Here is a 72,089-nt window from a genome sequence, read left to right as displayed (position 1 = left end):
ACAGGAACAGCACATGCACACGTGGTAATGTTACCTCTCTCGTTTCTGATATTGTTAATTTTTTGCTTCTCTCTTCTTTCCTAAGGTTTGTCAATATTACTGATTTTTCCAACAAATCAAATCTTAGTTTTAAAGATTTTCTATATTGTTTTCCACTTTGTATTTCTTGCTTTGATTTCTGCACTGATTTTAACTATTCTCTTTTTTGGGACTTGAGCGTGCATGCCAAGTCATGTCTGACTCTTTGAGACCCCATGGACTGTAGCCCACCAGGCTCCTCTGTCCATGCAACTGTGGGTTGCCATTTCCTCCTCCAAGGGATCTTCTGGACCCAGTGATTGAACCCAGGTCTCCTGTGTCTCCCCTTAATGGCAGGCAGATTCTTTACCACTGTGCCACCTGGTTACTTTATATTTAATTTTCCTTTTTTTTTTTTTTAATTTCTTAAGGTTGAGTCTGAGATCATTGATTGAGACTCTTCTTTTCTTAGAATATAGGTGACTTATGATATAAATTCTCCTTAAATACAGCTTTAGCAGCATCCCACAAATTCTGATACTGCATTTTATTTTCATTCAATTAAAAATACTTTCTTCTTTCTGTTTTGGTTTGTTTTACAAAAATTCCTGTTAGTAGGTGTTTTTTCAATTATATGTCCTTCAGAGTTAATAATTTTAAACATGGTCATTTCTCCAACTGGTATGGGGGTGCCTGCTTTCATCTAAGTTTTCCTTCATGTGAAGTCATAAACTCCTTTTGCATCCTCCTAAAATTACCTCTTGGACTTAGACATGGCCATTTGTACCTTCCTTCCTCTGAGTCAGAGTTGTCTATTACAGAATGAAAGAGGACTCTTTCATTCTCCCCCAGTGTGAGTGATCTGACACCCAAGAGTTTTACCATGTGATGAGAAATGCTACTTGCCAAGCCACTGATTTCATTCAATTTAACACATCTATTACCCTCCAATTTTGAGATCACTGGACCCAGGGGTAACTTGGAAATGACAAAAGATGCAAAGATTTATTTTTTCTGAAAACTTAAATGCCTCCTAAGCCACAAGAAACATGAATTACCAAATTTTGTACTTATTATTTTTGAAACTGACAGAATAATGATACAGAATAGATGCATATTATGCATTTCTTTTTTATTCCTCATCAAAATTCTGTCTTCTAGAATCTCTTTGATACTCAACATGCCTGAGGACCCTTTCTATTGGGTGGAGAGATAGTCATTTAATCTTAATACAAGAGACCCTTACATTCCCAAAGATCAAAGATTCCTTATTTTGCTGTGCAGGGTCCCCAGGTCAGCATTCCCACTGTGATTAAGGTCTGAATTTGGACACATGGACTTTGAAGCAAAAAAAAAAAAAAAAAAACTGTCCTCCCACCTCTTGTGCTTTAGCCTTGAAGTTAGCATTGGAAGGATTCTTCCAATTTTTGCTTTGTGAGGAAGGGACAAGACTTGTAGAGTATAATAGCAAGGGGACTTTGAGAAGACAGCCTGATGGAGAACTCCAGGGAAAGGGAGCCCTCTCGTGCGGGGTACTGATTTTCCCAGTGTGAATCAGCACCCAGGCCACTTCAGTCCCAGTGTTAGGTCATACTTACAGAATCTTTTTCTTGTCAACATTAAGCCACTAATAAAAGCTCATCAACTCCCTGGAGAACTCTCCTGCGGCCCATCTGTTATGCTGGCCTCTTTGCTACTTCTTCCCATTCCTACCTTCGTGGGGGTCCAGGTTCAGGCCATCCTGCTGAACTGCCTCCATGGTTTCCATTTCCAGAATCAGCTAGGCAGCATCTGGATTCTAGATAACAGACTCACCAAACAATAGCTTAACAGCCATCCCCTGGGTCTTTTCCCTCAGTTGTCACAAAATCCATCTGCAACCTAAAGATTATTCTGTCTTTGTTGGCATACTCTCAAGAACTGTTTCGTATTCATAGACCTTTATTGTTTATTTTGTTCATTTTCAGTGTTGGTAAATATTTTACAAGCGAGACAGCAAACAAGTTTAAGTCAAGGGCTAGAATTTGTGCAGAGAGAACATACTTTGTCATTAATTTTTGAAATATGTTTGTTAATATCACAGTAGGATTGTGATTTGCCAATAGGAAGTGGTTTTTAATCACAGTATCTTTATTTGCCACCCTTGCATCTTTCCTCCCAAACTTTATCACCATCTGTGGGGTGATTACTCAAACTTAGATACCAAGCGTATTTTCTTTAATAGTTAAAATACATAAATGTAAACATTTAATGTTTGTGTGAATGTTTCATGTTCATGTAAATGCCTCATGTTTATGTAAAAAAGGCTGAAGTGCATGGGAAAACCATCTGTGTCAAAGAGACGCTTTGGAGATCACAGAATAACTGGGCAGAGATGGGACGCAACAACAGGTCATCTGATGGTAATGCTCTTAGCATACTTTCCAGTTCATTGTGCTGTTCTTATCTTCAGAAGCAGATAGGAATACTTTGCCATTTTCACATTTTTTTCTACAGAAATATTTTACTTGCCATATGATTAAGATGAAAAGAAAGATTTGGTGACCTCTTCTGCAGAAGCATGCTTCATGTAACATTTTATAGACATGTGTTGTCACATATATACAATAGGAAGCATGTTACAATGTTGGCATCAACAGTGATACCAGGAAGATTTGAGAGGCAGTGACACCAAGTGAGGCCAGAGACATTTTAGCTGATTATCCCTGACTATTTTGGAGTCTTTGGAGGCATTGTCTTGGGAACATGCCAAGAGACATGAGAGACAGATTAGAGCATGGTGGGACTGGGAGGAAGATGTCAACTGGGTGAGTCCCAAGAGGAGTCTTGAATTCAGAGAGGGCATTAGAATTTAGGATTCTTCTATGGCAAAATGACAGCACCTGATCTTATAGCCCTGTTCCTCTGTCTTCACATGCTACCCATTTATGTGGAACTGCTCTGCTGGCTCTCTGTCAGGCCCTCTCAACCTCCTGGGAGAGTTGTTGCTCCAAGATTATATAGGGAAAAGAGGAAAAGCTATATGTTGGGGAAGAGGCAATCTTCTATTTTCAGAGATGATGGTCTTGGTCATGTGATTCCACATAGCCATCAAGCCTTGCTTGCAGCTGGAATGTTATCTAAGTCATAAATCTCTGGGTAGCTAGTCCTGAAAAGCAAGAAAAAAGGAACAAAGAACAAATTACTGAGAATTCCTAGTTATAATCTCACTGCCTCTGTAACACTCCTCATTGCCAGATTTCCCTTCCAATTTTACAGAAATGGGATAAAGATTTGTTCTCTGTAAGTTTTTCAAGCTAAACATGGGTGACAAAGGATTTTTAGAATGAAAGAATCTGACGTGGTATAAGAAATTTTCTTTGGTTCTACAATGTGCTGCTTTGGATTCCAGAAGAGGCTTCTCATTACTAACCTTTTTAGTTATTTTTGCAAAGGATTGTCATGCTAATCATGACCCCCTTTGGCTCAGTGGGAAAGAATCCACCTGCCAATGCCAGGATGCAAGAGACTTGGGTTTGATCCCTGGGTTGGGAAAAATGCCCTGGAGAAGGAAATGGTGACCCACTCCAGTATTCCTGCCTGGAAAAATTCCACGGACAGAAGAGCCTGGTGAGCTACAGTGCATGAGGTCACAAAGACTCAGACACCACTGAGCACACACACATGGCTAGAAGACAAACCCCACAATAATTAGTAAAAGAGTTCATTCCAACTGAAGGATTCCTTTAAGCCTTATCTTAATCTCAGAGGGGATCTAAGAAAATAGGTCAGCAAACTAATCCCATTCACAGGGGAGTGGGAGTGATGGTGAAATAGGGGAGTATGGTGATCTAAAGTCGGTTGATGTCAGGTGGTCTGCTGTCTAAGAGCAGCAGGTAGGGCCTGTGTGCAGAACAGCACAATTAGCTCTGATGATCATCTTGAAACTGATCATGTAGGGCCTGATCGGTATCATCTTGATTATTTTAAGTGCAGTTAATCTTCAACTGAGTGTTAGTTTTTTCCTTTCCCTTGAGGCCAGTTATTGAATTTATGCAAGTTGTAGATTCAGTACTGCTTGAGATGAAGCAGCTTATGTCAAAGTTATGTGGCCATAATGCAGTTAACATTTTCCCTCTGGTAGTGGTTATAACAACTCAAGAATATGTATCAGACACTGTTATTGATGTCCTTCAGGGAAGAACTAAACATTCTGTGACTCTATTGTCCTAATCAGTAACTGCTTGAGCCTGCTCTTTTGTGAGTGGGGGAGGCCTGGGATGCTAAAGCTTTGCAACAAACAGGAGACAAGGGGCTTTTGTTCCTGGGACTGTCCCACGGGGGTCTTTCTTGATTTCATCTTCTCTGGGAAGCCTGTCTTATTATATACCACCTGTCTCTCTTTCCCCAACTTTGTTAATCAAACTTTTAAATTTTGTCTTTCCAAAACCAAGCGGGGAAAGGTGAGGTCAGATGAAATGGGAGATTGGGTTTGACATATATACCCTTCTACGTAAAAAATAGATAACTAATGGGAAGCTACTGTATAGCACAGGGAACTCTACTCGGTGCTCTGTGGTGATCTAAATGGGAAGGAAATCCAAAAAAGAGGGGATATATGTGTACATAGAGCTGACTCACTTTGCTGTACATCAGAAACTAACATAATATTGTAAAACAACCATACTCCCCTCAAAATTTAAAAAATAGATTACTTCAACCACCTTGAGATTACAAACATCTCTAATTAATAGTTGTTTGTGAAAGACACTTCCATTATAAGGGAGGAAAGTACTGTTGATGAGGGGCAAAATAAGATGACACTCTAAACAATAAAGCCATCAAATATAACTTTTGAAAACTGAACCATGAAAAATATTTGAGAATAAAATCATGCTCATTATTTTGTTGTTATTCAGTTGCTCAGTCAAATCTGACTCTTTGCGACCCCATGGACTGCAGCACACCCAGCTTCCCTGTCCTCCACCATCTCCCAGAACTTGCTCAAACTCATGTCCATTGGGTCAGTGATGCCATCCAACCATCTCATCCTCTGTCATTCCCTTCTCCTCCTGCCTTCAATCTTTCCCAGGATCAGAGTCTTTTACTATGAGTCAGTTCTTCGCATCAGGTGGCCAAAGTATTGGAGTTTCAGCTTCAGTATCAGTCGTTCCATGAATATTCAAGACTGATTTCCTTTAGGATGGACTGGCTGTATCTCCTTGCAGTCCAAGGGACTCTCAAGAGTCTTTGCCAACACCCCAGGTCAAAAGCATCAATTCTTTGGCGCTCAGCTTTCTTTACAGTCCAACTCTCACTTCATACATGACTACTGGAAAAACCATACATAGCTTTGACTAGACGGACCTTTGTTGGCAAAGTAATGTCTCTGCTTTTTAATATGCTGTCTAGGTTGGTCATAGCCTTTTTCCAAGGAGCGCACATCTTTTAATTCCATGGTTGCAGTCACCATTTGCAGTGATTTTGGAGCCCAGGAAAATAAAGTCTGTCACTGTTTCCATTGTTTCCCCATCTACTTGCCATGAATTGATGGGACCTGATGCTGTGATCTTAGTTTTCTGAATGTTGAGTTTTAAGTCAGCCTTTTCACTCTTCTCTTTCACGTTCATCAACAGGCTCTTTAGTTCTTTGCTTTCTGCCATAAGGATGGTGTCATCTGCGTATCTGAGGTCATTGATATTTCTCCCAGCAATCTTAATTCCAGTTTGTGCTTCATACAGCCCAGCATTTCGTATGATGTACTCTGCATATAAGTTAAATAAGCAGGTGACAATATACAGCCTTGATATACTCCTTTCCCAATTTGGAACCAGTCTGCTGTTCCATGTCCGGTTCTAACTGTTGCTTCTTGACCTGCACACAGATTTCTCAGGAGGCAGGTCAGGTGGTCTGGTATTCCCATCTCTTTTAGAATTTTCCACAGTTTGTGGTGATTCACACAGTCAAAGGTTTTGGCATAATCAATAAAGCAAAAATAGATGTTTTTCTGGAACTTGCTTGCTTTTTCGATGGATGATCCAACAGATGTTGGCAATTTGGTCTCTAGTTCTTCTTCCTTTCCTAAATCCAGCTTGAAGATCTTGAATTTCGCATTTCACATACTGTTGAATCCTGGCTTGGAGAATTTTGAGCATTAATTTGCAATTACAAGCATTAATGAGTGCTACTGTGCAGTAGTTCAAACATTCTTTGGCATTGCCTTTCTTTGGGATTGGAATGAAAATTGACCTTTTCCAGTCCTGTGGCCATTGCTGAATTTTCCAAATTTGCTGGCATATTGAGTGCACTTTCACAGCATCATCTTTTAAGATTTGAAATAGTTCAGTTGGAATTCCATCACTTCCTCTAGCTTTGTTTGTCATGATGCTTCCTAAGGCCCATTTGACTTCACACTCCAGGATATCTGGCTCTAGGTGAGTGATCGCACCATCGTGGTTATCTGGGTCTTGAAGATCTTTTTTGTATAGTTCTGTGTATTCTTCCTACCTCTTCTTAATATCTTTTGCTTCTGTTAGGTCCATACAGTTTCTGTCCTTTATTGTGCCCATCTTTGCATGAAATGTTCCATTGGTATCTCTAATTTTCTTGAAGAGATCTCTAGTCTTTCCCTTTTTATTGTTTTCCTCTATTTATTTGCATTGATCACTTAGGCAGGCTTTCTTATCTCTCCTTGCTATTCTTTGGAACTCTGCATTTAGGTGGGTATATCTTTCCTTTTCTCTTTTGCCTTTAGCTCCTCTTCTTTACTCAGCTATTTGTAAGGCCTCCTCAGGCAACCATTTTGCCTTTTTGCATTTCTTTTTCTTGGGGATGGTCTTGATCCCTGTCTCCTGTACGGTGTTACAAACCTCTGTCCGTAGTTCTTCAGGCACTCTGTCTATCAGATCTAATCCCTTAAGTCTGTTCACCACTTCCACTGTATTATTGTAACAGATTTGCTTTAGGTCGTACTTGAATGGTCTATTGTTTTCCCTACTTTCTTTAATTTAAGGGTGAATTTGGCAATAAGGAGTTCATGATCTGTGCCACAGTCAGCTCTCAGAATTGTTTTTGTTGATGGTATAGAGCTCCTCCGTCTTCGGCTGCAAAGAATATTATCAATGTGATTTTGGCATTGACCATCTGGTGATATCCATGTGTAGAGTCTTCTCTTGTGTTGTTGAAAGAGGTATTCATTACTTAATAACCATAAAAAAAAATCACTGAGGTTTTCTGAAAAAATACCTAACACTTTATAAAAATTACAATTTGTTCAAATAAAAATTCTAATAAATTCCCCACATTGCAAAAAGTTGCTTATTTATTTTCTTATGTAGCTCTTGACTATCTTACACTGCAACTGATCTGTTTATGAATCTCTGTCTTCCGTCAGTCTGTCAGGTAGGAATTCCTTAAATGCAGCAGCTGAGCCTCTACGGTGACTACTGTTTGCAGCTAAGGGTCAGTGGGCAGATCCTGGGTCCACAGACAATGAGAATAGCCATCCTCTGTGATGTTGGACTGAAGACTCTGGGTCATGCCATGCAGATGACAGAGAAAGCTATGCCAAGGCTCCCTATGGGCACTGACAAGGCCAGTTGCCCAAAGGTAGGAATGGGAAACACAGAGTAGAGGTCACAGAACTGAAGCAACAGTACTGGGACAAGAGGCCCAGGCAGGCAGCAGTGGTCCAGGGGGTGACAGTGTGTTATCCCACAGAAAAGACTGTCAGTTTTGGAATATTTTGTTTCTAAACCCAACTGCACATCGTGTGTATTTTTATCCCTGAGACCTAAATTAAAAAACACTTAATGAGCAATGAAGGCAGGAAAGAGCCACTGATTGTGCTGCTCTCTAAAAAAGCAAATGAGTCATTAAGATTGAAAGCAATAGCTAATATAAAAAATATGGATTCCCAGGAAGTGCAATGGTGAAGAATCTGCCTGCCAATGCAGGAGACACAGGCGACAAGAGTTTGATTTCTGGCTCAGAAAGATTCCCTGGAGGAAGAAATGACAACCCACTCCAGTATGCTTGCCTGGTAAATTCCATGGACAGAGGAGCCTGGAGGGCTACAATCCATGGGGTCCCTAAGGGTTGGTTGGACACAATTGAGTATACATGCATGGTACTAAAACAAGTTCCAGCATGGGCTGCTCATAAGACTCCGATTTGCTTTCTTTCTTTTGCAGGCTTTGATCACAGCACCTGGAATGGGGGATGAACAGACTGGGTCCTTCTGGGACCTCACGCCCCACCTTCATGGCCAATGCTTAGCCTAAATTAGAGAAGGTCCCTTGCAGCTGATCTCATTCTAATTAATTCCTAAACAAAAGAAAGTAGCTCAGAATAAATATCCTGTAGGATATATTTTTTTTTTTTGCTTTTATGTCAATCTGTTGTTTGGGCAGTATTTGCATTTTATGCAGATTTTCTTGGAGAAATTTCTTGGCATAAATCTGGGGAAGGGATGAGCTAGAATGAGCTGGAGCTGGGCCGTGGACCAGCAAGCAGAGGAAGAGAGACTGAAACACACAGAAGGGACTTAAAATGCTGAGAAGAAAACAGGTGGGGCATTGGGAAGAGGCCAGGTCCTAAGGTTTGGTGAAGAGCAAGGACTGATCGAATTTTACAAAAATTTCAGCCAAGTAAAAATAATTCTCCCTTGACACTGTTTTTTTTTTTTTTTAAACTGTAATTGCTTTTTAATGAAGCAATTTTAATCCTGTATTAAGTTTGTTCAAATGGGATTTTATCAGCTAGCTAATAGATTCTGGCTCTCATGGTCATCTCAGGGGATCACCATGGACTTTGGATTTGCAAATTTGGGAGAGTAGGGGAGCAGAATATGCTACCCCCAGTTACGCCCCTTTGGCATGGGGATTTTGGGGGGCTGATTATTTTTAAGAAACACCAGACAGAGGAAAAGCTCTGAAAAACAGTAGTAGTGACCCTTTGTAAGAGACATTTGCAAGGGTGTCTCCTCTGTACTAGAAAGAGGAGGATGACTAAAACTCTAGAAACTCTCATCAATGGAGTAGACAAGGATTTAACTCTGTTTAACAACCTTTACCTTGTTTACTGTGCTTTTACTGATTATCTCCCATAATTAGTCCCCTTCACACACATCATCTTCTTTGGTCTGTATTTGGTGGCTCAGTGGTAAAATATATGCCTGCCAATGTAAGAGATGAGGGAGGGTTCAATCCCTGGGTTGAGATCCCCTGGAGAAGGAGATGGCAACTCACTCTAGTATTCTTGCCTGGGAAATCCCATGGACAGAGCATTCTGGTGGGCTACAGTCTATGGGGTCACAAACAGTCTGACACAACTTAGCAACTAAACAACAAAAACAAAAGTTATTTAAGGTGGTGGCTTGGGCCGTTAAGGAGTTATTCACTTTTCCTGAGTATTTCCCATGAATATGGGAGGCTTACATGTTACTAAACTTCTGTTTGTTTTCTCCTGTTAATCAGTCTTTTGTTACAAGAGGCTCTCAACCAAGGACTCTTAAGGGTGGAAAGAGAATGATCTCCTCCTTAAGGAGGTAACAAAGTGAAATAAGCATAAAGTGAGGAAACAAACAAACAAAAGAAAAGCATGTGCAAGCAGTTGTGTGGCTTAAAGCCAATGAATCTGTCTTAGGGTCAGATGACATGGGTTGGGAGCCAGCTCAGCCTCTCAGGGAGGCAGAGAAGCATGGAAACTAATCAGAGCTGCTAATCCCCCAACAGGCTGCATGCATCAGCTCAGGGCAGCCCTCAAACAGTAAGCCCTGTAAAAAGTAAAACAAGTCACTTATTTGAGGATGGAGAGAACTGCAATTAATTACTCATTCCCCATCTCCAGGACAGGACACTCTCACAGTCCAACCTAATACTGTTGAAAGGGCTGTGATGATGATCCCAGCTTAGGCAGGGACTTGAGTTTGGGTTCCTGTCAAAGCTGCAAGAGGAGAAGGGGAAGCCCACAAGACTTCAGCCCAGTAGGAGGGCCATGCAATCTGGCGCAGCTCCCGCATCCCCAGTCATCTCCATCCTCAGAGAGCCTCCACCTCTCGCCCTCGACCCCTCCTCAGACATAAGGTCCTAAACACCACTCACACGGTGCTCCTCCTAAGACCCAGCCAGAGAAGGCAAGACGGCAGGCAATGTGCCATCATTGGTCCAACTCTTCTCCCTATCTAATGAGACTAAATGTGGGCAAGTCTCTGGAACCCATCTTTGCCAACACACCTGCCTACTTAGGGCCACAGAGTGTGCTATCACTTACAAGTGTCACAGCCCAGAAATGATAGAGGGAGCTCAGGCCTCCTGGATCTCGGTTTTCTGTTGCTGCTGCAGACATAAACGTCCCTGGTTCCCTGACGGAGTTGCATAGCAGACCCTGGGCTGCAGGCTCCCCTGGTCTTCATGGTGGCAGCTCTGCCAGTGTTGAGAGATCAGGGCTTCATTCCATGAGAAAGCAAAGTGTGTGATTCAGGGCTGTTTCCCTAAAATGCTATGAGAAGCATATGAATAGGAACAGAAAGAAACAAAAGACAGATGGGATGTTCCAGGTAATGGGCACAGTTGCTTTGAGGGTTTAAAGCCACCATAGTTATTTACACAGTTCCCAGCCCCAGCCCTTCCACAAGCTTCCCTGATGGCTCAGCAGGTAAAGAATCTGCCTGCAATGCAGGAGACACAGGAAACATTGGTAGGATCCCTGGGTTGGGAGGACTCCCTGGAGGAGGAAAATGGCAACCCACTCCAGTACTCTTGCCTGAAAAATCCTATGGACAGAGGAGCCTGGTAGGCTACAGTCTATGGGGTCACAAGGAGTCAGACATGACTGAGCCTTCAGCCTGTACACAGTAAACTCCTGTGAGTCTGCCTGCTAGGAATTCACTTCAGGGTTAACTATTATTAATATAAAACATACTTGATGATGTCACATTTTTCAAAGTTAAGAGCTGGAACTAAGTTGGAAGAAGGATGAAGACCTGTGTTATTTGCACAGAGTGCCACTGGATCACTGAACATCCCTAGGGCTGTAGAATTTCCCTACCTGGCTAAAAGGCTACTTCAATCAAAGCCTATGATGAAAAAAAAATCCCCTGGGACCAGTTGCAGTCCTGTTGGTCTTGGATCCTTTTTCATGTTTTGTTTACTGTCTCAGAAGGGACGATGGGCATCTGAAGGTTGATTCTCTCCTTCTGAAGATTGTTTTATGACCCCTGGTTTGGGAGAAAGATTGATTTTGGCTCAGAGGAAAATGATCTGTCCTGTATGAAATACAGCCCTGTGAAATGGACAACCCAGCAGCATGAGTGACTTCTGCTGGACAAAGACATACTGCAGCTCACCCTCTCTGCCCATCTCCACCTGCCCCCCCCCCCCCCGCATGGAGGAGTCACAGCAAACCATGGATCTTCTAGCTCGATTTTATCTTAATAGTAGGTATCACTGAATCTGACTTAATTTTCTTTTCTTTGAAGAGCTTGGGTTCCTTTGAGCATTCATCGGGTATCAGGTGACGAATGGGCATTTCACATCAACCAACTCTCTGACCCTCCCGACTTGCCTATGCAATAAACATCATTATTGCCCTTTTGGACCTTTTCCTGGTCCCATGGCAGGAGCAGGTGAAGAGGTCCCATTTGAAGCAAGCCAACCACAGTCTCAGACTCTTGGCTGCCTAACTTTAAAAAAGTGTGTAAATGGAACTGCAGAGCAGGATCCAGAGCCCAACTGCAGACTCAGAGCTCACTGAGGTGCCAGGCAGGTCTGCTGGTCCTGAGCTCCAGATGAGGAATGAGGATCTAAAAAGCAGGGGAAGAGCAAGGAGCCTCCACCTGTACTTTCTATGAGTCTAGAAATTTCCAGAGATTCCAACCAAAGTGATGGGCTTAGCAGTGAGCCGGGTCTGAGGTCCCAGGTCACTGCTCTGGCCATGGAAGGACAGTCATTCTTTTCCTAAGTCTAGAGCAGGTAGCCTGAGAGAGGACTTCTTTGGGAAAAAATTATGTAACTAAAGTGCTTTCAAGTGCTCCACCAGTTGTGGCAGTGCTCAGTGCCCCAGGACACTGTGAGCAGCCTCAGGACAGCTGTTCCAAGGGGGTCCACTCATGTTCACCCAGTTGAGCTGATGGATGAGAACTGCTCCTCCCAGGAGGCACCCTGGGATTGCATGTTGGGGGAAGGAAAGTCAGGCATTTTTTGAACTAAGAAGCAGAATAAAACAAAGAGGAAATAAGAAGCTATTAATAGAAGTGTCCACTAAACAAATATTTTTTATTTCAGTACTTGTGTCAGATTTTGGAAAGTTGACAGAAAAATAATGTGTCTATATTTCAAATATTCAAAAAATAAAAGAAACATAAAATCTTATTTTTAAAGTTCACAACTAAAAGCAAAACAGACATTTATAATATAGAGAGTAAGAATTCTTAATGGATGAGGTCTTTCTACAAACTTTTTAATACAATGCAATAAGTTCTTCTTAATCTTTTTTAAACAGCTTGGGAGGAAAAAAAAACACATGCTCAGACTGTGATAACCTGTGTGAAGATATACAGTTAAGTGTGTGTGTTAACATAATCTTCCAGTAAAGACAGAACACCTCCTTGGGGTCAGATCATGGGCCAGGCACTATGCTTATAACTCTGGACAAGACTGGTGTGGTCCACCCTTCCTGGAAATCACCATCTAGAGACCCAGAGACACATAACTCAGGGACAGAAATGTATGAAATAAAACAGCTCCAATTGTGTTAAGTAACAGGAAGGAGATACACTGGGTAATAATACCAGGAATGGAAGTTTTTCTGCTGTTGTTTTTTATTTTTGTTTGCTTGTTTTGTTTGGGTTTTTGGCCATACCCAGTGGCAAGTACGATCTTAATTCCCCAGGCTTGTACAAAGTGAGAGCCACATGCAGACTGGCAAAGACTTAACCAGCCTGAGAGGTGGGGAGCCCTAGAGGTGAGAGGAGCCAGGCATTGCCAGGAAATTATGGAGAAAAGGCCACTGTGAGGGCTTCCCTGGTGGCTCAGTGGTAAAGAATCCACCTGCCAATGCAGGAGATGAAGATTCTATCCTTGGGTTGGGAAGATACCTGGAAAAGGAAATGGCAACCCACTCCAGTACTCTTGTCTGGGAAGTCCCATGGACAGAGGATCCTGGTGGGCTACAGTCCATGAAGTACCAAAAGAGTTGGATATGACTTAGCAACTAAAACAACAAATTCTAGTGCGATGGTAAAGGGGAGCATGATGAGAGTGAGGTGAAAGAGATGGGCAACAGGGAGGTGGGTCAGGTTAAGCTGGGGCCCACTGGGAATGCCAGATCTGATGTTATTATAATTGTAGTAGAATCAAAGAAGAGTTCTCACAGGGCAGCAAGACAATCTGCTTAACTTTTTAAGGAGATTCTCAGGAGTATGCAGATAACGGACCAGAGAGAAGAGGCATGAGCCCCGTGATTCAGTTATGAATCTGTTGGAAATCTGGACAAAGGAGAACCGAAGCACTATCTAGGGTAGTGATGCAGTGAGAAGAAGCATATTAACACCAAGGTCAAGCTGCAGGGAGGGAAATTTCAAATTGGACATCTTTGAAGGGAAACTCTGGCTTCACTGGATTGATGAGTGAGAACTCCACATGGAAGCATCCAGGGACAGTGTGATTACAGATCAAGGCTGAATTTTAGGAGAGACTTCTACAGCTGGGCTTCCCTGGTGGCTCAGATGGTAAAGAATCTGCCTGTAATGAGGGAGACCTGGGTTTGATCCCTGGGTTGGGAAGATCTCCTCGGAGAAGGGTATGGACACCCACTCCAATATTCTTGCCTGGAAAATTCCATGGACAGAGGAGCCTGGCAGGCTACAGTCCATGGGGTCCCAAAAAGTCAGATACAACTGAATGACTAACACTTTCTATGGCTCACCAAAGCAGAACATATTAGACATTATTCCATTCTTGACAAAGGTAGAAAACTACAATGGTCTGGATTTTCTCTCCTGCCTTGCAGCTCTGTGGTCGGGGCTCTGGTTTAGCTCAGACACCTGGAGCCCTGGCTGGAGCTGTCTGTATTCATCGGACTCCCCAGGTTGGGTGGGAAGTTGACTTGACAACACTCTGGCCCCAGTGGCATTTCCCTATAACTGTGGGTGATCTCCTTGATTTCCATCCCCCTCATGACCCCAGAAGTTTCCTTCTGCGGAAGTCACTTTTTGTTGCTGGATTTCATGATTTCTGCCCAAATATCATAAACTTGTGTCACACTCTTGATGATCAGCAGAAAAACTAGAAACCGAATGTCACTAAAGAAAGACGGCTCTTCCTTGGCAAGTTCAATATAGACCCCATCCAGAACTTTGCACACCTGTGACTGTCCTTCCAAGGACACGTGGTAAGGTTTTGTTGGGACTGTGATGTCCATCACTTTATTTACATTAAGGATCTCCTGGAAGAATTCTGCTTCTCTTTCTGCTCCGGCTTTCATCTTCTTTCTGAGGTACAAGGAATAAGACAAAACAAAGCAAACAAACAAACAATTATGCTCTAAGAATTTACAAGAAAGTTGGCTAAATTTAACCTTTCAATGAATAAAAAAGGAATTTGGGGATTGGTAAAAATCTAGTCTCGATAAGAGAGATGAGGAGAAGGAATATTTTAATGACAAAGACACGCAATTTTGCAAGACCTTTAAATTCTTGAGAATCTTGTATTTGTATACAAGTGGTTGATAGAGAAGAGCAAAGTCTTTCCCGTTGGGTAATGAAGGTTGGTCTCCTAAGGACCTTTTCCTCCAGTAATTGGTCACCTGCTCCTTCATTACTGCATTTTCTCACAAATAATAAGGCTGAACTTCTTTAAAAATAGTCTGTGGCTTTTTAATGCCTCCCAATTATTCTGAGTCTGTGATTTTATAGAGCAGAGAGCTGCACAAACGAGGATATTACTCTTTGGATCTCAGCAGGCAGAGGCCTGAAGCACTTTAAGATACAGCAGGTTCAATATCACAGCATTTGCCATGCCCCATACCTGCTTCTCTCTGCCTCCTAATTTGGCTCTGCAGGCCCCAGCACCGCACACATACACACACTTTAGATTTTCTGCTCATCCTCGAAGGACTGTGACCTCTTATTGTAAAACTTCTTCCAACTTCAGTACCTCCTGGATACCTCATGTTTGCAACCAAGAGAGACCCAGGCCTACATCCACTCACCTTGCTCTGTCCTCTGGGGTGATGGTGGCTGTTCTAAATCTGATATACAGAAGCTTGAGGGTAATGTGACCCTGTCAGAATCCCTGGCAATAATGCATAGACTCCTGGAAGATTTCATGTCCACCCACTATCCTTCCTTAGAGACTCTGCTCTGCTTACAAGAGCCAAAGTTAATTGCACTCTAAACAGCATTTTATCTTGTAGGCAAGAGCTAGGCTAAAAAAATGTAATATATTCCAAGCATCTTTAGTGGAAAAATGCAATGCTTTCCAACTAGGCAATGCATAGAGAAAATGTAAAACATGATTAATTAATAGACATAGGTATCTCTTCCTACAAATATAATGCTTCTAAACCAAACCTAATATAATTCAAAATTATGTCAAAACCTTTAATAAATGATTCTCCAATAGTATAAGTATTTGTAGTTTCCTGAGATTTTTTTAACTGCTTACATCATTTTTGTTAAGATAATCAAATTTTTAAAATGTGTATGCTGGCCTGATTCACATAGCAAGCTGGCACCAGGGAGAGACAATTCCCCTCAGATGAAAACTACTCTAAAATTACTCACAGACGTCAAGAGACATTATTCCTAAGTAAAAGCAGTAAATAACTACATTAAGTGAAATAAGCTGCATGATGTACTGTAGTTAGCAGTCTACACATGACCTCAGGTGATGGGGATACAATGGGGAAGTTTTTCTGGATACAGTTACTCTGGTTGTTTAGGTTGTCCCCATTGCTCAAATTCAGCAATCAATTGTTAGACATTTTGCTCTGATTTTGTATGGAGATTTAGCCAATGCATGATTTCTTGGAGACATTAAGCAATCTAAATTTATTTCTTTTCCCTTACTGGGAACAAACTTCTGATATCTTTTAAGTCTAAACCTCGACAGTCATTTGTGCATGAATACCCAGTCGCTCAGTTGTGTGTGACTCTTTGTGATCCCATGGACTGTAAGCCCACCAGGCTCCTCTGTCCATGGGATTTTGCAGGCAAGCATACTGGAATGGGTTGCCATTTCCTCCTCCAGGGGATCTTCCCAATCCAGGGATCAAACCCACATATCTTGTGTCTCCTGTGTTGCAGGCAGATTCTTTACCATTACACCACCTGGGAAGCCCCAGACATTCATTTATATGGTCCTTATTACACAAAGCCATGAGCCAGAGCCATGAGACCTTTGCAGTCTAGTTGTTTTTGAGCTGTATATGACATAGTTAAGTGATATTTTCCAAGGAAAAGAAGCAGTAGGCGGATGTGAGGCCGAGCAGAGGGCTAAATGAGTATCAGATAGAATGGAGCACTTTCCATGGTATTTTGATGTTAGATGGCCAGGGAGGACCCACTACTCCTCTAACTAAATAGTCCTCCCAGGAAGTCAGTGTGAGGGACCCAGTGTTCACACCTTGCCACTCAACTTTATAGCTCTAATACTTAGCTGGTAATTGGTCCTCTCATGTCACAAGGATGTTGGGAGATTAATGAGACAATAAACAGAAAGTGATTTCAGATCTTTTGAGACAGACACTTTAAAATTTCCATCCTTGGGAGGAAGTCTCTGTTCTCTCCTGGACAGTTAACCCATTGGTTCCATGATGCCTTTTATGGGCTTCGATAGCTTTAATAGGCCATGCCTGGGGACTTGTATCTTGTTTGTGTCCCGAACAGTGATAGTTGAATGTCTGGTGTACGAGTGTAGGACCAATTAAGTCAGGGACACTGGAAATAACTCCCATATGGCTAACTTCTTTAGTCTCTTAGCTTTTCCCTTGGTGTTGATCCATGTGGAAATAAAATATTGCTCATCCACTCTGGGAATGTTACACATCACTAAAATCTAATCAGGTTTTCAGAAAGTAGCACAACCTTCTGAATTTCAGAAAAGTCTGAATTATTTTAACTCTCATCCTAAATAGAATTGTAAGGAAACTAGTGGGAGACCCCAGGTATTCTCTTAGTGTCCCATAGCCATTTGTTTTCCCTGACCATGGGTTGCACTATTGAACAGTCATCGGGTCTTCCTACCACATTAAGCATAAGAGTTTTGCCAAACTGTTTAGACATCTTCACATAAAATTGCATCCTTTTGGAAAATTGCATAAATACTAACATGCAGTATCTATATTTTTATTGGATTGTAAATGATTTTATGGGGCTACTAAGAGACAAAATATGTTAAAGCAGGTATTAAATAATAGTGTTTTATTTTAAAGTGACTTTTTGGGAGCAAGGTTCAGTTTTATTTTAATTGTGAAAGGGAAAACGTATGTGTGTGTGTATAAATAGTGTGTTGATGATCTGTTCACAGCTATAAGGTGCCCCTACATTCTTAGTTTCTGATACCAAAATTGCAGTATAAAATAAATAAGCTACAAAGATATACTGTACCATACAGGGAATATAGGCAATATTTTATAATAACTTTATTTCTTTAAGTTTTTTTGATGTAAATCATTTTAAAAGTCTTTACTGAATTTATTACAATATTGCTTCTGGTTCATTTTTTTCTTTTTTTGGACATGAAACATATGGAATCTTAGCTCCCTGACCAGGGATCGAATCTACAACCCTTGCATTGGAAGATAAAGTCTTAACAACTGGATCGCCATGGCAGTCCCCAATATAATACCTTTAAATGAAGTATAATCTGTAAAAAATTTGAATCACTATGTTGTACACCTGAAACTAATATAATGCTGTAAATCAACCATGCCTCAATCTTTAAAAAATTAAATTTTAAAAGCCTCACTAAATTTGCACTATTGCCATTTCTTTACTTAATGCTAATATAGCATTCTATGTTGTTGTTCAGTCACAAAGTCATGTCTGACCCTTCTGGGGCCCCCGTGGATTGTAGCCTGCCAGACTCCTCTATCCATAGAATTTTCCAGACAAGAATATGGGAGGTTAGCCATTCCTTTCTCCAGGAGATCTTCTTGACCCACAGATCGAACCCATGTCTCCTTCACTGGCAAGTGGATTCTTTAACATTAAGCTACCAGGGAAGTGCTTAGCATTCTATATGGGAAAACTAAAAAAAAAAAAAAAAGGTAAATGTTATTGTAGGATGATTAAGAAAAACCACAAACTCTTCTAAATATCTAAGTTTGTGAGAATTAGCTAAAAGTATAGGAGAAGGTGATGACACCCCACTCCAGTACTCTTGCCTGGAAAATCCCATGGACGGAGGAGCCTGGTAGGCTGCAGTCCATGGGGTCTCGAAAATGTCGAACACGACGGAGCAACTTCACTTTTCACTTTTCACTTTCCTGCATTGGAGAAGGAAATGGCAACCCACTCTAGTGTTCTTTCCTAGAGAATCCCAGGGAGGGGGGAGCCTGGTGGGCTGCCATCTATGGGGTCGCACAGAGTCCGACACAACTGAAGCAACTTAGCAGCAGCAGCAGCAGCTAGAAGTATTCTTTTTAATTTAACAACATCAATAGTACTATTTTGGAAGATTATACTCATTTAATGTGGTATCAGAGACTTCAAAAGTTAGAAAGAACTTACATCTCATTCAGTAAGGTTAAACTTTTTTGCAGGGCACATAAATCTGAATAAAATTCTTCCAGGGTGTAGAAAAATAAAGCAGATAGTGAAGGGTTACCCTGGTTGAAGAACAGGTGAAGCCCTGGCCTCATCTTACTTCCCCATCTCAAAATGGTGATGGGTGGAGATCAAGGATCAATGTCAGAGGACTTTAGTGAGTATTACTTTATCACAGGAGCTTCCTCTCAACATTCCTCAAGAGTGTGGTTCATTGCACTGTCTTTCTCCGGCTGTGAGCTCAGTTTGGTTGGATAATTATTCTTATAAAAAAGAGAAAAAAACATATAGAGTGACAATTTATCTTCCTGTAGTTACATAGTTAAATAACCAACCTTTAAATCATCTTGCATCCAACAGAAGTATTATGTGTTGTGGATGATTAAAAAGCCTGAAGATCAAAGCACCTGTGGTTTGGGCCATGTTTTACCCAAACCATGGACTCCTTCATGAATAGATAAAATTATAGACAAACATCATGCTTTTCATGCATCAGATCTAAACTGCGGTATTGACAGAAAGTCACATCTCTACCCCTGCCTATGATCTAGGTCTTTATCAGATCACTGTTTATTCCAGATTCAGTAATAAGATGAGGCCAATGCTTGGTTTAACAGGGAAAAAGTAAAACACGTTGATGGAGTGTTGGAAGTCTTATTGAGTTTTACTACAGTTTATCCAAGTTTTTAATATGGTTATTTTGTTGTTGTTAAGTTCTTCAGTCACCCTAGGATCATCCTGCAAGTTAGACCTTCTTCCAGGTCTTTTTTTCTTTTTTCTAGAATAGAACCTGAATATGCATCGTACCTGAGGTTCCAACAGAGATCACAGGCAGCACTGGAGAGAGCAGGGAGATATTCCTGCCATGAGAAAAGATTCTTGAAAGATCCTTTTCTCCTCCCAGGATAGCATGGGATGCGGCAGCTTTTCTACAATGACTTTCATGATGGGATCCTCTGCATATATTTGGTCAATCCTCCTAAGAGACATCTCCTCTCTGGAGAATCCCAAGAACCAGTTGTGATGTCATATGCGACTGAGGTGGAGATTGGGTCTCACATGAGCACTGGGAATGGTGTGGACACTGGGTCCAGCAATGACATTAAATCAAAGCAATGAGAATGAGCATTCTTTCTTGCTCTTGACTGTAGGGGAAAGCATTCAATACCTCACCATTAAGTATGATAATAGCTGCAGGTTTTTTTCACAGACACTTTTTATTAGACTAAGATGCCCTTTATAAGGCTGGGTTTGCTGAGAGTTTTGTTTTTTAAAAGTCATAAATGGATGTTGAAAATTGCTGAATAGTTTTCTGTATCTAGTGAACTAATCATGTTTTATTTTTCTTATTTAATCCTTTTATATGATAAGTTATATTGACTGTTTTTCAAATGTAGAACTATTCTTAAATTCCTGAGATGAATTCCACTTGATCATGACGTCCTTATCCTTTTTTATATTTTGCTGAATTTGCTTTCATTTTGTTGAGGATTTTTGCCTCTGTGTTTATGAGTGATCTGTAGGTGTCTGTTCTTGTCTTTGGTACTAGGGTAATTCTGGTTTCACAAATATATTTTTTTAATATTTTACTGCTTTTTTTATTTTCTGGAAGAGATTTTGTAGAATTAGTATTATTTGTACTTCAGATGTTTGGTGGAATCTGTTACTGAGTCAGGTTACATGCTGCAAGTTAAACGCCGAAACTCAGAGGTTTGCAGCAGAGAAAGGATTTATTTACAGGGCAGCCAATGTTACTTGACAATATGGTTTATGTCATCTATATCCTTACTGATTTTTGGCTCCTTGTTATATGAATTACTAACAGAGGAATGTTGGAATCTCCAAATATAACTGTAGATTTCTTTATTTTTCCTTTTAGATTTGTCAGTGTAGGGCTCTTGTATTTTTAAGCTTTTTTACAAGTAGCATATACATTTAGAGCTTTTATTTTCTTAGAGAATTGACTCCTTTAGGATTATACAATGTCCCTCTTTATCTCTGATAATATTCCTTGCTCTGAAATATATTTTGTCTGAAACTAATATAGCCATTCCAGTTTTCTTTGTTTTGTGTTTGCATTGTATATCCTTTGTCATCGATTTAGTTAACCTATGTTGTTATAGTCAAAGTAGCTCTTGAAGGTGGCATATAGTAGATTTTATACGATGTGATAATCTCAGTATTGTAAATCTAGCCTTCAAATTCCCTATGAACAGAGTGTAGTTGATATACTATGAATAAAACATTTAACCTTGCTAAATATTTTCTATTTGTTCCATTTGTTCTTTTTTTTTTTCCTGCTCTTTTTCTATTCTCTCAGGGTTTAACCGAAGACTTTAAATAATTTCACTGTATATTTTATTAATCTATTATGTCTAACGTTTTAAAATAAATACTGTTTATGGTTGTATTAAGCTATAGTGAATCAATAATTTTCTTGCTCCGCTTCTGCCTCTTTTCTACAAGTTTTCCCTCAGTTTCCTTAGAATGCCTCTAATCACTTCTGGGTTGGTGCTGCCTCATTCAAAACATCTTTCCCTCAAATTCCTAAAAATTTTAACATGCCTCGGTTTACCCTTTAACGGTTCTGGTGTCAGAAATAGGACCCAAACAGGACTCCTATCAATAGCCTCCAGAAGCATTGAGTAACTATGCAAATGACCATACACTGTAACCATACACTGACCCTGCTGAGCTCACTACATTCTTGCTGCTTCTGGAGGCTGTTGTAACTCTCTCTGCGGTCTGAGCTCCACTGTTTTTGCATTTGAAGGAGCACCAAATTTATTTAAGCATTTCTTTCTCTAGTCTGAGTTCAGAGTCAGCTGACTTAAATGAATAAAAACTGACTCAGTTCAGGTCAGATTGTGTCTGTGTTAGAAACTGGACTGTGTCTGACTTAAGTTGGACTAGGTCCAGTGTAAGGCCTCAGGCAAGAAGGAAAAATGAAAAGAAAAGAAAAATGAGCTCTTCTGAGTCCACACAATCTGGGACTCTTTCATCCAAAACCCTGGCTAATCATAAGGATAAACAACTTGTATTTCTCTGAACCAGTGGATTAACCTTACCAAAGGTAATCTTGAACTACCCTGCTTATTTAACTTATATGCAGAGTACATCATGAGCAATGCTGGGCTGGATGAAGCACAAGCTGGAATCAAGATTGCTGGGAGAAATATCAATAACCTCAGATATGCAGATGACACCACCCTTATGGCAGAAAGCGAAGAAGAACTAAAGAGCCTCTTGATGAAAGTGAAAGAAGAGAGTGAAAAAGTTGGCTTAAAGCTCAACATTCAGAAAACTAAGATCATGGCATCCAGTTCCATCACTTCATGGAAAATAGATGGGGAAACAAGGGAAATAGAGCCTGACATTATTTTTTTGGGCTCCAAAATCACTGCAGATGGTGACTACAGCTGTAAAATTAAAAGATGTATTCACCTTGGAAGGAAAGTTATGACCAACCTAGACAGCATATTAAAAAGCAGAGACATTACCTTGCCAACAAAAGTCCATCTAGTCAAAGCTATGGTTTTTCCAATAGTCATGCATGGATGTGAGAGTTGGACTATAAAGAAAGCTGAGCACCAAAGAATTGATGCTTTTGAACTGTGGTGTTGGAGAAGACTCTTGAGAATCCCTTGGACTGCAACGAGGTCCAGCCAGTCCATCCTAAAGGAGATCAGTCCTGGGTGTTCATTGGAAGGACGGATATTGAAGCTGAAACTCCAATACTTTGGCCACCTGATGAGAAGAGCTGATTCATTTGAAAAGACCCTGATGCTGGGAAAGATTGAGGGCAGGAGGAGAAGGGGACGCCAGAGGATGAGATGGTTAGATGGCATCACCAACTCGATGGACATGAGTTTGAGTAAACTCCAAGGGTTGGTGATGGACAGGGAAGCTTGGCATGCTGTGGTCCATGGGGTTGCAAAGAGTTGGACAGGACTGAGCGACTGAACTGAACTGAACTGAACAGTGACCAAAGAGGAAAACTACCAACCTAGATAAGTTTAACCATTTATGAGGTATTCTAGAGAATAAACAGTCCCAAATTTCCCCCAACAATGAGATACATCTTTAACTGGAATGCAGAAGCTTCTAAGAACCTAAATAAATGAAAATTCCCTCTTTAAAAGATTCTTTACAAAAGGTAAAAGCTTAGGCAACAAGCTGACTGTGAATCTGTAAGGAAACATACACTAACTTGACTCTTGACTGCTCCAACTGCTCCTTCTCTTTACCATCCTCTCCCTAAATACCCTGAGCCTACTAATTCCCTTACTCAATTGCCTTTTCACTATGATGATGCTGCTTCTAAGTCACTTCAGTCGTGTCCAACTCTGTGCGACCCCATAGATGGCAGCCCAACAGGCTCTCCCTCCCTGGGATTCTCCAGGCAAGAACACTGGAGTGGGTTGCCATTTCCTTCTCCAATGCAGGAAAGTAAAAAGTGAAAGTGAAGTCGCTCAGTCGTCTCCGACTCCTAGCGACCCCATGGACTGCAACCTATCAGGCTCCTCCGTCCATGGGATTTTCCAGGCAAGAGTACTGGAGTGGGGTGCCATTGCCTTCTCCGATGATGAGACAAAGGTTAAACAAATGTCTCCACCTCATGCACACACACTGTTTTTTTTCAATTGGGACATAGTTGCTTTACAATGTTTTGTTAGTTTCTGTGGTACAATGGAGTGAATCAGCTATATGTATACATATATCCCCTTCTTCTTGAGCCTCCCTCCCACTGACTCCCTACTCCCCCATCTCACCCCTCTAGGTAATCACAGAGCATGGAGCTGAGATTTCTGTGTCTTATAGCAGGTTCTCACTAGCCATCTATTTTACCCCTGACAGTTTATATATGTCAGTCCTACTCTCTCAATTCGTCCCACCCTCCCCTTCCTGCTCTGTGTCCACATGTCTATTCTTGACATCTGTGTCTCTGTTCCTTCCCCGGAAACAGGTTCATCTGGGCCATTTTTCTAGATTCCACATATATACATTAATATACAATAAACAAATCCCTTTTAAAGAGAAGCCTTCCACTGAGCCTGGAATATCAAATGTAACTCTCTTTTTTCCTGGTCAAAAGCCAAATGGAGGGCCACCATCAAAGATTTTGCAAACCCTAAAGAGACTCTCCTAAAATTTTATGAAGAACTTATAATTTCAATTGATGCTTTTAATCTGGGGCTCCTAGATTTTTCCCAATTAATTCATGTGATGTTAGGACCTGGCAACACCTGAAAATGGATGGCTGAAGCCAAATGGAAAGATCCCAAGGGTGATATAAAAGAGCAAAATACTAATGACTCTGCCAGGGTGAACCCAAAATGTGCACAAAAAACATCCTAGGACCTACTTGGAAGTGTTGGTAAGGTATTTCCTCAAAACATTGACTAGTCTATCATTCAACCTTGTGAAAAAAAAAGGATGAATTAGTCTCAGACTGCAAGACAAAACTGGAAGTTCTTTTTGTGAAACATTCTGGATATTCTTTAATAAATGCAGACACACTTATATCCCAATTTTCTTATTCATTAGCAGGTTCCAGCATTAACCAAGTAGTCTAAAAAAAGAGATACAATCCAGGCTGGGGAGCTTCCCTTCTTTTTTTTTTTTTCTATATTTATGTTTAAAAGTTATTTTAAATTGAAAGATAATTACTTTACAATATCCTGTTGGTTTCTGCCATACATCCACATGAATCAGCCACAGATATACATATGTCCCCTCCCACTTAAGGAAGCTACCCTTCTTAGTAAATTAACAGCCTTAACTGAGTTTGTAAAAACCTTGGAACAAGATAAAATTCAAAAAGCCAGTACTCTTATGGCCCTGAAATTACAACAGCTCCAAGAGTTGGAAGGAACTTCACGTACACATTTCCAGCCAGGACCTAGAGCTCTTCCACTCAGCAATACAGTGCCCCAAGTGTGTGCCTTGATGATAAACAACCAAGGCCCTAGAAAAAGCAGCACCCTCTGCTGAATCCACCCTTTGGTAGACCTTCATCTATTAATTCAGGCTTCCCTGGTGGCTCAGACAGTAAAGAATCCGCCTGCAATGTGGGAGACCTGGGTTCCATTCCTGGGTTGGGAAGATCCCCTGAAGAAGGGAATGGCTACCCACTCCAGTATTCATGCTGGAGAATTCCATGGACAGAGGAGCCTGATGGGCTCCAGTCTATAGGGGTCGCAGAGTCGTACATGACTAGGCGACTTTCACTTTCACCTGTTAATTCAAGCTGTTTTTCCATTAGGAGAGACCTTAACAACTTTGATTACCGAAATACTAATAAACCTAGATGGGGCTCTGAGCAGCCCTCAGTAAACTGCTTCCCATTATTCTTCTAAATGAAGAAGGGGGAACTAAGATAAAATTAATGGAGAGTCCTATATGGTACTGGTGGATACCAGAGCCACTTTATCTGCCTAAAACTTCACTTTCATAAAAGAGCAAAGCTCCGTGATGGCCTAGAGGGATGGAATGGGGGGAGGGAGGCTCAAGAGGGAGGAAGTACATATATAAATTACGGCTGATCCATATTGATGTATAGCAGAGACCACCACAACATTGTAAAGCAATTATCTGTCAAAAAATGAAGTGGATAATCAATAAGAACCTAGCGTATGACACAGGGAACTCTGCTCAGTGTTTTGTGGCAGCCTGAATGGGAGGGGGGTTTGAGGGAGAATGGATACATGTATATGTGTGCCTGAGTCCCTTCCCTGTTCATCAGAAACTATCACAGCATTGTTAATTGGCTATAATCCAGTATAAAATAACTTTTTTTTTTAAATTAGAGAAGACCTGGAGTAAAGAGAATATTTTCACAGTGGCGGTTTATAACAAAATTCAAAGGATTCCTGTGCCTAAACTAGTCCAGATAACACTGGGGAGTTTCTTATGCATGACACTGCCCCAGTAAATGGTTAGGATGAGATTTGCTTTCTTTTCTGTTTAAACAAGTTTTTTAAATTTTATATTGGAGTACAGTTGATTTACAGTGTTGTGTTAGTTTCAGGTGCACATCAAAGTGATTAAGTTACACATATACATATGTTTTCAGATTTTTCACACATAAGTTATTATAAATTATTGAGTGTAGTTCCCTGTGCTATACAGAAGGCCCTTGTTAATTACCTATTTTATATATCATAGTGTATATATGTTAATCCCAACCTCCTAATTTATCCCGAACCCCTACCTTTCCCTTTTGGTAACCACGGTTTGTTTTCTAAGTATGAATCTGTTTTATAGATAAGTTTATTTTATCATATTTTTAGATTCCACATATAAGTGATATCATATGATATTTGTTTTTCTCTGTCTGACTTACTCAAGATTTGCTTTCTAAATAAGGAGTCATATAAGATTTAACTCAGAAGAAGAAATGATCTCCAAATTTCCTAACTCGCCTATACCTGTACCTGTACTTGGCTCTCTGGAAGCAGAAATTGATGCAACTGAGGCTCTGAAATACGGTATCTTCAATCTCCCTGAAGTACCCAAATGCCTGTGAATTCTTCTTCAACCCACATAGGCAAAATTAAGAGTGTGGAACCCATAAAAATCCTAACAGATCATTACAAGCTCTTGCCTAAATTTCCTCAACATCCACTAAAACCAGAATTTATCTGAGGGCTCTCACCAATTGTAGAAGACTTAATTAAGCAAGGATTTATAATTCCATGCACTATTTCCTGTAACACTCTGATCTTACCATTAAAAAACTAAATTGACAAGACTGAACATTTGTCTACCATCTGCCTGCAATTAATAAAATCATGATACCAAAGTTCCAAACCCCACTACATAGTTATCTAATGTAACTACAGACTCAAAATGGTTCACTCTGCTTTCTTTATTAAGATTTGCTTTCTTTAGCATCCCAGTTGACAAAGAGAATCAATAAAACCAACAGTATACATGGGCTGTAATAATACAAGCGTTCATTGAAACCCCATTCTATTTTCCATAGGCTTTATATCAAGACTTGGCAACTTTATAGTTCCCTAAGAACTATATGCTCATTCAATATGTAGATGACTTATTGCTATGTTCCCCTACAAGAGAGGACTCAGAAATAGATTCAGTTTATTTATTACAGCAATTAGCTTGTAAAGGCCATAAGGCCTCCAAGGAAAATCTTCAATTCTCAAAAGATAAGGTCCACTACCTCGGACATAATTTGCCTGTAAAAGGCATTCCCCTCTCACATGAAAGAATAAAGACTATCTAATACTTCTCTAGACTTATAACTAACTAAGAAATTTTTTAACTAAAAAGCCTAAGGATATTATAGATTTTGGGTTCCAAATTTTTATCTGATTTTCACTCCCCTGTATAAACTGATAAGAAACTCAGTTCCAGAGCCTTTACCCTGGGAACAAAATCATAAGCAAGTCTTTAGTCTAGCCCTACAAAACACTTTGGCCCTAGGGGTTCCAAATAATACAAAACCTTTTACCTTATTTATCCACAAGCATGAAAACTAGCCTCTAGGAATTATAACACAAGATTATGGAGGAAAACATAGACCTATAGCTTAGTTTCAATTAGATCCTGTAGCCCAAACATATTCAAGCTGTTTGAAAGCAGTAGCTACAGCAGCTAAATTAGTAGAAGCTTCAGCTGAATTATTAGGATATGACTTATACTTACAAGTACCTCATGTCATTGAGAGTCTACTAAATTTCAACAAACTCAACATTTTTCAGCAAGTTGAATTATATGAGTTCTTTCTCCTTTCATTTTGTAACCCCCATCTTGAGTCCTGCAACTTTCTCAACCCTGCTAACCCTTCTACCCTTCTCTGGTGGTACTACACATCACAGTAACCCTATAGATGTGGTATCAAGGTTCTTGACCTCTGACATAGACTAACAAGACACACCTTTAGAAAACCAAGCTTTGATACTCTTTGTCCATGAATCTTATGCTAAGAATGAAGAAGGGAAATATCAAGCAGAATATGCTGTAACAAATCAATAAGAATGATTAGTAAAGAAAATCTTTCCCCAGTTTTAATATGCTTGACCAGTAGAATTACATGTCTACCTTTGGGCTTGTCATCTATCCAAAAGAAAATCAATAAACATTAACAACCATAGAAAATATGCCTTTAGGGTGTTCTATGATTTTGTTATGTTATGGAAACAGACAGGGATCTTCACTTCTAGCAGGACTCCAAGTAAAGGATTTGCCTTCTGCCTTTCTATTGCCTAACCAAATTAAAATGATTGAAATTGAAGTTCATACTGGAAAAACAGAACCTGAATATCAGGGAAATGCTCTAGCAGACTTCCATGCTAAATCAGCCAGCAGTAGAACTGTTCCAATACACAATTTGAATAAACTCCATAAGATTGATTCTAACCAAATTACTTATGATAATTTATATAAAAGACAAAACCAGACTTCTGAGCTAGAACAATAATGCTGGCACCAATAGGGTTGCAAATTTAATATTAAATGCGGTCTCACTGAGGGCTTGGACAACAGCCTGGTTTTGCTTGAGTCCTTAAAAATGTCATTACTTGAAGCTTTACATTCTGGGACTAATCATGGCCCAAATAAAATGATCCAAATTATGAAAAAGTATTGGTGGCATGACTCTAAGTAATTTCACTGGAATCCCAATGCCACTGTATGCCTAAACTTTTCCAGAGATCTCTTTTATGAATTAAAATACTAAATCCATATATCCCTATTTCTTGCCTCAATTTAATTCCACCCTGGAAATAAAAAGCAGGATCTATTGCATGCATATATATATATATATATATATATATATAATATTTGTTGTTGTTTAGTTACCAAGTCATGTCCAACTCTTTTGTGACCCATGGATTGTAGCCTGCCAGACTCCTCTGTCCATGGAGTTCTCCAGGCAATAATACTGGAGTAGGACTACATCGCATTTATACGTGGAAATTTTGATAATGGCCCCTAAGCTTCAGAAACTCATTGTCTTGAGAGTTGGAAGATTTTTTAAAAAATTGGAAGATTAAAAAAAACACATTTTAAATTACATTAGATTAAATCATATTAAAACCTGATACCTAAAAAAAAAACAAAAAAAACAATGTGTTCTTTCTGTATCCACTTCCCCTTGTCTCTTCCTCATACTTCAGAAACTCAACATTGGTCCACTTCTTTGAATTTATACTGTCAACCAAAAAAAGTTTACCAGCAGATGTTAACCCCCTACATGAATGTCATTTGATAGGCCCTTTTCCCATGATTTGAAGTTAATACAAACAAATAGAAAGTTCTTCTTAACTCTTACAACCACCACTGAGTCTACTGATAAGGTAATAGTTGCACAGCAAAAGGCCCCACCACTGAGTCTACTGATAAGGTAATAGTTGCACAGCAAAAGGCCTAGGCTCTCTTGCTATTGTGTTTTTGAAAGTGAAGTGTTAGTCACTCAGTCATGTCAGACTCTTTGTGATCCCATGGACTGTAGCCCACAAGGCTCCTCTGTCCATACAATTCTCCAGGCAAGAATACTGGAGTTGCCATTTCCTTTTCCAGGGGATCATCCTGATCCATGACTGAACCCGATTCTCCAGCATTGCAGGCAGACTCTTTACCAACTGAGCCACCAGAGAAGTCTGGTGTGTTTTTTTAAAAACGGCATTATTTTAGATAATAATATGGTTTTAGATAACAGAATTCCTTTAGATTACTTGTTGACTAAATAAGAAGGTGTCTGTGCCATAACAAATACCTCCTACTGTATCTTGGTTAAGCCTCTGAAAGTGAAAATGTTACTCAATCAGTCTTGTTGACTCTGCAACCCCATGGACTGTAGCCAGCAAGGCTCCTCTGTCCATGGAATTCTCCAGGAAAGAATACTGGAGTGGGTAGTCACTCCCTTCCCTAGGGGATCTTCCCACCACAGAGACTGAACCCAGGTATCCGGCATTGCAGGCAGATACTTTACCATCTGATCCACCAGAGAAGCAAACAAGCTATTTAGCTAAACAGGTTGCTACTCTATCAGGCACATTCTTTGATTTATTTGATAGGGACTGGTTTGATTCACGAAGATTCTGGCCAAGGACTTATATACTTTAGTCTCTTGGTATTCTCCTCCTGATAGTCATCATTGTAGTCTCCCTGGTGTGCTGTGTTCTCTCAAAGACCTTAAATGTGTGTTTGCAGCCATTAGCAACACACCAGATGGTTTCACTGTGCTTAGAGAAACAAAAGCAAGATGAACAATGGGATAAAAAGCAAAAGCAATTCTTCCACAGATCTGACATCAAAACCTATGAGCTTCACGATGAGACAGGAACAATTTAAATCTGATGATCACTAAGAGTGGTGTTAATATAAAAATTTGGTCAATCTCTCATGTATGAAAAAGGAGGAATTGTTAAAATAATTTTTTTTAGTAAGGCATTTGACTGACATGACTCTAATGCCTAGGGTGCTTGCATCAACAAACCAAAATTCAAGCTTGTAAATATCCTAAGGTTACAAAAGAAAAACCTAAGGACAAGCAATCATTAACAATCAGTAATTTCTAAGACTGTCAGAAGAAGAAATATCAACAACTTCAGATATGCTTCCCTGGTAGCTCAGCTGGTAAAGAATCCACCTGCAATGCAAGAGACTCTGGTTCAATTCCTGGGTCAGGAAGATCCACTGGAGAAGGGATAGGCTACCCACTCCAGTATTCTTGGGATTCCCTGATATCTCAGCTTGTAAAGAATCCACCTGCAATGTGGGAGAGAGACCTGGGTTCACACCCTGGGTTGGAAAGATCCCCTGGAGAAGGGAACGGCTACCCACTCCAGTATTCTGGCTTGGAGAAATCCATGGACTGTGTAGTCCATGGGGTCTCAAAGAGTTGATCATGACTGAGTGACTTCCACTTTCACTTTCAGATATGCAGATGATAACACTCTAATGGCAGAAAGCAAAGAGGAAAAAAAGCCTCTTGATGAGGGTTAAAAAGAAGAGTAAAAAAGCTGGCTTAAAACTCAACATTCAAATAAACTAAGATCATGGCTTCAGACCCATCACTTCATGGCAAATAAAAGGGGAAAAAGTGGAAACAGCGACAGATTTTATTTTCTTAGGCTCCAAAATCACTGCAGATGGTGACTGCAGCCACAAAATTAAAAGGCACTTGCTTCTTGAAAGGAAAGCTATGACACACCTAGATAATGTATTAAAAACAAAGACATCATTTTGCCAACAAAGGTTGGTATAGTTAAAGCTATAGTTTTTCCAGTAGTCATGTAGGGATATGAGAGTTGGACCATAATGAAGATTGAGCACCAAAGAATTGATGCTTTGAAATTATGGTGCTGGAGAAGACTCTTTTTTTTTTTTTTTAATTTTAGTTGGGGGCTAATTACTTTACAATATTGTAGTGGTTTTTGCCATACACTGACATGAATCAGCCATGGGTTTACATGTGTTCCCCATCCTTAACTCCCCTCCCACCTCCCTCCCCATCCCATCCCTCTGGGTCATCGCATTGCCCCAGCCCTGAGCATTTGTCTCACACATCGAACCTGGAATGGTGTTTTGTTTCACATATGATAATATACATGTTTCAATGCTATTCTCTCAGAACGTCCCACCCTCACCAATGTTCAGGGTTGATTTCCCTTAGGATTGACTGGTTTGATCTCTTTGCAGTCCAAGGGATTTAAGACTCTTGAGAATCCCTTGGACTGCAAAAAGATCAAACCGGTCAACCCTAAGGGAAATCAACCCTGAATATTCATTGGAAGGACTGATGCTGAAGCTGAAACTCCAGTACTTTGGCCACCTGATGCAAAGAACCAACTCATTGGAAAAGATCCTGATGCTGGGAAAGATTGAAAGCAGGAGGAGAAGAAGGTGACAAGGGATGAAATGATTGGATGGCATCACCGACTCAATGGACATGAGTTTGAGCAAACTCTGGGGATAGTGAATGACAGGGAAGCCTGGTCTTGTGGCAGTCCATGGTGTTGCAGAGACTTAGCGACTGAAGAATAACAATTATTTCCTGATTTTGCTTCTGCCTTTTCTCTGAAGAGTTTTCCCTCAGCTCCTGTCAACAGAGAAGTTCTAATCATTTTTGGTTAATGCTGCCCAATTCAAATCAGTTTTTACTCAAGTAAATTTCTAAAATGTTAATGCACTTCAATTTGCATTTTAACTCACTGTACCCATGAATTTAACAATGTTTTTTGATGAGCAAAATCAGACTAAGAAAAGCTGTGAAAAATAAAGAAGTTAGCTGACAATGAAGACTAAGTTTGATTTAAAACCACTGCCAAAAAGACTAAGTCCATTTTATGTACAGAAATATTAAAAATGTATCTGTGTAAATCAACACATGGGTCTCTGGGAAGAGACTTAAAAGCACACATTATTTGAAGAGACATACTTCAAGAACAGAGACACCTTTGGGGAAAAAAAGGCTAAAAGGAAGGAAGAGGTATGGCTTGGCAATAAAGTGGAAGAAGGGGAAAACAGCAAAAGGGAGACATTTAGAGTTTTGCAAAACAAAATAATACCAAAGGAATTGAGGACATACAATATTGCTCCAGTCAAAAACAAAACATAATCCACTAAAGTATCTGAACTTGGCTAAACTCATAGATGGGGGAGCCTTTAAACTAAGAATCTTGTAAAACTTCCCAAAGTCATAGAAATAACAAGGAAAAGATTAACCAATCCATAGAATTACTGCAAAGTAATTATAAGATAAAATTCAGCACAAATCAACAGAGGAAAACCCCTCCCTCACCGAAACAAAATAGGGCAGAATAAAATTTTAAGATAGCGCTACACATGGAAATAGATGAATATGTAAACGATCATTGGCCTGTGTTACAAAAAGTGTGTATTAGAAATTTAAGAACAAACAGAAAATAATAAAAAAAATGAAGAAACAATAAAAAGAATGTTGATAAAAATCATAAAAAGAAATGAAGTGAAATACAACGTTAACTACATTTAATAGACAAAACAATAGAAATTACAACAAAATAAAAAAATGATAAAATATTATGACAAAGTTGAGATTTATATAAATGTCAATAAATATGAATGAACTTAATCATTAGAAGGAAAAGTATTTTCAATTTGTACACCCATGGCTGATTCTTGTCAATCTATGGCAAAAACTACTACAATATAGTAAAGTAATTAGCCTCCAATTAAAATAAATACATAAAAAAGAAAAAAAAAGAAAGACTCAATTACATGCTTTATGCAAGAGATACAACTAAAAGAAGTAATTCAAAGAGACTACAAACAAAACAATGGACAAAATTATGGAAAACAAAAGGAAACTTAAGAGCAGTTAACTTGATGTCAGACAATGTAGCACTTAAGCCAAAAATCACTGGATGTAATAAAGAAGCACATGAATTCATATCAAAGCCACAATTTGCAAAATATAATACTAATGAATATTATGTATCAAATAAGATAACAAACATCATCATAAAGCAAAAACTTTAGGAATAGTAGGGAAATGTATAGAAACACTGCTAAGAGAAGACTTTATTACACCACTCAGTACAAGACAGACCAAGTGAGCAAACAACATGAAGGAATAGAGAGCCTAAACCACATCCTCAGTATGGTGGATCTTATTGAAACATGTAGAATTCTACACCTTGATAATGAAGCATACTCTTATTTTTCACAAGCAGGTGAAACATTAAAAAACATTTATTAGGTCATATGGAAAACATCAGCAAATTCTGATTTCAATAAAACTAGAAATTACAAATAGAACACAAAAAAGTCTTTCCACTTGGAAATTAATATCCCTCATGTTGAACAAACCTTAAACAAAAGGAAAAATGCAAACTGAAATTACAGAGTTTTCTAAAAATTAAAATGAGAACACCACATACCAGAAAGCAATGATCAGGGGGAAATCAGTAACACTAAAATACTTTTAACATTAAATTTTAAATAATTAAAATAATAAATTTCCAGTTTAAAGAACGGAAGACAATAAAATAAATCAAAGAAAACATGAAGAAGGAGATAAAAGTAAAACCAAAAATTAATGACATGGGGAATATAAACAGCAGCTTTAACTAAAAGAGACAAATTCTGTATTTTCAAAATATTTAAAAACATACAAGTTACTATCTAGCTTGATTAAGATAGGGAGAAAACTCAAATATACAAAATATAAAATGATAAGTACATCACCATTGAAAAATAATCACCAGAGAGTACTTTGCAGACTTTTACAAAAATGAATTTGAAAATCTAGTTGAAATGGTTAAACTCCTTCCTCACATAATATGATTTGCTGGAAAAAAAAAAAAGTTATTCTATTAATGAACCCAAGTTCACCCAAGGAAAGCCCTGGTATTCAAGCTACCGACAGATAGCAAAGCATTCCTCTGTGTTTAAGGGGCTTCCTTGGAGAAAAGGAGGATCTCTTTGAATATCTGGGATCATTAAAATGATACAACACTAATGCTATATTCATTTGGCCTGTTAAACTTCTCATCTATCGGATTTTGCTTGAAACCTCCTCAGGAAAAGGAAACAAGGCATTACAGAGGGGCACTGCAGCACCACGTTGCATTTTTTAAAAGGCTGCTTACTTTTTTATATAGATAGAACTAAACTGCATGCCAATGTTGCAGAGGCTGGCAGGACTCCACGCTCTGTTCTTAGTAGTTTTGAATATCAGTGAAGGATTATGTGTTAAACTGTCTGATGGACTGTTTTGTACCTTTGGGCAGGGAGTGGAGCCAGAAACTGTTTAAGTAAATGTATTAATGGATAAGGGAGTGTAAGAGTTATGACTACTAGCGAAGGAGCTGCTTTCTGATTAGCTGTCGTTGACTTACCTCAGCTTTGAGGGGCACCCAGGAGCAGACACCTGAAATGACTAGGCTGCCGTTGCTGGCACCTAATACCAGTAGCCATCCTAGTAATAAATACCTGGTATTAATATTTTTCTTTATCGAAATGTGACTTGTCAAACTTTACTAACACGACAGAATGATCAGAATTCAAATAGCAATGTCACCTCCCAAAATAGCTTGCTCACACACTCTGCTCACAAATGTCAGCAGAGTGAGGTGTCAGAAGGATTCATGTGAAAGATTGGTATCTGTTGTGGTAGGCACAGTTACTCTTACGGATAATTCATAAATAGAATTGGTTTGGAGAAAAGCAGGAGGGCAGATATCATCAACAATTAGAGAATCTTTTGAAAAGATGGCCTTTGCAGTCACAAATGGAGCCCCTATCACATTAATGCAGCTCGTACCGGAGAAATTTGTGTCTTGCTCTGTGCTCTCTGGACGCAGGCCAAGCCCCTGACACTGTGTGACAATCTCTCCCCAGGAGAGAAAGCCCAACCCCCAAAGCCCAGTCTCAAGACTTATATTAGCAAGTAGGGTGAAACCAGAACAGCACACTAGCTTTCACTTGACCAAGGGACATTATCAGAGGAACATCTGTCTTCTCTGTGAGCTTTGAAGCATATTAAAAAGACAAAAATATCAACAAAAAGTTTCAAAACCCAAGTCTAAGCCATAGAGCTAAGTCAAATCCTTTAGGGGAGTACTGTCAGTTAAAACAGCATCATCCTTTTTACAATTCAATAGCCTCAATTTCCACGTAGGTTCAACCTCAGGCTGGATCACCCTAATCTCATCACCACTTGCAGAGGCTCCTATGGGCTGAAACTTCCTGTTCCTCTTGGTGTTTTGTCACTAATCAGCCTCCAACCTCTTTGTACCCTGGCCCCTTGGAGATCTCTCTGTTCTTCCAGGCTCTTACACTCACTGTGATCTTTGCCAGCTTGGACCATGGCAACCAAGCCTTGTCTCAACTGAGAACCACTCATGTTGATGTCAAGGCACTTCTATTGTCACTGTCCCCAGTCCTGAGTGGACCTCGTTTGCTCTCCTCTCCATGTGCTATGCTAGGCTAAGTCGTTTTAGTCATGTCTGACTCTTTGTGACCCTATGGACCGTAGCCCACCAGGCTCCTTCGTCCATGGGATTCTCCATATAAGAATACTGGAGTGGGTTGCCACTCCCTACTCTAAGGGATCTTCCTGACCCAGGGAGCACACTTGTGTCTCTTATGTCTCCTGCATTGGCAGGTGGGTTCTTCATCCCTAGCACCACCTGAGAAACCCTCTTCATGGTTCTGGTAAAAAACCAAACTAAAACAAACATAAAAAGCCAACTATGTGAACAAACTGTAGCAAATTAGGTCCTCTAATTTATCATTTCCAGTATCATTTGACTCCCTCCACGCTGTTGCTCAGCATATATATAAGTCAACCTCCTTCTCTGAATTCCCTATCACATTTTCCGTTTAATTCCAATCTCATTTTCCTCATATCCTTCAATTCATGGTCACTTTTCCTGGCTCTCAGGAGAATTCCTAAGATGAACTCAGACCTGAACATGAGTTTGCTCAAATACCACTCTCCCAGCTTCAGAACTATTACATATTTATTGTTTATAACTCCTTTTCTTGAGGATGATCCCCAATAATGCTTACTATTTTCCACAGTTCTCTTCACCCTGTTTCCTTCTGTCAACTTTAAAAACTTTGTTCCACCCATTTCCCCAAATAATATGCATGTTACCTCCCTCTTTCTCTGTTGACTGATTGTACTCAGCCTTGAAACAAATCACTTGCTTGTACAACACAAGCGTTGTTGTTGTTCAGTTGCTTAGTCATGTCTGACTCTTTGCAGCCCCATGGACTGCAGCAGGCCAGGTTTCCCTGTCCTTCACTATCTTCCGGCATTTGCTTAAACTCATGTCCATTGAGTTGATGTGTCCATCTCATCCTCTGTTGCCCCCTTCTCCTCCCGCAGATATCTACTACCAGAAAATGATACTTTATGTCCAATTCAAAAAAGTAGAAGAGTTTTAGGCTTTATTGCCTTTAATAAGATTTGTAGACAGTCTTAATATTATTATATGAAATTGAAAATTGATAATCCATGTATGATTAATATGACTCTCAGTTAATCATAAGGATAAGAGAAAACATCCTTAGTTATCCTTGGAAGATATAAATTTGCAACAGATATTCAACTTTAATAAAAATTTATAAAGTTTGTATTATTTGGGCTGTGAAGTTGACTATCACTGAATGATATATGACATTCATTTTCACTTGCCATTTCAAAAATATCGCTTGCTGTTTCAAAAGTACAAGCTATATATTCTGTTAGTTAATTTAATAAAATTTTACTTAGTTTTATGTAGTAATGGTCATACATACAGTGGAAACAGTGACAGACTTTATTTTTGGGGGCTCCAAAATCACTACAGATGGTGATTGCACCCATGAAATTAAAAGATGTGTGCTCCTTGGAAGAAAAGCTATGACCAACTTAGACAGCATATTAAAAATCAGAGACATTACTTTGCCAACAAAGGTCCCTCTAGTCAAAGCTATGGTTTTTCCAGTAGTCATGTATGGAAGTGAGAGTTGGACTATAAAGAAAGCTGAGTGCTGAAGAATTGATGCTTTTGAACTGTGGTGTTGGAGAAGACTCTTGAGAGTCCCTTGGACTGCAAGGAGATCCAACCAGTCCATCCTAAAGGAGATCGGTCCTGGGTGTTCATTGGAAGGACTGATGTTGAAGCTGAAACTCCAATACTTTGGCCACCTGATGTGAAGAACTGACTCATTTGAAAAGACCTTGATGCTGGGAAAAATTGAAGGTGGGAGGAGAAGGGGATGACAGAGGATGAGATGGTTGGATGGCATCACCGACGCAATGGACATGAGTTTGGTTAAACTCCGGGAGGTGGTGATGGCCAGGGAGGCCTGGCATGCTGCAGTCCATGGGGTTGCAAAGAGTTGGACACAACTGTGTGACTGAACTGAACTGACTGAATGCTGAACTTTTTTTGGGATTTCCCTGGTGGCTTACTTGGTAAATAATCTACCTGCAATGCGGGAGACCTGGGTTCAATCCCTGGGTTGGGAAGATCCCCTGGAAGAGGGCATGGCAACCCACTCCAGTATTTTTGCCTGGAGAATCCCCATGGACAGAGGATCCTGGTGGGCTACAGTCCATGGGGTCACAAAGAGTCAGACATGACTGAGTGACTAAGAACAGCACAGAACTTTTTTAACTCATAAAAATTCATTTCTTAGGTTACTTTCAGATCATCTAATATGAATTTATTGACTGGAATGCAGACTGATGAGTGATATTCCCCTTAAAACATTTCTGTTTTTAACTAGCAATTCTGATTTTTCTTTTCACTTTCTTTTTCTCTTGCAATCCCATTATTCAAATTGCCTTAGTTAAGTGGAAAGCTGTCTTTTTTTTTAATATTCTTTCTGTATTTCATTATCAAATGCAGGAGAACTACTCCATGTTCTCTTTATTTCAGTGATAGTACATTTTTACTGTAGAGATTTTACTATAGAATAAAAAGCCAATGAAGGAAGCATTTAAGATTAGAGTCAGTCCCCACCCTATGTTTTCAGTATAAACCTTTTCCTAAGGATTGAACAATTTTCTAGGTAGCTGTAACAATTCCCAAATCTGAGTAAGAATTGAGTGGCATGGAATCCATGAGATTTTCTATATTTTTTCAATATAAAAAATCTAAGGATGAATTTTTCTTTCTTTTTTTTAAGAGGAAAATTGCTCTACAATGTTGTGCTGGTTTCTGCCATACAGTAATGCGAGTCAGCCATAATTATACATATATCCCTTCCCTCTTGAGCTTCCCTTCCCTCCCCCAGTCTCCCCCTCCAGGTCATCACAGAGCCCAACAGAGGGCTGGGCTCTCTGTTTTATACAGCAGTTTCTCACCAGCGATCCATTTTACACATGATAGTGTATATACGTTGATGCTACTTTCTCCGTTCATCTCACTTTCTCCCTCCCTCACTGTATCCACAAGTCCACGCTCTACATCTGTGTTTCCATTCCTTCCTTGCAAATAGGTTCATCAATACTGTCTTTCTAGATTCTACATATATGCATTAATATACGATATTTGTTTTTCTCCTTCTGACTTACTTCACTCTGTGCAGCAGGCTCTAGCTTCATTCACCTCACTAAAACTGGCTGATATTCATTCTTTTCTTATGGCTGAATAACATTCCATTGTATACATGTGCCATATCTTCTTTATCCATTCATCTGTTGGTGGACATCTGGGTTGCTTCTATGTTCTGGCTATTGTCAACAGTGCTGCAAGAACACTGTGGTACATATGTCTTTTAGAATTTTGGTTTCCTCAGGGTATATGCCCAGTAGTAAGATTGCTGGGTCATGCAGTAGATTTATTCCTATTTGTAAAACATCCCCATATCGTCCTCCATAATAGCTACATCAGTTTACATTTCCACCAACAGTGTAAGAGGGTTTCCTTTTTAAAAAAATGAAAAGCTGTTCAAATAATTCTAATTTTAAATTGATAAATTAAAATGAATCTCTACAACCTACAGAATTTGTGTTCAGATTACATTTGCAGTATTCTGTAAGACATGTATGCATAACCAACAAAGACTTACTGGAGAGCACAGGGAACTATACTCAGTATTTTAAAATACATTAAAAAAATGGATATATATGTGTGTATAATTGAATCACTTCACTATACACGTGGAACTAACACAGCATTGTAAATGAACTATGCTTCAATAAATAAATTTAAAAAAGGAATACATGTATGTGTGTGTGTGTGTAATGTGTTTCTGTGTGTGCATGCTTTACCATCAAACCTACCCCCAGATTTTCTGAGTGAAGGGTGAAGCACAGAACCAAGACCCAGCTTAGAACACAGGAAGTGCCTAGCAGAGCCCAGCAACCTGGGCATCCAGTACAGAAAGGACCCTGGAGAGATTTCTCACCTGAGGCGTAGAGACAAAAGCAACATTCACTGATTGGCTGATGGGTGCAACCACCACAATTACCTGAATTACTTTGGGACCGAGTACCCCCTTCTGGATAATTTGTGAAACAAATTTCAATCTTGCTCTTTTATATAATTTGCAAAACTCTTAAAAGGAGGAGGAGGAGTTCCTCCAAAAGAGGAAAGTACTGGTTTATTAGAGAAGAGCCCGGGGGGAGTACACTGGTCATTTGGGGCTGACTTCCCTCACATGACTTTAGTCACCATCTGCAAAGTCCATAAAGCATGAAAGTCAGATGAAGGCAATACTCAACCTCCGTGAATGTGGAGTGTGAAATGGTGAAGGATTTCTCTTTTCACCAATAGTGAGTAAAGCAGTGAGATGCCACTTATATGGCTTTGACTGCTGACTTCCCCTCTTGGGTTTGGTGTCCAGGTCTCAGCTGGACTCTGGCAAAGTGAACTTCCCCTGGCAGATAGCGGCCAGGCCCTCCTGACCCACCCCCTGGCTGTTCTTGCTAGTGGTGCTGTACTTGGTCTGCTTCTCTCAGAGCCCATCACTCTTTCCACCTGTTTCACACTATTTATGAAGCAGAGGCATGGATTTATTTTCTCCTTCTGCATTCATTAATAATAATGAGTTCTTTACATATTTATTAAATCAGACACTTTTTTGAGTTAGAAAGGATTATGAATGGTCCAAATCTAACACACATTGGTACTAAGGCAGAAAGAATTCTGAATATTTCATAACAAAATTCTTTCAATAAGGAGGAAATAATTTTCTTCAAATATATTTATCAATTTAAGGATATAGAAATGGCAAATGATAGATTTCCTCATTTTACTTTCATGCAGCCATTTTCAATAGATTTTATGAGTTTTACTGTAAAAATATGATAATTTTACATTATGAAAATATAATGGAATACGAAATACAATATTGAGAATATGGACTCACTGTAGAGAAGAAGTTACATCTGAAGTGTCTCTTCTAATATTTCCCTACACCCAACCTCATCATGGAGATAAGTCAGTAATGCAGCCATTTCTCACTGATATACCCCTATATAAACCACCACATCCACTCACACATCAAGAGAATTATATTGACACATCCTTCACCTTTATTTATTTATGTATATTTTACTTATTTATTTATTTAGCTTGAACAATAGAAATTAATTCTCTAACAACCCCAGAGGCTAGAAGTGTGAGTTCAAGGTGTGGGCAGGGTTAGCTCCTTATGATGCTGTGAGGAGAAGTTTGTTCCAGGCCTCTCTCCTAGCTCTTGCTGTGTGTTAGTCACTCACCCATGTCCAACTCTTTGGGATCCCATGGACTATAGCCCAGCAGGCTCCTCTGTCCATGGAATTCTCCAGGCAAGAATACTGGAGTGGGTAGCTTCTGACCCAGGGGTCAAACCCAGGTCTCCTGCATTGCAGGCTAATTCTTTACCCTGAACTACCAGGGGAGAGAGCTCTTGGTGATTTAATAGCAGTTTTTGATATTCCTTGGCTTGTTGACACATCAGCCATATCTCTGCCTTCCTATTCGCATGGCATTCTCTTTCTGTGCATGTCTGTCTCTGTCTCTTTGCCAATTCTCCTTTTTTATTAAGAAACCAGTCATATTGATTCAGGCTTCCCAGGTGACTCAGTGTTAAAAAACAGAAAAGAAAAGAAAAAACCTGCCTGCCAATTCTGGAGATGCAGGAGTCTCAGGTTTGATCCCTGAGAAATGGGATCCCACTTCAGTATTCCATACTGGAGTTGGCGTATTTGGCAACTCCAGTTGCCAAAAGGATATGGCAACCCACTCCAGTATTCTTGCCGGGGAATCCCATGGACATAGGAGTCTGGCAGGTTACAATCCATGGGGTCGCAAAGAGTTGGACGTGACTGAGCACAGCACAACAGCAACATATTGATACAGGGCCCCCATCCTGCTCCCCTGTGACCTCATCTTAACTATGTCTGCACTGTCTTATTTATAAATGAGGTCACTTTCTGCAGTATCAGGTGTTAGGACTTCAACATGTCTTATGTTGGTTGGGGGGACATAATTCAACATACACTATTTACCATATGTCACTTTTATGACACAATGCACCACTGAGCTTTGTCAGTAACTTCATGTGTACCTGTCCTGAGCCACCAGGAGACTGGGTACAAGTGGGCAGATTTTTTGCAGATGTAGCGGTGCTCCTTGGAAAATAGTCAGAGCACATGTGGTAGCACATATGGTGACAATGATGTTTCGGATAAAAAGTCTCTTGAATATGAATCCTGAATTAAAACCCCAGCCATACAATTCTTTCTTTTTTTTTTAGGCAATGTTGAGTTTTCGTTGCTGTGCATGGGCTCTCTCTAGTTGTGGTGTGCAGGCTTCAGTAGTTGCATCTCTGGAACTCTGTGCTCCTGGGTTCTGGAGCACAGGCTTAATAGCTGTGACACCTGGACTTAGTTGATCCCCTGTCCCCTGCATTGGCAGGCAGATTTTTAACCACTGGACCATCAGGAAGGTCCCTACAATACTTAATAAAGTGAACAAAAAAATTTATACTTGAAATTTATCTCTTAAACTTTGCCTAAGAAAGTCATTAACTGTGATCAACTTTAAGTGTATATGTATATATGTATTATTTACGTGTGTATGGGTGTATAGGGATATATGTAGATATATAGATGTGTGTAGATATGTATATATATCTCCACCCCTATATTTTTATGCATGATTTATTTATGCTTTTGAATGTTCACTGTTTTCTAATTGCTGTATTTTTATTCATAATTATATCCACTCTTTTTTAATTGACTGTGACAGAATTAACTATCTTGCAGTTGCAACATGAAAATGTTTGCCTACTGAAATATTTTTGGTTATTGACAAATTTTTGGTTATTTATAAATTTTTAAAGAAACATTTTAATAAAATTTTAAGAAAAATAACTTCTTCCTCAGGGTATATCTCAGGAAAAAGTACTATTTTCTCCAGGATGAGTTACTTTTACTTTTGATTTCATATGGTAATCTGAAGATCAGTGATGCCCTATAGGTGGAGAAGGCCTCATAGAAGAAAGTCATAGAGGGAAATGTTGCTTCATATCAACCAAAAGTGATATTCCTTTTGATATGCTAGTCCACTGAAGACTCAAAAAAAAAGTAAATAAAAGAAGACAAATATGGGGGAGTGGGAGTACATAGAGTTCACTAAGTCCCACAAACCATCAAAAATGCATCTACTTGTGAAACAATTGTCACAGAAAATGAACTAAATACTGATATAAGAATTCTTACACAACGAAAGATGCAAGAAAGGTGTCATAAAAACCAAATACGACCAGAAAAAAGACATTGTGTCAGGATCTGAACCCTGGAAGGAATCTTAAGGAAGAGAAGGTCTATACAAGTGAACCTCTAGTGAGCAGATCGAGGTATAATCTGGACCTCGCAGCCCTTGGGTCTGAGCAGGCCACATGAGGCAGAGAGAAGGTCTGAGACAGATAAGAGGTCAGAAGAAGCTTAGACTCTATTCATGAGGAATGCATGATCATGACATGCTAACAAGCAGGGTGGAGAAAATCTTGCACTGTGGCAGCTGCCTCACTGAACTTCCCAATCCAAAAGGGTGAACATCCCATTTTACGGATCCAAAATGCAGTTTTGCATGGAAGAATCAGTTTACATTCTCATCAACAGTTCATGAAGGTTCTCTTTTATGCACATCCTTGTAAACACTTGCTATTTCTTGTCATTTTGGCAATAGTCATTGTGACAGGTGTGAGGTGATATCTTACTGTTTTGATTTACATTTCTCTAATGATAAGTGATGTTGAGCATTATTTTTCAAGTCCCTGTTGGCCATCTGTATGTCTTCTTTGGAAAAATGTCTATTCAAGTCCTGTCATTTCTTAATTAGATTGTTTGTTTTGATGTTGAGTTATATGCATTGTTTGTACATTTTGCAAGTTAACCTATCAGATATATTGTTTACAAGCATCTTCTCTCATTCAGTGGGCAGTCTTTTCATTTTGTTGATAATTTTCTTTTCTTCTTAAAACCTTTTTAGTTTGATGTAGTCCCATTTGTTTATTTTCTTCTTTTACTTTCTTTGCCTAAGTAGACATATCCAAAGAAATATTGCTAAGACAGTTGTAAGAAAGTGTACTTCCTATGTTTACTCTAGAATTTTTATGGATTCAGGTCTTATCCATTTTAGTTTATTTTTGTATAGGGTGCAAGAAAGTAGCATGCAGCTTTCAAGTTTTCCCAACACTATTTATTGAAGAAGTTGTCTTCCCACTCCTTGTATATTCTTGCCTCCTTTGTCCTATATTAATTGAATGTATAAGTATGTGTTTGTTTCTGGGCCTTCTATTCTGTTCCATCCATGTATGTGTCTGTTTTTGTGCCAGTACCATACTCTTTTGAGTATTATAACTTTGTAATGTAAGTTTGAAATCAGGAGCCATAATACCCCCAGTATTCATTCTTCTTTCTCAAGATTGTTTTGGTTCTTTGAGGTTTTTTGTGTTTCCACACAAACTTTGGAAATTTTTATTTTAGTTCTTTAAAAAATACCATCCATATTTTGATTGAGCTTGCATTAATATAGAGTGCCTTGTATAGTATGGTTATTTTAACAATATTAACTCTTTCAATTTATGAACACAATGTATCTTTCCATTTGTTTGTGTTCTCTCCGATTTCTTTTAGTGAAGTAAAGTGAAGTAAAAGTCACTCAGTCATGTCTGACTCTTTGCGACCCCGTGGACTGTATAGTCCCTGGAATTCTCCAGGCCAGAATACTGGAGTGGGCAGCGCTTCCTTTCTCCAGGGGATCTTCCCAACCTAGGGATGGAACCCAGGTCTCCCGCACTGCAGGCAGATTCTTTAGCAGCTGAGCCACAAGGGAAGCCCAAGAATACTGGAGTGGGTAGCCTATCCCTTCTCCAATGGATCTTCCTGACCCAGGAATCAAACCAGGGTCTCCTGCATTGCAGGCAGATTCTTTACCAAATGAGCTATGAAGAAGCCCCCAACTTCTTTTATCGGTCTCTTATAGTTTCGTGAGTATAGGTCTTTTACTTCCAAAGTTAATAGAAGAAAAAAATAATAAATATCAAAGCAGAAATAAAATAGAGCCTTGAAAAATAGAAAAGGTCAGTGAAACTAAGAGTTGGTTCTTTAAAAAGATAAAATTAATAAACCTTTAGTCACACATCAAGATCAAGATGAAAAGCCAAAATAAATAAAAATTAGAATATAAAAATTAATAGATAATGAGAAATTATAATTTGTTATAACTGATTTCACAGAACTACAAAGAAGAATCATATATGGCAATAAAATATAACCTAGAAAAAGTGGTCAAATTTCTAGAAATGTATACTCTCTCAAGAATGAATCAGAAAAAAATAAAAAACTATTAACAGACCAGTTACCAGTAATGAAATTGAATAAATACTAAAACAAAAACAAAAACAATTCCTAATAGTTCCAGGGCCAGATATATTCACAGGTGAATTCTACAAAAAATTTAAAGAAAAGTTAACATCTATCTTTCTTAAACTATTCCAAAAAATTATTGAGGAAGAAACACTCTTGAACTCATTCTACAAGGCCAGCACCACTTTGATACAAAACCAGAAAAGATATCACAAAAAAGAAAACCACAGGTCAATAACTGATGGATAAAAATGTAAAAAATCCTCAACAAAATATTATCATGCTGATTTCAACAATACATTAAAAAGATTATACACCATGAACAAGTGAGATTTATCACAGTGATAAAATCATGATTCAATATTCACAAATCAGTATACTACATTAACAAACTGAAGAATAAAAAGATACAGTCATCTAAATAGATACAGAAAAATCTTGTGAAAAAGTTCAACACCATTTATGACAAAAATCTCCAGAAAGTGGATTGAAAGAACATACCTCAAGATAATGAAGACCATATATGACAAGCTGGCAACTAACATACTCAGTGATGAAGAGTAGGTCTGTAACAAAACAAGGATACCCACTCTTGCCATTTTTGTTGAACATAGTGTTGGAAGTCCTAGTCACAGCAGTGTGACAAGAAAAAAGTAAATAAAAGGAATCCATACTGGGAAAGAATAAGTAAATCTGTCAATGATTATAGATGGCATAATACTATATATCAAAAATCCAAATATACCACCAAAAAGAAAAAACTATTAAAACTCATCAATGAATTCAATAAAGTTGCAAGATCAAAATAAATACACACAAATCTGTTGTGTTTCCATACAATAACAACAAACTATCAGAAAGAGGAAAAAAATCTCATTTACAATTGCATCAAGAAGAATGAAATATCTTGGAATAAATCTATACTGTTCTTCATTAATTTTTTCATTCTTCTAATTTTGTGTTTAATTTACTTCTTTTCCTTAAGGTGGAAATTTAGGTTACTGATATAAATTACTTTTTCTGTTTTTTAACATGAGCATTTGTAAATGTCAGTTTTTCTCTGAGCACTGCTTTATCTGTATCCTATATGTTTGGATATGTTGTATTTTTATTTTTGTGCATCTCAAAGTATTTCCTAATTTTTTCAGGATTTTTAATTTGCTCCTTTTGCTGTTCAAGACTATTTTGTTTAATTTGCACTTATTTGTGAATTTGCCACACTTCCTTTGTTACTGACTTTTAATTTAGTTCCATTGTTGTCGTATAGAGCATACTTTGTATGATTTCAGTCGTTTTAAATTTATTGAAACTGGTTTTATGGTCAACCATATGGTCTATCTTGGAAAGTGTTTCATGTGCATGTCAGAAGAATATGTATCCTGCTGTTGTTTAATTCAGTGTTCCATAGATATCTGTTAGGTCTCTTTGGTTTATAGTGCTGTTCAAAATTTTAATTTCCTTGTTGATCTTCTGTTAAGTTGTCATATCCATTACTGAAAGTGGGGCGTTGATGTCCCCAACTAATATTACTGACTTGTTCATTTCTCCCTTAAATTTTTTCAGATTTTTTCTTTATATATTTCGAGTTTCTCATCTTAGGTACATATACCTTTAAATTGTTATATCTCCCTGAAATATTGACTTTTAAAATATTATAATGCATTCTTCATTTTGCTCTGCTTCCCCATACATACTGTATCTTTTTGTTCTCTGGGCTCATTTACTAGCTTCTTTTGCATTGGGTGGATGTTTATGCTTTAAACTGTTAATGATTAAAATAATTTTTGACTATATATTTTAAAGTTTTTCTTAGTTGTTATTCTAAGGGTTGCCATCTACACATAATTTATGATAGTCAACTTCAAATTTATACTGAATTAATTCTAGGTACAGATACTTTGGGCTTCCCATGTGGCTCAGTGATAAAGAACCCACCTGCCAATGCAGGAGACATAAGAGACAACAATTCAATTCATGGGTCAGGAAGATACCCTGGAGGAGGGCACGGCAACCTGCTCCAGTATCTTGCCTGGAGAATGCCATGGACAGAGGAGCCTGTTGGGCTACAGTCCCAGTTCAGTTCAGTCGCTCAGTCGTGTCTTACTCTGCGGCCCCACAAACTGCAGCGTGCCAGGCTTCCCTGTCCATCACCAACTCCCGGAGCTTGATTAAACTCATGTCCATTGAGTCGGTGATGCCATCCAACCATCTCATCCTCTGTCATTCCCTTCTTCTCCTGCCTTCAATCTTTCCCAGCATCAGGGTCTTTTCAAATAAGTCAGTTCTTCGCATCAGGTGGCCAAAGTATTGGAGTTTCAGCTTCAGCATCAGTCCTTCCAATGAATATTTAGGACTGATTTCCTTTAGGATGGACTGGTGGGATCTCCTTACTGTCCAAGGGACTCTCAAGAGTCTTCTCCAACACCACAGTTCAAAAGCATCAATTCTTCGGTGCTCAGCTTTCTTTATAGTCCAACTCTCACATCCATACATGGCTACTGGAAAAACAATAGCTTTGACTAGATGGACCTTTGTTGGCAAAGTAATGTCTCTGCTTTTTAATATGCTGTCTAAGTTGGTCATAGCTTTTCTTCCAAGGAGCAAGCATCTTTTAATTTCATGGCTGCAGTCACTATCTGTAGTGATTTTGGAGCCCCCCAAAATAGTCCGTCACTGTCTCCATTGTTTCCTCATATATGTGCCATGAAGTGATGGGACCAAACGCCATGATCTTCATTTTTTGAATGTTGAGTTTTAAGCCAACGTTTTCCTCTCTCTTCTTTCACTTTCACCATGAGGCTGTTTAGTTCTTCTTCACTTTCTGCCATAAGGGTGGTATCATCTGCATATCTGAGGTTATTGATATTTCTCCCAGCAATCTTGATTCCAACTTGTGCTTCTTCCAGCCCAGCATTTCTCATGATGTACTCTGCATGTAAGTTAAATAAACGAGGTGACAATATACAGCCTTGACGTACTCCTTTCCCAATTTGGAACCTGTCTTTTGTTCCAGGTCTGGTTCTAACTGTTGCTTCTTGACCTACATAGAGATTTCTCAAGAGGCAGGTCAGGTGGTCTGATATTCTCATCTCTTGAAGAATTTTTCAGTTTGTTGTGATGTTCACAGTCTAAAGCTTTGGTGTAATCAATAAAGCAGAAGTTGATGTTTTTATGGTAGTCTCTTGTGTTTTCCTATGATCCAATGCATGTTGGCAATTTGATCTCTGGTTCCTCTGCCTTTTCTAAATCTAGCTTGAACATCTGGAAGTTCACATCTGGGCTACAGCCTACAGTGTTGCAAAGAGTAGGACACAACTTAAGTGACTCAGCACATAGATAATTCACTCTTGTATAGTTCTTGCATCTGTGAGTATTATGTCTACATATATTATGCTTCAAAAACATATTTTGATAGTTATTACTTACAATTTTATATAATTTATTGAAGCTGAGACAAAAAAGAAAGCAAGTATATATTTTTAAGTTTTCTTATATTAATCTTCTTATTTGCTATTTCTGGTTCTCTTTTTTTCTTCTAATGGATCTGAGTTATCTAGTATTATTTTCTATATATTTTCAATGTAGCTTTGTTCTCATCTTCTTGCTTTTTAATATTTTGCCAAATATATTACAGTATACAGTTTATATGTTATAGGACCAATAATACTAGATAGATATATAAACTTTTAAAATCATCTAAGAAAAGAGAGAAAAAGAAATATACAATTATATTGCCTTTTATAATTATGTACATAATTACCTTTACCAATGCTCTTTATGTTTTCTCGCCCTGTGGATTTAAATTACTGTCGGGTTTCTTCTGCTTTCAACCTGAAGAATTTCCTTCAGTGTTTTGTATAAAATAGATTGGCTGATAACAAGTTCTTCCCACATATATCTGGAAATGACTTTATCTCCCTTTAATTTTTGAAAAATATTTTACATGATGTAAGATTCTTACATGAAATTCTTTCTCTTTCAGTTACTCAAATATGCTATTCTATTGCCTTCTGCTCTTCACTGTTGTTGTTAAGAAGTTAACTGTTAGCCTTATTGCGTTTCCATTATATGTGGTGAGTCATTTTTCTCTTGCTGATTTCAAGATATTCTCTTTGTGTCTGGTTTTCAATATCTTGAGAATGATATGTCTGAGTGTAGTTCTCAGTCTCCCAAACTCAGAAAATCTATTTAATATTTAGGAAGACTGCTATTTTGATCCATGGCAACTATTCCAGGAAGGGCTTTTAGGTTCAATGAGCTGCACCTTTGCCCTCTTGATCTCATTTTTACTTAAAATTTGTTGGATTTTTTTTTTAAACTCCATTAACCCTAATTCTAGGAACTACATTGATCATTGTGAGCAAGTCACTCAACATTTCTCACCTACAGAAATAAGAACAATTGAAGTTTCTTCAATTTTTCTTTAAATCAGAGGATTAGTTGCCTATACGTGAAGCAATTTTCAACATGCTTTCATGTGATCGTGAGTGGCAATTTGAAAATAGTTTACAAATGCATATTCTTTTCATATTTTGAACTTTGAAAGAATTTTATATGTGGTATAGAACTCTGTCATTTTGATCACTTGATTCTATGGGTGCTATCCTAAATAGCACAACTAGAAAATCCAAGCTGCCTTTAGTAAATTACGTGAAACCACTTCTAGGAGAGGCAATTTGTATCTGAAGTTGTAATTCAAGATTTGGTATACGAAAATGTAAAATGACCCTAGAGTTTTCCCCTAATATCTTAACTGAAATAATTCTAGTTTGTTTAAAAGGAGCTAAGTGACGTAGTTTTATGAAAAAGATCATTGTTAGCCTCCCAACTAATCACTTTCTTTCTGGTGGGGAAACAGTATGTCCTTGATAACAGCTCTCCAATATCACAGAGAACCCCATGACTATCTAAGTGAAAGTAGCTTTTTTCTCCTTAAGACACCTATGTTAGAGTTTATACATGAGTGACCCAAAGAAAATACTCAAAAAAAGTACCATTGGTACTTTAAATTAAAATACTGCAATCAGCCTATGAAATATCACAACATCAAGTATAATATGAATGGTTGCAACTCTAATGAAAAATTAATTATGCCATCTAGCAATAAATTTGGAGACAATTATTTTAAAGTGTTATTGCACTTTAACAAATTGCAATCATATTGAGGCTATGAATAAAACAACAGTAAAGTTTGTTAAATAGCATCATAAAATTCTGGATACATACTTCATTGGATATGGAACTCCTTATTCATGTAAGTGATAATAAATGAGGTAACACTATGCTCCAATTACTCTATATGAGATGGCACATAAAAATAATTGTGTCTAGTTGAATCAATGTAAGGTATTTTAAAAATTGCTTTCTATTGCCCCTTCATTCCATCTCAGATAATTTAAGATTTTATGCTAAATCATTAGTGGTTAATTTAATAGATGTTAAATCAATGCATTGGAATACTGTAAACTAAGTAATTTCATCTGAATAGCTATTTTTTTTCCAAAAACAAGTTCGAAAAACTTTTTTCCAAAAGCTTTTACTTTTATAAAGATAAAATTTGGCAACTTCTGCTTAATTAAAAAGAAAATTGATCTCTCCATTTTGCTTGTCTTTATTTGGCCTCAGGATGATCCCTGGCAACTCCAGACCACAGCCAATTGGTGGTTAACATTTTGGTCTATCCCTATTCTATGTTACGTAAATATTCTATATTTTTGGAAAATTCCTATTAGATTTATTTGTATTTTACATTCTTAGTAATTCCATTTTAAAAAGTTAACTGAATATTTTTAATTTTAGAAGTAATTGTTTAGCCTACTGTAAGCATACTTGCCTTATTATTTGTTCAGGAAAGTTTTCAAAATATCTATGGAAAGTTTTGGGGTGTGAAAGATTTGGAATATGAAAAACTGGTCTTCATCTAGAATCTAATCCATTCAATAAAGAACTTCAACTGCTGCAGAACTCAATGCATCTGCATAAATGAAAATCAGTTGAACTGATTTTGACAGACTTACTCTACTGACTTCAATTCAAAACTCAATTACACATAGTGTTCCAGAATAAGATAATTACAGTGACCAAGAGAAGCAAAATTTTATTTAATTTTGCAAAGGTCTTGCATTGTTTGAGTTTTCAGTGAAATGAAAATGTTTTAATTTAATCACTTATAGTATGAATCTATAATATGCTTATACTTGGCAAGTGCAAAGAAATCTATTCTTCCACTGATGTGAGAAGAATATAGATGGACAATTACCAGCATTAATGGTTCAGCTCTTTTTCTCCAGACATTTGCAGCATGTACACTTTCTGTCCAAAGGATTCTGATGGGTCATTTTGTGGATAATTTGACATCAACATTACAGCAATATGAAAGGAAAGTTCCGAGATATAGGTGCTTTTTCCCATTTTGAGGAAAGCCCAGGGGAAAGAAAGAAGGCAGGTGATTCAATCTTACCATCTTATAAACTTGCTACTGACAGACAGTAGATTCCTTTTCTATCAGTTACTTTCAGTACAATATGCAATGTTGTTTAAAATTGCTCCTGATATAACAAACAAACAAACAACTAAAACCTCTGGACTTCTTGGGTACAGTTGTCTGGAAAATGTGGTATAAGCTTTGCACTTTTTAAAGTATAAAATGGGGATGATTTACGACCTAAATGGCATTTTCTGTGTAAATGACATAACCACACACCTCTGCTAAGACCTAAGATATTAATGTGGGTCAAAGCATGTCCAGTGTAGAGAGAAAGAACCTGGGAAATCCCATTAAGGAGCCTGGATTATCTGGAAATGTCTTATTTTCCCTTCACTTTTTAAAGTTTTGTTAGGTACAGGTTTCTTGATCCACAGGTTTTTCTTTTAGCACTTTGAATATGTCACTGCACTTTGAATATGTCATTGCAGAGTCTTCTGACCTTCAATGCTTCTAATAAAAAGTCCATTGTTAATCTTGAGATTCTCTTGTACATTAAAAGCCATTTTTTTCTTTCTTCTTTCAAAATTTTCTCTGTCTTTGGCTTTCTATAATTTGAGTATGATATGTCTAGATGAAGATTTTGTTGTGTTGGGGACAATTTTGTTGTGTTGGAGGAGTTGAAAATTAATGTTTTCCATCAAATCTGGAAAGATTCCAGTCATAATTTCTTCAAATAAATTTTCTCTTTTTCTCTCTCTCCTCTTCTGGATTTTTCATTCTTTACACTGGTGTACTTTAATGGTACTCCATGCTTCTTTAAGACTCTGTTCACTTTCCTTAATTTTTTCTTTCCATTCTATTGATTAGGTAATCTCTATTGATTGATCCTAATGCATGGTTTTGAACTGTGGTGTTGGAGAAGACTCTTGAGAGTCCCTTGGACTGCAAGGAGATCCAATCAACCCATCCTAAAAGAGATCAATCCTGGGTGTTCATTGGAAGGTCTGATGTTGAAGCTGAAACTCCAATACTTTGGCCACCTCATGCGAAGGGTTGACTCATTGGAAAAGACCCTGATGCTGGGTAGGATTGGGGGCGGAAGGAGAAGGGGACGACAGAGGATGAGATGGCTGGATGGCATCACCAACTCAATGGACATGGGTTTGGGTAAACTCTGGGAGTTGGTGATGGACAGGGAGGCCTGGCGTGCTGCGATTCATGGGGTCGCAAAGAGTCGGACACGACTGAGCAACTGAACTGAACTGAACTAATGCATGTTTTTTGTTGTTTTTTTTTCCTAGCAGCTCAACCTCTTTGTTGAGCCCTTATAGAGATGTTTTTGTTTAATTGTTTTTGTTTTATTATGTTTTGCTAATTGGAGAAGGAAATGGCAATCCACTCCAGTATGCTTGACTGGAAAATTCCATGGACAGAGGAGCCTGGTGGGCTACACTCCAAGGGTTGCAAAAGAGGTGAATACAACTTAGCGACTAAACAACAACAATTTTCTAGATAGACTGCTTCAAACTATTGGCCTGCAAAGAAGATTCAGCCCCAGACTTTAATCTTCAGAATATCAGAATTATGGAATATTCATAGTATGAAAGGACCTGAGAGATTATTTAAGACAATATCCCCATTTTATATATAAAGAAATAAGGAAATAAAGATAGGAAATAAAAGACAGTGATTTCTTTATCTAAGAATGATACAGCTGAGAAATTTCAGAGACTAAACTTATGTTCATCAGTCATAAATAAAATGAGATGATCATTCCAACGTATAATACACTAGGAGCTACTGCACATACACAAATTGTTAGCATAAAAATAGAAAGTCATTTATGAAATAAGGCAACAATAATATTAAAATACACTTCGCATTAGACTTACTTCATCTATTTATTCATTTAGCAAAAACTTTCTGAACACCTACTATGTATTTGTAACTTACAAAAAATAACAGTTAATATTTGAGCTTTTACTAATTTTTGAATACTGTTTTAAGCACTCTGTACCCTCTAACATATAACAGGTACTCTTATAATCTCAGTTTAAATGGGAGAACCAAACCACCAAGAGGTTAATAGTAACAGCATCATGTAGCACTAATTTAGGCCAGGAACAACTGTAAGTTGGCTTCCCTGGTGGCTCAGTGGTAAAGAATCCGCCTGCCACTGTAAGAGACTCAGGTTCAACCCCTAGGTCAGGAAGACCCCCTGGAGAAGGAAATGGCAACCCACTCCAGTATTCTTGCCTGGGAAATCCCATGGAGAGAGGAGGCTGGCAGACTGCAGTCCATGGGGTCACAGGAATCAGATTCAACTTAGCAACTAAACAACAACTACTATAAGTATTCATTTAGTCTTCATAATAAAGTTCTGAGGTAAGTCTTGTTATTTTGCTATTCTTGTTTGCATTAAACAGATGAGGAACTAAATCACAGATAAATTACATAATCTGTATAAGAGCAGCCATGAAATTAAAAGACGCTTGCTCCTTGGAAGGAAAGCTATGACAAATCTAGAGAGCTTATTAAAAAGCAGAGACATTATTTTGCCAGCAAAGGTCCATATAAGTCAATGTTATTGTTTTTCCAGTAGTCATGTATGGATGTGAGAGTTGGACCATAAAGAAGGCTGGGTGTCAAAGAGCTGATGCTTTCGAATTGTGGTGCTGGAGAAGATTGTTGAGAGTCCTTTGGACTGCAAGGAGATCAAACCAGTCAATCCTAAAGGAAATCAACCCTGAATATTCATTGGAAGGACTGACGCTGAAGCTGAAGCCTCAATAGTTTGGCCACCTGAGGCAAAGACCCAATTCATTGGAAGAGATGCCGATGCTGGGAAAGATAGAATGCAAAAGGAAAAGGGGGCAGTAGAGGATGAAATGGTTAGATAGCATCACTGACACAATGGACATGAATTTGAGCAAACTCTGGGTGATAGTGAAGGACAGGGAAGTCTGGTGTTCTGCAGTCCAAAGGGTCACAAAGAGTCGGACATGACTTAACAACTGAACAACAATACAACAATAAGAGCAGACATGCAAAAAGTGGCAGAGTTGCCATTTGAACCCCAGAATCTGGCTTCCTAAGTTTACCATGTAGCAACCCTGATACAGCCATGCTTGTGCTCTTAACAGTTATGTTATGCCATACCTGGGCAATGGCTGTCTGTCTGGTAAGTGATACCACAGCCCTTAAGACTACTAAATTCTTTTCCCAAGCTGCTGTAAAAATGTACCCTGAAAATCTGTTTAAAATAACAGATATTTATTGCCTCCCAGTTCTGGAGGGCAGAATTCTGAAATTAAGGTCTCAGCAGGGCCATGATGCCTCTGAAGCCTCGAGGAGAAGGTCCTGCCTTTCCTCTTTGTTTCGGTTAGCCCCAAGCATTCTTCGTCTTGTGGTAGCATAGCTCCAATCTCTGTTTCCATTTTCATGTTGCTATTACCCTTCTGTGTGTCTTTCTCCTTCTTCGTATAAAGACACCAAGCAAATCAATCAGATTGGGATAGGAGCCCATGCTACTCCAGTATGGCCTCACCTTGAAAGTGAAAAGTGAGTCACTCAGTCAGGTCTGATTCTTTGCAACCCCATGGACTATACAGTCCATGGAATTCTCCAGGCCAGTATATTGGAGCAGGTAGAGTTTCCCTTCTTCAGGGGATCTTCCCAAACCAGGAATCGAACCAGCATCTCTTGCATTGCAAGTGGATTCTTTACCAACTGAGCTATCAGGGAAGCCACATAGTCTCACCTTAACTCAGCCAAATACATTTGCAACAACCCAATTTCCAAAGGAGACATTCTGAGGTATTGACGGTTAGGACTTCAACATATCTTTGTGGGGGCACAGCTCAAACCATGTTTTTCAGTCTTTGTGACCCAATGGACTGCAGCATGCCAGGCTTTCCTGTCCTTCACTATCTCCTGGAGCTTGCTCAAACTCATGTCCATTGAGTTGGTAATGTTATCTAACCGTCTCATCCTCTTTCATCCCATTTTCCTGTACTCAATTTTTCCCAGCACCAGGGTTTTTTCCAATGATTGGCTCTTTGCATTAGGTAGTTAAACTATTCAACCCATAACCACTACAGAATCAGAATCTCTCTCTGGTGAAGTAAACAAAAGTAAACACACACACACACACACAAATACAATCATATGCATACAATTCCATTATTTGAAAAATTTGATAGGGTTCCATTTGTCCTACTTTCCATCATTTTGTGTTTTTGTTGTGGTAAGTGCACTTAATATGATGTCTACCCTCTCAACAAATTTTAAAATGTACAATACCCTATTGTTAATTCTAGGCACTATGTTTGTACAGCAGATCTCTGAAACTTACTCATCTTGCGTAACTGAAACTTCATACCCATAAAATCAATAAATTAATATGTTTAAAAGCTGAAAAAAATAATTGGTACATTCCCTATCCTAATGAAACCCCTGCCTTTAGTTTTGATTGATCCACATGTACAAGCCTAAAGAAAGGAAAACTGTAATTTATATGCATTTCACATATTTATCATTTATTATACTTTTAAAGAATCTTTATAGATACCGAATTTGTGGTCAAGTTTATTGTTGTATGTTTTGTGGGTCTTTTAACTTATATTATATTATTATTAGATATTTAGGAATTTTTCATTTATTTCAAACAAGATATTAAAGTATGATTAATGTTTTCCAAAATATATTTTTTAAATTAATGCTTAAGATATATTTTTAGGAGTAAGTTTTAATAAATAAGTACATTTTGTAAACTAATGAAATACTATTGTATCCTAGTATACTGTTGTACCATTTTGTATAGTCAGGAGCAAAAGACATTTTCACCTCTTCCAACTTGGATATAAACTTCTCCAAAGAAATGGAAACTTATGTCCACACAAAAACTAGTGCAGAAAATTTTACAGAAGCATTATTCATAATAGCCAAAAGTCAAAAGACTCCAAATGATGATAAACTGATGAATAGACAAAGAAGATGTGGCATATCCATAGAATGGACTATACTTTGGTTATTCTAAGAAGGAGTGAAGTACTGATACAGGCTATAACATGGGTAAATTTGAAAATATTATGCCAAGTGAAAGAAGCCACACACAGAGAGGCACAACTGCACGATTTATTTCATGTGAAATATCCAAAAGATGCAAATCCAGAGACACAAAGAGATTTGTGGTTGCTTAATTAAATTAACTAAACCCAATTCCAATTAATTGAGTTTAATTGAAGGGATGGCCAAGAGGGTTTAAAATTAGATTGTGTCTAGGTTGAACAACTCTGTAAATATAAAAAAGCTATTGAATACCCTCAATGCAAATGGTATCATATTCAATTATGTCCCAATAAAACTGTTAAGAAAACAATATATGCAAAATTATATGAGAGGACAGACAGTACCAATTCTGCCAAAGACACCAAATCGGTAGGCAGAAAGTTAACCTAAGCCAAGAAAGGATTTTAATGTGTGCTTGCTCCCCTGTTTAGAAAGAAGATGAGAATAGGAATGCTTGTAATAAGCAATAGTGGTGTTTATTCCACACTAAGTGCTGAATCTTCTCCTCAAAAAAGTCCTTGTGTGGTATGCAAAGACGCATGAAGACTGTAAACTCTTGGAGAAGTCCTCCTCACCCCAGGATCCCAGCACCTTCATCAGGACCTTCGTCTACACAATGGGTGCCTAATGTTTTTTAGCTGAACTGATCTGAGATTGGTATTGATTTTCCAATTTTATACATAGCACCCAAAACTAGAAAGCAATGAAAAAATAAAGGTATAAACTGTTAGATACTAAAGAATCCACTTATATTTTAATTGAAAAGTATAGTTTTAGTTCTTTATTCTTATTATCGATAGGAAACCAGGAAAATGCTAGTCTTCCATGAGAAGTCAGCTCTTCCTACTAAAAAGATGAAGGTACTTAAAGAGAAATCCTCTTATAAGTGCCCAAAAAGACCAAAAAAAAAAAAAAAAATTAAATTGCATCACCATCTATCAGAGATTGATCTTCTCTGAGTGGCTCAGTTTGTGAGGTCTCATTGAGAGAATGAAAACAGCACCAAGTGAGGTAACTGGTCCCATTCAATCTTGGAAACTGAGAAAGAAATTAAAGAAGAAATCAGTGTTGGAGTTCCATCTGGGTTTATAAATGAGGAAAAGTACTTAAATATGCTGCTCCAGTAGCATCGGCTGACCCTAGAGCACTGCCTTAACTTATTAATAACAGTTCCCGAATCTTGCTTTTTAATGCAAGTTACTCTTTGCAGAAATTCTTCACCACCTCTTATTTGGTTTCAAGAGGCTTCATTGTAACCTGAGAGAAATTTAAGAGAAGGGAGAGAGAGCTAGCAGAGAAGGAGTGTTGGATGAGATGGACATGAGGGAAAGTAAATGGACAGACTGTCAGAGGAGGTCATAAAGAGACCCAAATAGAAAGAAATACAAACCCTAATACCAAGAAAGCGACAAAGAGACAGAACTACAACCAAAGACAAAATAGCGATGGGGAAAGAAAGAGATAATGAGTAGAAAAAAAATTTTGTTTTTTTAAATCAGAGCACATTATTCTTTCTTCAGACATATTAGCTCTAGGTTTCTAAAGCCACTAATGTGACTTGCCTCATATGCTGAGGACTGAATGATCGTTTTATCCTGAAGGGCCTCTGAGAAGGTTTGCTAGTAGATACTCTAAAAGTGGTGGAGGGCTTATTTTCAATTTGGAAAAATATTTCCAGGAAGCAGGCTGTTCACAAAAGCACACTTATTTAGAGCTGATCCCAAAGAGAAATATTTGTGGGAAATGGTTTGAGGATAGTAGAGAAAATAAAGGCCATTTTAAAATCCTATTAAAAAATGGTAGGAGTTGAACAGGTAAAAGGGATGGAGGATAACAGTTAAGAGGTGTTAACGCATGAAGGAAGAGAATAGAATTGAAGTAAACATAGTCACAGAGCAATGATGAAACATGTCAAATGGAGTGAAGGGCACAAGTTAGGGAAAAAAATGTAACATTTGGATCAGTTGCAGAGGCGTCTTGACATCAATTTTTGCTATCAGTGCATTTGTCAGTTTCATATGTAAAAATATTAAATGAAATATCTTAGGAAATATACTTAAGACAGTGCCAGGTACATTTTACATATTCAAAATGTGGTTGCAATTTTTTTCATATATTGGGATATTTTGAAATTTAGATAAGCCAAGACAAAATAATCAGATAATATTGCATTTTAACAAGTAAAATTATTATCAAAATTCACAAGAATATCTTTCAGTTAATGTATAGAATATACATGGAGAGATATTGTCCTCAAGATGTAGGACTTCCCTCACTCAGGTTGAGTATATCAATACAGCTATTATTAAATATGTATGTTGCTCAACATTTCCCAAATCTGATGCTATTTCCCTTGGCTGACATAAACCTTTTTGAAGTAAATAGGACAAGAATCAGGATTTCCTCTGAACATTTAAAGAAAGTAATTTACAGAGAAGTTATTCTTATTTAAGGTGATAAATTTAATAAGTGACAAAAAATGGTAAGACTTAAGTTGTTTCATAATTTTTGTTTGTTCAGATTTAGTGTTTTTGTCTTTTCTAGATTTAATATAGAGTTCTCATTAAATCCTGGTACAACTTGTTTCTATAGCAAAAAGTGATGGAATATTTCTATATATATATGACTTAAAAGTCTTAAAATTTGATTATTCTGAGTTTCCCTGGTGGCTCAGAAGGTAAAGAATCTGCCTGTAATACAGGAGACCCAGGTTCAATCCCTGGGTTGGGAAGGTCCCCTGGAGAAGGGAATGGCAACCCGCTCCAGAATTCTTGCCTGGAGAATTCCATGGACAGAAGAATCTGGGGGCCTAGAGTCCATGCAGTCACAAAGAATTGTACACGACTGAGTGACTAATACTTTCACATTCTGTTCATAGGTAATGCCAGCTTGAATAATGGAATGCTACTTTTTCCAGTGAAATGTCCAGTCTGATTGTGGATGACTCCATTTATCTTGAAAACAATGATAGAGAATTAAGGAGAGGCCATTTCTTTATTTGGTTGTAAAACTGTCAAAATTAAACTGAAAACAAATATCTAGGGTTTTATTTCACAAGCAGGGTCTTTCCAAAAAATACGGCAAAATTTTTTTAAAATCTATGATTCTCCTAAGGCCCAACATGTGTGAGTTCTCATTTTTAATTAATACTTCTCACAAAGTAAATTGTTACTTGAAGTATAAACAACAGAAAGAAATAAGTAGATTATTACAGTATACATTATCTTCACTTTGTATCATGTGCAGTGTGCAAGGATTATGGAATTACTTGATAATTTCTAAATCCTCATTCTCACATTCTTTACACTGTCAAAAGTTGCTATAAACAAAATCTAATTAAAAGCAAGCAAAAAGAGAAGGGAAAAAGGAAGACTTTTATTGCTATTTGTTGAAGCATTTAGAAATGACAAATATGTGTATGGATTTTCTTTATATGTAATTAGGTTTGGCCCATAAAAAAGATAAGCTGTTTTGTCAGATCACCTGTCAATAAACTGTCAGTATCAGATAGGAGTACATTTCAGTGATGTGTTCACTGAATAGAAATCACATTTTCTACTTTCCATTTAAAAAAAAAAAAAATTGTTTCTTTGGGAAGGAATTACACCATGAAAATTGATTTAAATGATTTTTAGCTTAACAGCACTTGAATTGACATTTCTTAAAGATTGTAAAGATGAAAATGAACAAAGGATGAAAGTATAGATTTTTTAGTGCTGTTGAGAAATTAAAATATTAAAAAAGGGCAAATGATTTACCAGCCAAGCTGAACATTATCATGAATTGTGTATTACTGAGATCATTCAACAATCATGATGCCACTTGTTGCCCATGTGCATAATAGCTATTGCTATTGCTGCATATAAATTGTCCCAAAACACACAGCAGCCTAAAAAACAAATGCATAATGGCTCATATAGTCTCTGAGATTAGGAATCTAGGAGTAGCTTCACCAGGTGTTTCTAGCTCAGGGTTTCTCATGAGACTTCAGTTGAGATGTTTAAAAGGGGTTCAGTAATCTAAAATCCTGATGGAAGCTGAAGAAGTCAGTTCTAATGTCTTTCCCTTACCCATGGGCTGCAGCCTTCTTTTCCTCGCTTCTTCATATGTATCTTTGATACGGTAGCTAAGTTCTACTGCAAGGCTTGAATGTACTTTTTAATATCTTTGAGTAACTTGTCAGTAACTGGTACTGATAATAAATTGAAATATTTAATGAGGAATCATTGGCTGTTTAGGTGATTTCTAAGAAGCTTGACTATTAGCATAATTTTATGTTCACATACTTTTACTTTTTAATTTATATGATACAGAGAAGCTGTATCTTTGATACATGTTAATAAATGTATTCATTGTTGCCACTTTGAGAAGTTGTATAAGGGATGTTTAAGGTTTTACACAGTTGTTATAAATACTGAAAAGTACTGCAGTATTTTTTAAAGTATCTCTTAAAATGCTGGTGCAAGATGCCGAGTTCACAGTTTTCTATTCTATTATAAAATAGAAATTAGTTACTTTGGTTAAAATTGATAATAGAAGTGGTCTGGAACTGAAATTGAGAAATTATAAAATTTAATGTATTGGTTCATTTAAAAATAGCAACAATGAATACATTTTATGTTAATAATATCTTGATATTACCATGAAATTAATCCTGATCTCACAGGACACCTGAGGCTTCCCTGGTGACACAATTTTAAATAATCTGCCTGCAATGAAGGAGATACAGGAGACATAGTTTCAATTCCTGTGTTGGGAAGTTCCTCTGGGAAAGGAAATGGCAACCCACTCCAGTATTCTTGCCTGGAGAATCCCATGGACAGAGGAGACTGGCGGGCTACAGTTGCAGCGAGTCGGACACGACTGAGCAACTGAGCACACACACACAGCACTGTTGATATCAGACATTAAGTATCAGTGATTTTTGGAACAGGAAAGAGCATAATGAAAGACAAAATTTGGAAAGTAAATTTATTTGCCTTGGCTTATTTACCATAGCTTGAATAATCATGAAATACGTTAACATTTAGCCAAGTGTGTTGAATTCCGATATTGTTTATTGCCTTGCCTACAATATGAGTGGTGCACTAATTTTCTATGCACGCCATAGCAAATTACCACAAACTTTTTAATCAGTTCAGTTCAGTCGCTAAGTCTCGTCCAGCCCTTTGTGACCCCATGGACTGCAGCACGCCAGGCTTCCAGCTTTCAAAATGGATATGTGGGCAACTAATTTTTTAAAAATATTTTTATTTATTTATTGGGCTACCCTGAGTCTTAGTGCGGCACATGGGAGCTTCAATCTCCATTGCAGTATACAAGATCTTTAGCTGCAGCATGCAAACTCTTAGTTGGGGCTTGTGGGTTCTCGTTCCCCCACCAAGGGTCGAACCCAAGGTTCCTGCACTGGGAGCATGGAATCTTAGCCACTGGACCACCAAGGAAGTCCCACAGACTTGGAGTCTTGAGGTAAGAAACACTCATTTACTACCTCACAGTTCTGTAAATCAGAAGACCAGGTACAGCGTGGCTTGAATCCAGTTGTCTTAGATTCTTACAAGCAAGTCAAGGTGTTGGCAGGGCTGCCTTTCATTCCAGAGAACCTGGGAAAGAATCAGCTTTTTTTTGTTTTTAATAGTTTATTTATCTATTTTTTAACTTTACAATATTGTATTTGTTTTGCCATACATTGACATGAATCCACCATGGGTGTACATGTTTTCCCCTTCCAGAACCCCCCTCCCACCTCCCTCCCCATCCCATCCCTCCAGGTCATCCTGGTGCACCAGCCCCGAGCACCCTGTATCATGTGTCGAACCTGGACTGGTGATTCGTTTCACATATGATAATTTACATGCTTCTATGCCATTCTCCCATATCAACCCGCCCTCGCCCTCTCCCATGGAGTCCATAATACTGTTCTATTTATCTGTCTCTTTTGATGTCTCGCACACAGGGTTATCTTTACCAATTGACTAAATACCATATATATGTGTTAGTATACTGTATTGGTGTTTTTCTTTCTGGCTTACTTCACTCTGTATAATAGGCTCCAGTTTCATCCACCTCATTAGAACTGATTCGAATGTATTCTTTTTAATGGCTGAGTAATATTACATTGTGTATATGTACCACAGCTTCCTTACCCATTCGTCTGCTGACGGGCACTAGGTTGCTTCCATGTCCTGGCTATTATAAACAGTGCTGCGATGAACATTGGGATACATGTGTCTCTTTCAATTCTGGTTTCCTCAGTGTGTATGCCCAGCAGTAGGATTGCTGGGTCATATGGCAGTTCTATTTCCAGTTTTTTGAGGAATCTCCACACTGTTCTCCATAGTGGCTGTACTAGGTTGCATTCCTACCAACAGTGCAAGAGGGTTCCCTTTTCTCCACACCCTCTCCAGCATTTATTGCTTATAGACTTTTGGATAGCAGCCATTCCGACTGGTGTGAAATGATACCTCATTGTGGTTTTGATTTGCATTTCTCTGATAATGAGTGATGTTGAGAATTTTTTCATGTGTTTGTTAGCCATCTGTATGTCTTCTTTGGAGAAGTGTCTGTTTAGTTCTTTGGCCCACTTTTTGATTAGGTCGTTTATTTTTCTGGAATTGAACTGCAGGAGTTGCTTATATATTTTTGAGATTAATTGTTTGTCCGTTGCTTCGTTTGCTATTATTTTCTCCCTTCTGAAGGTTGTCTTTTCACAGCTTTTAAGCTTATTATTGATGGGTTATTGGTTCAAATCAGTTCCTCACAGCTGTGAAGCAAGTTCTGTTTCCTTCTTGGAAGTGAACTGAAAGTTTTTCTTGGTTCCCAGAGGTCACCCACATTCTTTAATTCAGGACTCCCTGGTCTAGCTTCAAAGCCAGCAATGGCTGGTCAGCATCTCTTTTTTCTTCTCTCTGCCTCCACTTCTACCCCATTTCTTCTTTTCTTTCCTCCTCTCCTTTTCAGAGCTTGTGAGACTACACTGACATTCCCCAGATAACCCAGAAAAATCTCCTATTTTAAAATCAGCTGATTAGTAACCTTAATTACATCTGAAAAGTCCCTTTATAGTAGTACCTAGATTGTTGTTTTAGAATTCCACCTACTACAAAGAATTATTTTACTTTCCTATATAAACTCTCTGGAGTGCAAACACTCTGTGATAAACTAAAATAATTTTTTTCTGCTTTATATTGTCACTATTATTCCTTTTTTTTAAATAAATTTATTTATTTTAGTTGGGGGCTAATTACTTTACAATATTTTAGTGGTTTTTGCCATACATTGACATGAATCTGCCATGGGTTTACATGTATTCCCCATCCTGAATATTATTCCTTTTTATTATTTAAGAAAACAATGTTTCATTTATGAAATATCTAAGGGTCTTTTTTAAACAATCATATTACCTTCTTTTTTTACTTATAGATATTTATTTTCACTTTGATTAAATATGTAACCAGATTTTCTTCCCTCAGGCACCCATGATTCTGATTTGGAAACTAAGTTTCCAAATTTCCTCTGACAACAACTTTTTTTTTTTTTAACTTTCAGGTTTATAAAATCAGATCCTAAGTATAATAAAAAATAAATGAAAAATTTTAGGGTATCTTTTGCACCTAAAACTCAAGAGATTCTCCAGAAGATACCTGATAATTTATAGAGATTTGTTGCTTCATCTTATAAAGAGAGGAGTGCTAAGAGTAATTAGTTTTTTGTGTTTTGGCCTTGCAGCATGTGAGATTTTAGTTTCCTGGCCAGGGATTTAAACCAAGTCCCCTGCAGTGGAAACACAGAGTCTTAACCACTGCCCAACTAGGGAAGTCCTTAGTGGGTTGTTTTTTTTTTTTTTAACTTAGCAGTATTGATGCATTTTGTGGGAAGAGTTGCAAATCAGCAGAAATTCTCAGCCATATCCAAGTTGAATTTGTTTAAGTCAAATGTCTTTTAACATAACCATTTTAGAAAGTATATACTACATGAGAAGTGCCTAGGAGTTTGTTAATGCCCTCACTTTCCACATGTTATAACATTAGGAAAAACACTGAAATGCTATGAAATAGTTTCATTGAGTTTTCCTTTATTTTTGAAGTCCTGGTGGTGCTTTGCCTTATATTAGGCAATGACAGTGTAGAATTAATATCATTAGTCATAATTTAAATTATTCTATAAAATGCTTGCTTGACCACACTTTTCTCTTTAATTTTGAATCTAGCATCTTAGAGCAGTGGCTCTCAGGTGGGTATGTACATCAGATTTACCTATGGAATTTTATAACTATACAGATATCTAGGACTTGCCCCAAATTCACTGCATCTCTTTATTTGATACTATTGGTTTATCTGTGGTGTAGTATGTATATAATGTCTCACAATTATTATATGTTACTTGTCAAGATTCTTCCCTTATAGATTATGTTCATTCATTTTTATATATGAGATGTATCCTTCTATAACTTTTTCAAAAATATGCTTAATTAATGTACTTATAGGTATTTTGTCTAAAGCTTTTCCTTCCATCTAACTTTATTATATTTTGCATGCCCCAGAAACGCCAAATTTCAAGTCAGTTGATTATTCTTGATATGGACACTTATCAGAATCCTCACATTTGAAAATTATGGGTAATAAATTAAGTACAATCATTTTAAGTCTCTGTCATCTACAGATTCATAACAATGAATAACAATTTACTAGAATCTTCTTTTGTAAACTGTAATGAAACACTTTACATGATATTATTCTTACCGATTCTTCCCCCAAAACATGGAAACCTCACAATTCAGAAATTTCTGTTCAGTCTTCTTATTTTGCATGACAATATAACGATTTGCATCAAAACATGGAAACCTCATAATTCATAAACTTCTATCCACTCTTCTTACTTTGCATAGAGGTATAAGATTTATATAAGTTCAGTAAGAAGTTGTTCTCCTTTTTAGCAGAATATAATTGGAAAAATTGATTATGCAATCAAAACCTTGCCCAGAATGTCATATTTGAGAATAATGTTTGCTTAATCAGGTATGACTAGCAACTTTCAAGGAACTAAAGTTGACTCTAGGAAATTACTGCTTTCAAAGATCTCTTGGGAAAGCTGACTTGGTACTTGGCTTACAGGGTTCAGCTTACAAGTTAGTAAAGAGAATCCCTACGTGACAGGTAAGGACTCTGTAAGGACAGGTAATATTTGAGTATCCCAAGAAAAGAAAAGTTCACCCAAATTCATAGGTACTACAGGTGAATCTTGTTTTGATGGCTTATCTTTTTATGTTCACCTTAGGACAGCCAATAATGAGGCAAATATGTAGAAATCATAGATATTCTATAGATTAATTTCCAGCTTACCACAATGTGGTAAAACCACAATAAAAACAAAACCAAAAACAGCAACAGAAACAAACCCCCTCACATCTTTTAGTTAGTGGAAGGGTGAAGTCCATGACCTAATTGCTTAATTAGTAAACCAGGACTGTCCCAAGTGGGAAATATGTGACAAAAGTATCATACTAAAAAACAATTTTTGAAATAGAGTTTTTATTCTGAGCAAGATTCCAACTTCTAGTAAGATGGAATTAGTGCACTAAATCTTCTCTAAGGCAAATTATTGTGATGAGAAAATGCTGCCTTAATTCATTTACATAGTCATGAAATGTAATGGTCTTGAGAATGGACGCTGAGAAGGGCCATGAGAACCCCCCTTAAGTTTTAATTTCATCTTTATAAAATAAAGATAAGGTAGGACTCTGTACAAAATGCTGAGAGAATTAATGAGAAAGGCAGGCCAAGAATTTAACATAGATTAACATAGAGGAGGAAAGGCATTAAGTTTATCCCCCACACACATAGTCATGCATGCGTGCATGATCATTGCTTCAGTAGTGTCCATCTCTTTGCTTTGTGACCCTATGGATTGTAACCCACCAGGCTCCTCTGTCCACAGCATCCTCCAGGCAAGAATACTAGAGTGGATTGCCATACCCTCCTCAGGGCCTCTTCCTGAACCAGGGATCAAACCTGTATCTCCTGCACTGCAGGCAGATTTTTTACTGCTAAGCCACTGAGAAAGCACTCACGCGCGCACACACACACACACACACACAATCTATTGCATTATGGTGGTGGCTGTCCTATACTTTTCCTGAAGTGATTTAAGAAAGTTGCAATACTACATTATTACTAAAATGACTGAGAAGAGCAAATGATATTCCTACAACACCTATATAATTAAAGCCAAGTGTTGGGGAATCCTATTTGGCCCATTCCAAGGCAAAAATCAGACTTAAATTGAAGAAAGTAGGGAAAACCACTAGACTATTCAGGTATGACCTAAATCAAATCCCTGCCAATTATACAGTGGAAGTGATGAATAGATTCAGGGAAGTAGATCTGATAGACAGAGTGCCTGAAGAACTATGGACGGAGGTTCGTGACATTGTACAGGAGGCAGTAAACAAAACCATCCCCAAGAAAAAGAAATGCAAAAATGCAAAATGGTTGTCTGAGGAGTCTTACAAACAGCTGAGAAAAGAAGAGAAGCAAAAGACAATGGAGAAAAGGAAAGATATACCCATCTGAATGCAGAGTTTCAAAGAATAGCAAGGAGGGATAACAATATCTTCCTCTGTGATCAATGCAAAGAAATAGAGGAAAACAATAGAATGGGAAAGACGACAGATCTCTTCAAGAAAATTTGAGATACCAAGGGGACATTTCGGAGAAGGCAATGGCACCCCACTCCACTACTCTTGCCTGGAAAATCCCATGGACAGAGGAGCCTGGTAAGCTGCAGTCCATGGGGTCGCTAAGAGTCGGACACGACTGAGCGACTTCACTTTCACTTTTCCCTTTCTTGCACTGGAGAAGGAAATGGCAACCCGCTCCAGTATTCTTGCCTGGAGAATCCCATGGACAGAGGAGACTGGCGGGCTACAGTTGCAGAGAGTCGGACACGACTGAAGCGACTTAGTAGCAGCAGCAAGGGAATATTTCATGCAAAGATGGGCTCAATAAAGGAAAGAAATGATATGGACCTAAAAGAAGCAGAAGATATTAAGAAGAGGTGGCAAGAATACACAGAAGAACTATACAAAAAAGATCGTTATGACCCAGATAATCACAATGGTGTGATCACTCACCTAGAGCCAGACATCCTGGAATGAGAAGTCAAGTGGGTCTTAGGAAGCATCACTATGAACAAAGCTAGTGGAGATGATGGAATTCCAGTTGAGCTATTTCAAATCCTCAAAGATGATGCTGTGAAAGTGCTGCACTCAATATGCCAGCAAATTTGGAAAACTCAGCAGTGGCCACAGGACTGGAAAAGGTCAGTTTTCATTCCAATCCCGAAGAAAGGCAATGCCAAAGAATGCTCAAACTACTGCACAATTGCACTCATTTCACACTCTAGCAAAGTAATGCCCAAGTTCTCCAAGACAGGCTTCAACAGTATATGAACCGTGAACTTCCAGATGTTCAAGCTGGATTTAGAAAAGGCAGAGATCAAATTGCCAACATCCACTGGATCATCGAAAAAGCAAGAGAGTTCCAGAAAATCGTCTACTTCTGCTTTATTGACTATGCCGAAGTCTTTCACTGTGTGGATCACAACAAACTGTGAAAAATTCTTAAAGAGATGGGAATATCATACCACCTGACCTGCCTTCTGAGAAATCTGTATGCAGGTCAGGAAGCAACAGTTAGAACTGGACATGGAACAACAGACTGATTCCAAATCAGGAAAGCAGTACATCAAGGCTGTATATTGTCACCTTGCTTATTCAACTTATATGCAGAGTACATCATGAGAAATGCTGGGCTGGAAAAAGCACAAACTTGAATCAAGATTGCTGAGAGAAATATCAATAACCTCAGATATGCAGATGACATCACCCTTATGGCAGAAAGCAAAGAAGAACTAAAGAGCCTCTTGATGAAAGTGAAAGAGGAGAGTGAAAAAGTTGGCTTAAAGCTCAACATTCAGAAAACTAAGATCATGGCATCTGGTCCCATCACTTCATGGGAAATAGATGGGGAAACAGTGGAAACAGTGTCAGATTTTATGCTTTGGGGCTTCAAAATCACTGCAGATGGTGACTGCAGCCATGAAATTAAAAGACGCTTCCTCCTTGGAAGAAAAGCTATGGCCAAACTAGATAGCATATTAAAAAGCAGAGACATTACTCTGTCAACAAAGTTCCATCTAGTCAAAGCTATGGTTTTTCCAGTAGTCATGTATGGATGTGAGATTTGGACTATAAAGAAAGCTGAGTGCTGAAGAATTGATGCTTTTGAACTGTGGTGTTGGAGAAGACTCTTGAGAGTTCCTTGGGCTGCAAAGAGATCCCACAAGTCCACCCTAAAGGAAATCAGTCCTGAATATTCATTGGAAGAACTGATGCTGAGGCTGAAACTCCAATACTTTGGCCAGGTGATGCAAAGAACTGACTCATTTGAAAAGACCCTGACATTGGGAAAGATTGAGGGCTGGAGGAGAAGGGAATGACAGAGGATGAGATTGCTGGATGGCATCACAGACTCATTAGACATGAGTTTGAGTAAACTCCGGGAGTTGGTGATGGACAGGGAGGCCTAGTGTGCTGCAGTCCATGGGGTTGCAAAGAGTCGGACATGACTGAGTGACTGAACTGAACTGAAAGGTGGACAAACCAGAAATGGAGTATGTTAAGTTATTTGTTTTGTAACCACGTTTGTCTTCCTTTGATTGCTCTCAAATTGGAAGCAGGAACACAAAATAAGGAAGTTGACATTCACTGACCTATCTCTGACTTCTCTGGCTGATGGTTGCAGAAGTTATGTGTAGAGTTCTATCGTCATATGTGGTCTGTCCATGTCCATTTGCAAGTTCACTCTTTCACTGGGCAGCTAATTATATTGTTTGTAGAACCTATTGTGTTTTCAAATGGAAATTGCTACAGAAGCAGAGAAATGCTTTAAGAAACAAATGTTGGTTCCTAAGCAAAGACATTTGTGAGAAAAGAAAAATAAGATAAATAATAGACCTGTCTCAAAATATCACATTAACCCCCCTTGGTAATGTTATTGATCTAGATGAAAAGGTTTGCTTGCAAATGTTTATTGAAGTAATAAAGACTGACTGCTGTTTGTTTTCAAAGATTGATCACATTATAGAATTTGCTCTCCTTGCATTAAAGAGACATCTGTTAGAGCTCTGGATTGATTCCTCATTGGTTTAAACCTTGGAATTTAAATTTGTTGGGGTTGATGTAAGATGGGAAAGCATATTCCACAAGGAGATATTATGTAGACACAAAGGCAGATTCATTTCTGCAGAGTCCTGAGAGACAACTGCCTTCAGATTGAGATACATTGTGCCCCTAAATTGTATCTGCATCCCAGACATTCTTGATTGCTTTTCCTTCCAATTCAGTTAGGCCTCCTTTCAGAAAAGTCAAACCTGTCTACTCCTCTCACCTCTTTTGAATTAGCCCACTTTCCTTTGGAAACTTTTTTCACTTTCTACCAGTTTCTCACCATCAACTTCTAAACTTATTTAATTATTACTCTTCTAAAAATAAGTAAATACTCTTCCGGCTATATTTTCTCATAAACATCTTTCCTCTGCACCATGAAAGAATAGTCGCTGTTTGTCCCCACTTATTTCTCTTTCACTTACTCTTCACTCTCTTCCAACCTAATTTTCATCCAGCCAACTATGGTTTTTCTAGTAGTCATGTACCAGTATGAGAGCTGAACCATAAGGAAAGCTGAGCACTGAAGAATGGATGCTTTCGAATTGTGATGCTGGAGAATACTCTTGAGAGTCACTTGAATAACAAGGAGATCAAACCAGTCAATCCTAAAGGAAATCAACCCTGAATATTCATTGGAAGGACTGATGCTGAAGCTGACACTCCAATACTTTGACCACGTGATGCAAAGAGCCAACTCATTGGAAAAGACCCTGATGCTGGGAAAGATTGAAGGCAGGGAGATAAGGGGATGACAGAGGATGGGATGGGTGGATGTCATCACTGACTCAATGGACATGAGTTTGAGCAAACCCTGGGAGATAGTGAAGGACAGGGAAGCCTGGCATGATGCAATCCATGGGGTAAAGGACCATCAGACATTACTTGGCAGCTGAACAATAACAACAACCCTAATATTGCTTTTTTTCTGCAGAAAAAAGTTTAAAACATTTCCACCAGATTTTTTCCTTTTTTTTTTTTTCTGCTTTGTTGTATCTTTCCGCTTCCTTTCCTTTTCTCCTTCATGGTCTAGCTTCAAATGCATACAGCTTAATTCAGAGATTTGGATCTTGGTTCTCTTCCCATTGTACAGTAGTTATTCCTGAGAAGTATGATTTGCCCCCGGACTTCAACTATTGAAATGTTGTTGACCCCATTAACTACATCTTTAGCTTGGAACTCTCTCCAAAGATATGTATTCTTTTTTTAAAATTTATTTGCTGAAGTATAGTTGATTTATAAGGTTGTGTTAATTTCTACTGCATAACAAACTGATTCTGTTTTATATTGCAACTCCTAATCCCAAACTTCCAATCCATCTTTCCCCACCATCTCTTTCCCTTGGCAACCAACAGTCCATTCTTTATGTCTATGAGTCTCTTTCTGTTTCATAGATAAGTTCATTTATGTCATATTTGAGATTTTACATATAGATGATATTGTTGTAGAAATCAATAATCAAGAAACCAAGCACCATACTCAGAGAGTTGTAGAACTCAGGTTTATTACACCAGTGGGCCCAGAGGAGTTAACACTCCAAGCTCTGAACCCTGAACAAAGGGGTTATAGAGTTTTTATAGACAGACTATAGTAGGCAACACTAATTGCTAATAGACTGGTTTCAACTAGGGGGTTTCGCGTGTGGGAACAGCAATCAAGATGGGCGGGGGATGCCTGACCTTTACACGGACAATCATGATTAAGCAGGTTTGCAGGGGCTGGGCAATTGCAAAAAGCCCAACAAGGGTGAGTGAGATAAGCTCCAGTTCCTGGTATTATAAGTCCCCACTTTCTGAGACTACGTGACCTATGTGATCCAGACTTTGCAAGGAGCAAGCTGAGTTACAGAGGCAGAACGAGCAGGAGGTTATGTGAAATTTTAACTTTTCCCCTTCAATATTATATAGTTTTTCCTCTTTCTCATTTTGATTTACATCACTTAGTATGATAATCTCTCGGTCCATCCATGCATGCATGTTCAGTTGCTAAGTCATGTCCAACTATTTTCGACATCATGGACTGTAGGCTGCCAGACTCCTCTGTTCATGGGATTTCTCCAGCAAGAATACTGGAGTGGGTTGCCATTTCCTCTTCCAGGGGAGCTTCCCAATCCAGGGATCAAACCTGAGTCTCTTGCATCGGTAGATGGATTCTTTACCACTGAGCCACCTGGAAAGCCCCATAGGTCCATCAACTAGCTGCAAATGATATTATATTTCATTCTTTTTATGGATGAGTAGTATTTCATTGTATATATGTACCACATCTTCTTTATCTATCCATCCAA

Source organism: Giraffa tippelskirchi, chromosome 1, assembly GCF_054371585.1.
Source record: "Giraffa tippelskirchi isolate mGirTip1 chromosome 1, T2T-mGirTip1v1.2.pri, whole genome shotgun sequence".
In the NCBI taxonomy this organism is placed as follows: domain Eukaryota; kingdom Metazoa; phylum Chordata; class Mammalia; order Artiodactyla; family Giraffidae; genus Giraffa; species Giraffa tippelskirchi.
This window is presented reverse-complemented; position numbering follows the sequence as displayed.